General features: G+C 33.6%; 2 protein-coding genes and 1 pseudogene across 4 annotated transcripts; all 3 read right to left on the reverse strand.

Annotated features, from left to right (window-relative positions):
• Nucleotides 1–31,064: 31,064 nt before the first annotated feature.
• LOC149571599 (uncharacterized) lies at nucleotides 31,065–40,481 on the reverse strand. Of its 3 annotated transcripts, none has more exons than XM_089813085.1 (3): nucleotides 39,737–40,481; nucleotides 39,521–39,607; nucleotides 31,065–31,363 (listed from the first exon to the last, which is right to left on the reverse strand). In XM_089813085.1, the coding sequence occupies exons 1-3, from the start codon at nucleotides 39,945–39,947 to the stop codon at nucleotides 31,320–31,322; spliced, it is 342 nt and encodes a 113-aa protein (XP_089669211.1). In that variant the 5' UTR covers nucleotides 39,948–40,481; the 3' UTR covers nucleotides 31,065–31,319. The 3 variants fall into 3 exon arrangements, with proteins under 3 accessions (XP_089669211.1, XP_089669210.1, XP_089669209.1); XM_089813084.1 differs by lacking the exon at nucleotides 31,065–31,363 and adding an exon at nucleotides 33,610–36,167 and having other exon boundaries at nucleotides 39,521–39,559; XM_089813083.1 differs by lacking the exon at nucleotides 31,065–31,363 and adding an exon at nucleotides 33,610–36,167.
• Nucleotides 33,552–34,767, reverse strand: LOC149571600 (rust resistance kinase Lr10 pseudogene; annotated as a pseudogene).
• A 29,457-nt stretch (nucleotides 40,482–69,938) lies between the features above and the next one.
• Nucleotides 69,939–70,384, reverse strand: LOC149571601 (protein argonaute 4A-like). The gene is made up of 2 exons (XM_089815709.1): nucleotides 70,242–70,384; nucleotides 69,939–70,086 (listed from the first exon to the last, which is right to left on the reverse strand). Exons 1-2 carry the CDS (start codon nucleotides 70,382–70,384, stop codon nucleotides 69,939–69,941), a joined length of 291 nt encoding a protein of 96 aa, XP_089671835.1.
• Nucleotides 70,385–72,089: the final 1,705 nt, after the last annotated feature.

Raw genomic sequence — 72,089 nt, forward strand, 5'->3', positions numbered from 1 at the left:
ATAGAGCTCATGCTTATATTCCTTTACCTTCTCTGGAATATTGCCAACCTAAACTTCTAGTTGAGTAATCTTAGCTCGGTTAGTTTCTTGGTCCTGTTGTATCTTTCCCATTATTTTTTTCAAATTCATTAACTCATTGTACATCTAAGAATCACCTTGGAGAGAGGAGTCTACCTTGAGCTTGGTAGTATGAAGGAAAGAAAGCATTGCATCCTTACTAGTTGAGTCATCCTTTTCCTTCCCTGTATCTTCCTCCACACTCTTACCACCCTTACTAGTGAGGTCCTCCTTGTCCTTCCCTTGTCTTCCTTCAAATTTTCCTCCCTAGATTTTTGGGGTTGCTCACTCTATTTTTTATTGTCTTCTCAACCATTTTCTAACCCTATATTTTTGTCATATCTTTCCTTAGCGTCACCCTTTCCAATCTTACCTTTGCTACTAAGGTAACCCTCTAGATTTGAACTAAAGTCTCCCATATCCATATTCTTCTCATTCTCCTTATTCATTTCATCATTTTTATTTGAACTTTTAGACTCAATAACTTCCTTAGCATTTTTTTGAGGTGTATCTTTCTTTAGACTCTTCTTTTTCACACTAACCCCTTCATCTCCCTTACTATTCCTTGAATAGGTTTCACTAACAGAACCCCTCTTTTTCTTAGAGGGTGGGGAAGATACAATAGCCTTACTCTTATATTAATTCTCAATTAAAAGGATTAGCCCTTCATGTAAAATTGGATGGGAATATTTTTTCCTATGGGCTTGAAGGTTTTGAAGAAAAGAGATCCTATCTTTATATTGTAAATGATTCAGAAACTCAAAATGAAATTTGTGAACTCTTTTTTCCTTACCATCTAAAATGAAGTACTCACAAATGCATGAGAGGACATCCCACCAAGTAACTTTTATTTGACTCAGCTTGTAAAAGTCACCATTTTTCTCAATTTTTTTCCCCCTCCTCTTCTATCTTTAGAAATTTCTTGAATGCAACATTAGAGATACTAGTTTCCTTGCTAAACTTTATGCCCTCCTTAGGAAGCCCCATGACTTCGAAAATGAAATCTTCAAACAAATGAACTATAACCCCATGCATGGAAACCCTATCTTTGAACCAATTTTTGAAGAATACCTCCATGGCATGTGGTTTGTGGCCATGAAGGCACTCCAAGTAAGTAGTAACATTACCATTCTCTAGAATTTTCCAAATAGAGACTTTGGCCTTCCATGCTTTACAATTCTTTGGTTCCTATTTTCTCGATTCCCTACCCATTTTTGAAAATCTCATTTCTCTATGAAATGCCAAAGTAGAGTAGACTAGGAGATGTAAATATTTGAGAAAATCCAAGGTGTTCATTAAAACATCCAATGTACTCGTTAAAAAAATTATGTGCCAAGAAGAGGTAATAATCATTTTTAGGTACTTTCTAAGGAATATAACACTATCCTCTTTAACCCCACCTTCACTTATCATTAAATTGCTAATCTTAGAAGATCTTGCCTTCTGTCACATGAGTTCTATCATAATTAATTAGAGCTTTCAAATCCATGCTCCTGCTTAGGTCATCATGTCAACTCATCTTATGTTCATGTTGGATAGCTTGGTTAGCAATCTAGTTAGCCACAACATTTTCTTCATGCAAGGAATGAGAGAAAATGACTTTATCAAATTTATCCATTAAGGTTTTAATTTCCATTACACTAGTTTCAATGGACCATGTAATCAAACTTTTACCATTAAGCATAATTATGATATTCAAGGAGTCTCCTTCCAACCAGAGGTACCAAAAACTAGTTTCCACTACTAGCCTCATTGTATAAAGAGCTAAAATAGCTCAGCTTTATGACTAGCAGAAGTACCAATAGGTATAGCAATAACATCTATAATATTACCAGTGTGATCCCTCAAAACCCCTCCACAACCCAATTTACCAAGATTTCCTTTAGTAGCACCATCAAAATTCCCTTTAATCGATCCCATAGGATGATCCTTCCACTTAGTATTCAATATTTGATCTTATTTCTTCATTTTAGAACCTTTAGTATGCAATGTATTGTCAATTTGGAAATCTTCATTGCACTTTCTCTAGGAATTGAAGTTTTCCTTTATTGCTCTAGCAATGTTATGGCCAAGCACCCACTCAGGAATTTCTTTGTTTCTAAAGATTCTATTGTTTCTTTCTTTCTAGATTCCCCACAAGATATGGGGAAGAGCAATTTTCCATAGGAAACCAACATCTTTATCCTTAGACAGGCAATTCCAGCTCTGAAAAAAGTGTTCAATATTATTTTGGTAGACCCAAGTATTATTCTAGAAATTGAGAATAGAACTCCATACTTTTTTACTATAAGTACAATTTAAGAACAAGTGATCTCTATCTTCATAACCTTCTTTACATAGGCTACACCAATTAACCACATTAATGCTTCTCTTTTGCAAGTTGTCTTGAGTAAGAATTTTATGCTGAAGCAAAATCCAATAAAAGATATTTATTTTTGAAGTAAGACCTTTTATCCAAACTATAGTCCATAAAGGGCGATTATCTTTCTCCTCATATTTGAACACAGATGAAACTTTGAAACAACCACTTACATTAGCACTCCATGTCGTTAAATAGCCAATAGAGAAAGTTATCCTTAAAATTGAAACTTCAATTATTGAGACTTTAAATAGTAAATTAACTCATACAAATGATTCTATGTCCAATTGGGATGGATCTATTTGAAATAAGTGGATTGGGCATATGAGAGATTTCTAGTCTATCATTATGGAAAATTTGTGTGTGGTCCCCCCCAAATACTAGATGGGTTAAACTTAATTTTGATCAAGCCTCAAGAGGTAACCCTAGCCTAATAGGAGTTGGTTATTGCATTAGCAATAGTGATGGAAGGATTCTAGTAGAAATATCAATGAAAATCAAACCAACCACCAACAACATGGCTGAACATAAAGCATTATTTGAGGGCCTAGCCTTTCCTTCCAACTAAAAGTAAAAAATGCAACCATTGAACATGACTTAGCTATCATTATAAATGCCTTACAAAATTGATTAACCCCTAATTAGAAGTTGACTAGCCTTCTTAACCAAGGTTTAGATCTCATCTCTAAACTTAAAAATGTCACTATTAATCATATATATAGAGAAGGTAATTCCATTGTGGACAACCTAGCCAACAAAGGAGTAGATGGCTCTGACACTTTAATCTATCATGCGTATGGAAATCCTTCTAACTATATAATAATGGTTAGCTTTTAGAAATTATAAGAATGGAACCACATCACAATATCAATGTAGGAAACTCAAAATTACAAACTACCTATGTAATGCCCTGCCAAGGGATCCAAAGAATTTCACTAAGTTTACCAAACAATTTTTTTTTTTAACATGAAAGATAAACCATTCACAACACTTGTCAAAGCAATAGAAACAATTCAAATAAAAGTACACATAACATAATAGATTACATTCTTTAAGGATCCCTTAACGTTGAATCACATCTAAATTAACTATTCATCTAACATTACATCGTTATGAAATAACAATGATACATCCAATGTTCATAAATTACATTTTTAGATTGCTCAATCATCCACCATACATATCACAGGGTATGAAAAAGCTTGAAAGAATAAACATCCATGTAAATAAAGTACATCATCATCCAATATTAATCCATGATTCAATAACATAAATGAAACCATAAACCATACATGATACATCATCACAAAAGATATAAACATCCATCACAAAATGTAACCATATATCACAAACATAAATAACTAAGTGCATGGTTCCTTCCAACCGTAAATAGCATCATTAGACCATCATGGATCCTAGCCATCCCTTCATGCGTAACATTCCAAAGCACCGAAGAGATCATCGATATTAACATAGTAGGAATGTCACTCCTAAAACATCCTACTAACATGTAAAGTAAGGCATAAGATACCATCATCTAACATATGCAAATCATCAATATAAGAAACATACCAATAAATACATCCATCATAAGGTATAACATCGATCATAATGCTCCAAGATCATAATGAAGATAAATACCAACCAAAAATGCTCCAGCCAGGATATCTCGAATGGATCTCAAATGATAAGAGTGAAAATACACTACCACCCGACCGCGTGGAACCTAAGTGGTCCACTCCCACCATGTTGAGGAGATAATCTCAAGTCCCAAACAAGCTATCAAAAACACATAGCAAAATTCTCTATAGTCCAGGAATCCTAAAAGTATACTAACTCAAAGGTTTCATTCACACAAAATCGACATCTAATTGCCAGACGCACACAATGACATGTAGGAAACCTACTCTGCAAGTGGGAAAGTGTCATCGCATTTATCACGTACAAGTTACCCTGGCAGTTAGCTAAACTACACAGGTCCATACTGATCTCATGCGGCCACTAGTATCCTCTCATACTAACGAGGCATACTACGGAATGCACAGTCGCAACCATGCGTTCTCACTACTCCCATCATAGCCTGTACAAGCACTCAAGGCATGGGCAAGAACCAAAACAATTATCTTTTTAGGTTCATTTAATCCCCATTTTGTGTGTAAATGTTATCACTTATTAACCAAACTTACAATGAGTTACTCTGGCAGCCACTTAGGGCCTCGACCCCCATTGCAAGCCACTTCCCAACACTACAAGTAGATTACCTACCCTAAGCTCATGGAGTCATTAATCACCACAGTCCTGTACAAGCAACTGTAAAAAAATCCAAAAGATAATCCATAAAAAGAATCATCAAATATCTATGATAAAAGCATCAAATATCCATAATAATAATCATCAAATCTCCAAGATAAGAATCACCAAATCTCCATGAGCATTTGAAAAGCATCCATAGAAAATCATGAGCATGACAGTTCTCTATTGGTAACTAAAGGCATCACTGATAATCAAAAATATCCATTGGCTCTCAATAATCATAATGTATCTCAAACAAATCACAATATCCATTGGTTCTCAACAAGCAACCAAGAATATCTCAAAATCATACTGATCAAAGACTCCAAAATAGTTAAGTCAAAACATGTCACAAGAGGACAACATCAAGATATAAATCAACATTTCAGTTCCATCATGGCGACTATAAAGTAAACGAAGGATAACTGATCGATGACTCAAAAATGATTAGCTCAAGTGTCTCATACACATACATCTCAGCTTCACAAATGAAGATTGATGAACAATAACAATCAGTAAATGCAAACATTTCATAGAGCATACGATCATATAACCATGGTTGGGTTTATAAATATTGAGACCAAATAAGATCAACATGCCAACACATCTCATAACCCCCAAGCCTCTCATAACACATGTTTTGGTTTTGCTAAAATCTCATAGTTGAATAATGTGTAGGGGTTTCCAATTTTCTGTTTCCAAGTATACTTTCAAGTGTCTTAAGTTTCATCATTTGACCTACAAGTCAACCCAATTGTTCCCCGATAGCATTATCCTTCCATTATTAAGAATTACATTCTAAAAATAACTTAAGGATAAATATTCACTAAACTGATCATCATTGACGTTAATTAAATTGTTCTCTTTATTTGACCAAGATCTATATTCTAATTGATTAACTCTTCTTTAATGTTACTTCAACTTTTCAACATAATCAAGGATCATTATTCATTTAGGTTATAAGAAAGCCAGTTACTAGTCTTCAAATAAGAAGATTATAACTTTATTAAAATGATCAATTAACATAGGTACACCATCCATGACCTATTACATTCTAATAGTTTTCAATTAGAAACTTAATTAAGTATTACTAAAGTTTGATTCTTTTAATTTAATTGTTATCATCATTACATAACTTAATTATTAATTAAATCTAATTAACTCTCATTAATTGATTTAATTAATAATTGCATAACCATAGGAATGTTCCAATTAATATTAGTTGACTAATAACTAACTAGAATTTTGTAAGATAAAAGTCAACTATAATTCAATACTCAAATGATCATATTAATAATTCAATAATAATAATTTGTTAATATCTAATAACAAGCTATATTAGGAATCTTATTAATAAATCTATAATGACCACATTCATTATACTTTCGATGAATACTAATATTCCCTTGATAAAATAATTAAAAATCTATTATCAATTAAATATAATTAATTTTACGATAAATTAACTAGTAGCTATGTCAATAAGTATATGATTATCAACTGATAATAGTTTCGTTCATTAAGAGTCAACTATGTATAATTCCATCAATGTTCAAATTATTACATTACTAATAAAAATTATAATAAATCTCCAATATTAATATCTCAACTAAATACCTCCTATGTTGGTTGATAAATAGATTAATTATACTTCTTCTACTATTAACTAATCTTAATTAAATTAGATTAGTTAATAAATCATATAAAATTAATGCATAAAAATAAGATTAGTCTAAGGAAAGATTGCAATAATATCTTTAATTCATTCCATGCTTTCATATATTGTTTTTGTGAAGTTTAAGCATAAAGAACTCTTGGTTATGAGAAATGGAGAAATATCTATCATTGAATAAAACAATCTCATTACGAGGGCCATATCTCCCTAATAAACCATTGGATCAGGCTAAAATTGAAATATGTTGGAGAGGGCCAAGTTGCACCACTTCTGACTAGAGCGATCGAATAAATTCGATCACAATAAAAAGTTATGAATGACTGAGTTCGAGTCTATCCAAGGGGCAGCAACAGGGCAGTTTGTGATGAATTAAGAATTTCTCCTAAAAGGTAATTGTTCTCTAAATTTACTCATTCATCCATCTAATAGGTTTGTCCATACGCATTTGAAAATATAATTTGATAGAAAGATTACATCTAACCATTCAAATTTTCAATTTAGAATTTCTATTTTAATTTCAAATCTTGTCTATCTAATTTCACAATATAAATTCGAACCCAAACCTGATTAAGATCTAATTTCTTTCTCATTTGGAACTAGGGTTTTTCTATTGTTTTATTCTCAACCAAATAAAATATCTAGATTCCAATTTCAAATTGTAGATTCAATCACAGAGAGTATTCAGACACATATAACAAACATGATGAAGACAGGAAGAGAAATAGTGCAAAGAGAGTATGCAAATATCACGAGTGCACCTAGACACTGATGCTAAATTTGCCATGCCTCAGAAGTCCATAGAAAATCCCTTCTTTCTCCAACATTCACAATTCCTCCAAGATCCAAGCCAACTGAATCCTCCAAGTGACTAGAAGTGCTAGAAGAAGCATAGAAGCATGCAGAAAATATATGAGCATGTAGAAGCATATGATCTTCTCAATGAATGTAAGCTTTGAAGCTTCTATTTTAGCTTGAAGCTTGTAGCTTGTCCAAACATACTAGGAGAGCCTCTATTTAAAGGCCTCTAAGATGCATCTAGAGTGTCTCTAGAAACAACTAGAAGATAAACATGACAACCAAGCATGAGTCTTCTCCAACCTTCTAGATGAGTCTTAAGGTTGTAGACACCATGTGCTCAAATAAAAATGCTAACTCCTAAGTGTAGACAACTAGTGCATTCTTAGAGTGCAAACTCCAGTGTTGTCTACATGACAACTCTCAAGAATTTGCAAACTCCTATGTGAGCAAATATTAAAAATAATGCATGTTAATTAATTTAATATTTACTTTACTCTTTCCAATTTAATTAATTAATTTATTAAATCTCATGCACTACCTTTAAGAATTCCACTTTTCAATCTTAATATATTTATATTTTAATCACATGAGATTTAGAATCTTTTAATAATTTTAAATATATTTTCCACTTTTAAATTTTATTTTTCAAAACTTAATTGCCAAAATATTTATTAGCTTTAATAATATTATTATTTAGTCATTTATTGAAAAACGAGCTCCAAATATATTATTATTAAAATAAATATTGTCACATTTCAAATTTAAACTTTAAACTTTTATTTTCAAATTTAATTATTTTATTTAATTAATTTCTCAATTAATTAAATAAAATAAATATTAAAATACCATATTAATTTTTTATTTAATTAAATCATTAATTAAATCTTTTAATTAGGCTTAATTAATAGAAAATACATCAAAGACTCATAAAATAAAATACAAAAAACCCATCATAGCCAAAATACATACAAAATCAAACGAAGGGTTTAAATCATGAATTACGTTATCCAACGTATTCGGAGGGTACTCAGCTTAGATACTTGTCCTAATTTTCCAATTAGAACAAATGGTTTAAAAGTTTGGAATTTGGACTTGAGAATTATCTCCCCTCTCTTATCATTGAGATAATGTGATAAGGTACGCTCATCTTGGCAATTCAGAGAAGTCAATACCCGATACCTGCAACTTGCATAAAAATCATGCATGTACCAACATAATATATATTGAACTAAATAGGCAATGGCAGGAAGTGGTACATCATGTAGATCTCAACTAGCAGGTGACTACGACTCCCTTCCTTAACCACATCAGACATGCCATACAAAAGCAAACACGCACACCATACACATGCAAGTATGGGGTGAGTATCCATAAGAAAACACATATGATAATAAATCATCTTACTAATCATCATTAATAACTAAAAACATTGAAAATAATCATCATGCATACATGGAATGTAAAGTCTAAGTAATCTCATCACATATCAAATGAATCCATAGCACAATATCTGATAGTCTCAAAACAATGCTGCTAACCATCAACATAAAACTAGTCCTAAAAGAGTTCAACAATGTTAGAAAAATGCGAACTAGGGATAGGCACTACAACCTAGCCCGAACCAAATTGCCAATCGAAAGTCAAAAAATTGAAAGACCATCTGCTTGATCCATCAAAACTATTTACTCCATCAATGGCATTATGGAACTAGTTCTCTTTTCCTTGGACATGTATTAGATATTTTTCTTTTCTTTTCTCACCGTTGTGGTTACTGATTCTGTTTTAGCACCTCTAATTTTCTAATCAGTTTATTAGATTCTTTTATAAATAACCATGTTTCTTAATCTTCCTTTCTAAGCCATTATCAATAGATTAAGGTTAATATAGAAGGTAGTATCTTTTTTTCTATGGACTTTGAATGTAATGAAGCAAAGCAGATGCATACTAGTGATACATTATTAGAAGAAGAATTGCATTCCTGTACCAAATCATCTTCAAATATCAAAATTTCTCCTACAAATGCAAATGTAATATGTAACTATACTAAAATATTACAGTGACAAAACTATGTATTATGTTTGAAGTCTATAGAGTTGTAATCTAACTAACTGGGGTATGCCCCTTTTAAATATGTAAAATATTAGACTTTGTCCCAAGCTAGACTGGAGATTTTCTTTTTCCATTCTTTCCTACTAGAGTGGCCGTTTGAATATAGCTAAAAAAAAATGTATATTTTATTATTATTAATAAAATATAATTAAAAGGCTTTGGCCATTTACTGATAAAATTTTATATATATATATATACATACATTTGATATTCTAGATTAACATTTTTAAAATATTTTCTAATGCTTTTCTAATATTCTAGACTATTATTTTTCTAATATTTATCTAATTTAATACTAATTTCTTTTCTAAATTTGTTTCCCAATGCCAAATTAATATTTTTTCAATAGTCTACAATAATTTTTTAAAATGATTTCTAATTTTTTTCTAATAACACTCATATATAACTAACTATAAGAATTTGCCTTGGGGAAAAATTCACCCAAGACCAAGGAACTCAAGAACATGCACAACAGTAGACCAAAAGAGTGTAATCAGAATGAGGATATGATATTCATTCAATATATAAAAGTACAATAGGAGTGTATATATATAAAGGCCTCTAGAATGCTTCTAGAATGCATAGGAATCAACAACATGATAAGTCATAACTAAGAAATAAGTGTCTCACCTAAGAAATAATAAAATAATGCATTACCCTAAGTATCTTAAGTAAAGTTTAATAAGTAAATACTTATTTACACCAACACCCCTCCCCCAAGTGTAACTTAGGGGAATGCACTTAGGCTTATGAAAGCTAGGATGAAATGCAAGATGGGTCCCCGCTACTAGTTCATGTTAGCTACCCATGTAGATAATGAAATGAAATCTCTCATAAAATGGAGAAAGAGGGAAAACTTCATGGGAAAAACCCTCCCCCAAAAAGAGAGATGAAAAAATAAGATGCATAGATAGATGGAGTAATCAAGACCCCCCCCCATTATGACATACATCAAGTATATACAATAGAACAATATGAGAAGGAAAAAATCCCATAGGAGAAAAAAGTCCTCCCTCATAAAAGAGAGGAAGAAAGGAGACAAGATAGTTACCCCCCCCCCCCACCAATGTAGAGTGTCAATCAGTGATAGTTGCTAGTTTCTCTAATGTGGAAGCTGATCCATGGCTATTGAATAATGTTCCTCCCCTTTGGAAGAAACAATATCATAGGTACATAAGAGATGCTTCCCCTATGTGTATAAATAATCCCAATGATCAATGATGCCTCTAAAACCCACTTAATTTCCCCTATGTTGATACTAACGATCAACCCTTCCAATGCTATTAAAAAGAACCATGTCAGATCTAGCAAGGATGGATGTAGAACCTGTCCCAAAGAATCTATTGTCTCCTCAATTGATAAAGAGACCTCCTACAATTACTATACATAAGGATCCCTAATGATATTAGCCTATTAAGATCGATCATGTGGAGAATGGACATGAGGGTCAGAGTGAGCCCTCGCAACAACCAAAGAGGGATCTTATTCATCAAAGAGAATATGTATATCATCAATGATGTCTCCCAAATTTTTAATATATGACTCCACAAATAAACCTGAAATATCAAATATGTAGTCATCCTCTGATGCTGGAGCTAGAAGACAAGGTGTACCCTATTGTGTTGGACCTATCACTATGGCAATATATGCATGTGGAATGTGTTGATGATGTGACCTCTCCCTACATCTACCAATAAGATCCCACATATGTGAGTTTTTTGAACCTCTATCATTGGTGTCACTATTAGTTTCCACTATGTATGAAGTGTGGAGAGGTTTAGAGCATAAGTTGGGTGAACTCTCCTCAAAGTGTACATTCCTCTCTATGAAAATCTCATGTGTCCTAGGATCCATAAGTCTCTATGCCTAAACAATGTCTTCATATCTAATGAAAGTACAAGGCCTAGGTGGTGGTGCTTTCCATCCCCTAGAAGATATGTTTGTCCATGCTAGACAACTGAAGACTTTGAAGTGTTTCACAACTAGTTTTTTACTGCACCATGCCTCGAAAGGAGTCTTGTCATCTAAGACATTATGAGGAGATCTATTAAGTATGTGATTGGCACTACTTATAGCTTTGACTTCAAGTATAGGATCTAGAGACTTGGCTTGTATCATGCAACTTGCCATAGACTTAAGAGTTTGTAACCTCAGTGGTACAACATCTATCTTGTATGGACTAAATGTTGGTGGACTATGAAGATCAATACCCTCTAGTTTGCAAAAGTCTTTAATTCTTTTGTTCACAAATCTTCTTTAATTATCCATCCTTAGAACTTTGATGGCTTTCCTTGATTGAATTTTAACATGACTCTTGAAGGATAGAATCCTATCTAGCACTTCATTCTTGTGATGAAGGAAGTAAGCCCATGTGTAACATGAAAACTCATCAATGAAAGTGAGTATGTAGCGACCCTAGCTGACTAATGTCATTACTAAAAGGACCTACTAGTACCATGTGAACCAACTAACGAACAACTAGTGCTCTTGAAGACTTCCCTTTAGTAAACTTCTCCTAAATATCCACTGAACATGTTGAACATTCACCATGGGAAAAGTTGATTATAGGTAGACCTTTCACCATATAGTTTAAGAAAATTTGCTGAAGATAGTGGGAGGCAAGATGTCCATACCGCTTATGCCATAATTTGGTCTTTGAATTTACAATTTTCCATCTCCACTTGTCCTTTCTCTTCAACTTCTATTTTTGTATTATCTCCTAAAAAGATGTGTGGTAGCTTGAACTACTTCAATGAAGAAAGGTCTCATTTTGAAGAACCCATATGATATGAGGCAGTTGAGTCAAGAATCCATTCTGCTAAAGAACTTGAGTTTTCCATGAGTGCTTGCCCTTTACCCTTTGAATTTGAAGATGCGGACCCTTTCTCCTTATAAGAATTAGGTAGTAGAACATTGTGTTTCTTTATAATGTTTGTTAACTCATCAATATTTTTATGATAACACTCGCATTCATCATGACCCAACTTCTTGCAATAAGCACACTTTTTCTTCTCCTTATTAGTGTCCCCCTTCTTGTTTGAATTTGAAGAAGACTTTCCTTGTTGATTTGATGATGGTGTTTTCTTTTTAGTATCCTCTTGTGTATTATTTCTCCACTTCTTCTTGCGCTTTCCTTTATTTGAAGATTGAACAACTAAAATTTGAGAACCCTCATTATTTTCCACCAATGCTTTAGACTTGGACAATTGAGAATCCCCATTGATTTCAACTTTTGATTTTCTTCATCCAATAGGTGAGCATAACAATCAAAATATATTTTTTGATAGACAACCCTTAATGTAGTCTTTGTGGTGTTATAAGAAGAAACAAATGTGGAGTACTAAGATGGTAGCTTATTATGAATGAGATAGATTAACCTGTCATCTTTAATAGGACTCCCACAATCATCAATTTTCATTCTTAACTCATTCATCTTTATGATAAAGTGTCTTTGGATCTAAGGAGATAAGCTTATCTTTAATTTTTTAAGTATCCTCCTCAGAGACTTTACTATATAGGTTTTTGAGGGTATCCCAAGCTTCCTTAGATGTATGAGACTTCTAGATCTAATAGATGATCTTGTCTTCAACCCTTAAACAAATATCACCTAGGGCTTTCCTATGTGCTATTTCCCAAGCAGTGATGATTTCACTTGTTGATATGTGATCACTTGTTGGTTTGGGAAGGGTACCACCTACGCATTGAGAAACTCCATTATGCATTAAATGACACAACATTTTAATTGACCATGTAGCATAGTTATGTGTTGTTAATTTTAGAGATTTAAAATTCCCCATGATATAGAAAATGAAAGAAAATAGTAGGAAAAGAGGAACACAACACCAAGAAACAGCCCTCCTTTTCACTCAATCAAGAAACCCCCCATAAAAAGATGATTTTGGCACTTTATATGTAGTGTCTTTACAATAGCCACTTGCCAATTTTGACCTTAGTGGACTTTTGATTTTACTTTTTTATGACCTCCTTATGGAATTCAAAACTAGAACATTACAATGTATCTTAGACATACAACAATTCTAAAGTTATATCAAAGCATTACAATGCAAAAAAGGACCTAATTTTGAAAGTAATACTTTTGTCCACAAAACCCTATAATCTAATTGCAAATCTGGAAAGTAGGCAAAAAATAACACACTTTAAGAAACTAGAACCAATTTTCAAGTCCAAATGAGCCATTATGGAGCAATTGAAGTTGCAAAATGTAAGATTGGATAGGTGCAGTCACCAAAAGACACAATTTCTGACAAATCTGTACACCAAAACCAGAAAGGAACCACACTATATTTTTTTTTGGAAATTCTAACCAAAATTTTAAAAAATTACACCTTATTTGGAGCTTGAATGACTAAGATATGGCCTCCCAAAGTTGGACTACAAAATCAAAAATGAATTTGGAGAAGGATTGGATTAGCAAAATATGATGTTAAATTTTACAGTCAAACGACTATCACAACAATTCTATTTTGCCTCCCGATGACGGTTAGATGGCCATCAATTGTAGACTCACAAAATTGATGATGTCAACAAAAAGTTTGCCCCTAAATGAGATCATGCTGATGTCAACACTATACGAACTTCACATATGGTAGTCATACATCATTTGTTAAGTGGGTAGGTATGTGTGTCTCTAATGTGGTGGGGCTAGGTTGTGTTTGTGTACATGGCTATCATTGAGTTGGTAGAAGCATCGCATGGTGTAATGTAACTAGTCTCCACATGGACTAAGGGAACAGTGTTATGTGGCAGACGAAGTGCAGCCAACTAAAACAACATTACCAAAAATGTTTTCTAGTGCCCAATAAGAGGTCACGACCACTAGTGTTGGGACTATTTGCTGTCATGCCAGGAGGAGTTAAATGGCAATGGGAAATACAAAACATAGTGCCAGGTTATTAAATCATGGTGCCAAAAATAGAATAGATTGTCAGACTCTTCATGTAGAGTTTGAACATGAAAGTCAAAGTACAGGGTTCAGAGACTTTATGAATTGTAGAAATTTGAACTTTGCAGGCCTCGAGATAAGAGGGCTTAGTCCCACATTTGTTATGGGATAGAACTCAGCAATAATTAAAAAGAAAAGCCCACTCAATGAAAATAAAAAAAGATGTTGTCAAATCTGGTTGATGTGCCTATCAGTGGTGAAGTTCCTAGGGCCTATTGTGAGATTTCGAAAAGCCACTATCAGTGTGATTTTCCATTGAGTGTGACGCCCTCCACCAGTGGGAACTTAGCTAGAAATAAATGTCGCCGATGATAAAGAATATCCTACAAATATTCTTTGCAGGGACCAGGGTGTAACTGCTCAGTTCTGGCAAAAGAAATTTCTCTGCAAGCCATATAAGGAAATTTTGTTTTCAAAAAATTCTAGAAATTCAAATAAAATTGCAAAGACTAATAAAATTTAGATCTAAAAATAAATTTTTTAGATCAAATAAATGACCATACCCAAGTTGCAAATTGGACCTTCAGGTGTCAGTTGACAAAAACATTTTACCTCAAAATCAAATTTGGCCCAACATAGTCAAATTTATAGCCAATTTTCACCGAATCAACATTCTGGATGCAATGGCAAGGTCCTCTTTGGCTCTAGATGCTCCCAATATCTATGGATTCTCTAGATCTGGGCCAAGGTGCTGAAGTAAGAATGGTCTCAAATGGCTAGTGAAGAGAATCTCCCTCAGCTCTGATACCATGTAAGAATTTTCCTTAGGGAAAAATTCACCCAAGACCAAGGAACTCAAGCACAAGCACAATAGTAGACCAAAAGAGTATGATTAAAATAATGATATGATATTCATTCAATATATGAAGGTACACTACGAGTGCCTCTATATAAAGGCCTTTGGAATGCTTCTAGAATGCATAGGAATCAACAACATGATAATTCATACAATCGGGCACATGTCCACTAGGTGTGGGTTATCCTCCATTAGGCACAAGAGTAAGTGTGATGATGAGAGGATAAGCCTAGAAAGGTGTAGCACACAAAATCATGTTGTAGACACCATGTACTAAAATAGGAGTGCAAATAACTATGTTGTCTACATGACAACTCAGTTAATTATGCAAACTCCACTGTTATAGACACCGTATGCTGAATTAGAGTTGTGTACTCTAGTGTTGTCATCATGACAATTCATAAGAGTACACAAACTTCCAAGTGTCTCACCTAAGAAATAATAAAATAATGTATCAACCTAAGTAAACTTAAGTAAAGTGTAATAAGTAAATACTTATTTGCACCAACACTAATAAATACAAAAAAAATTATAAATGATAAATTGATAGAATTAACTAACATAAATAAAAAATAAAAATATTAAATTAACATGAAAATATTCTTTGAAAACATAAAAATAAATTCAAATAATAACATATAAACATACCCAAGATAGTGCAACAACCAAAATCTGGAGGAGAATGATGCAAACTGATGCAACTCACTTACCAATCTGATATGTTCACTCCAACATCCAAGTCAGATTCACCTTGCTATAAAAATGAATAGGAAAAATGGAACAATGGGGGTTTAATCACAAAATCATCGTAAAATATGTTCATGTGAATGTATTAATTAGGGATGTTTGCACAAACATACCTTATTTAAAGCAAATATGTTTCCATGAACACATAAGTCTTTTATGTTCACACGAACATTCTTAATAGGTTCATGTGAACATACATAAATTGAATATGGAAATTTTCCATCATTTTGTGATTTCCTTCATGCCATGAAAGTGGTACCCAATTGTTAGAATCTGAAAAGATTAATAACCCAGAAAAATTGTGCAAAGAGTAAATATCTAAACTATGAATGCAAATGATACAAAATCAAAATAGCATCATAGAGTTAGTCTCCAAGAGAGTAATGCAAATGCTGGAAGCAAAATAGCATTAAGAGGATGCAAAAAAAAAAGAGATGCAAATACAAGCCAAGTAGCATGCTTATATAGGCTAGGAAGAGGGAGGAGGTGGCAACACCAACCAATGAGGAGCAACCATCTATCGGACTAAAGATAGCAAAGTATCTTCACAAGATAGCTAATGAATTCTCACATGTAGGAAGATGACACCTCACAACCATTCACCTAATAAGACATGCTTTATTAACCTAAGCGAGATTATTAAAAGTGTAGGAAAAACCTAGCAAAATAGGAAAAATAAAAAACTACACTAATACCCCCCCATAAGCGAAGCTTAGGTGGATGTAGAAATGGGTCCCGACAAGTCAAGCCTGATGAGGTACCCATGTACATAAAATTCCCCCAAAAGAGAGAGAAAAGAGACTCCCCAAAGAAAATTAGGACTCCAAGTGAGAGGAAGAGGCCCCCCCAAAAGATGAAGCATCCTGCACCTCCAGCAAAGCTTGCAAATTTTGTCCGGTAGATCCACTTACATCGAACAAGTTTTATTCCCTTAGGAAAAGGGACAAGATCCCAAGTGTGGTTCCTCATCAAGGAACTATACTCTTCTTGCATAGCTGTATCCCACTCAGAAATACCAGAAGCCTCATGAAAGGACTATGGATTTGAGGCAGTAGCAATGAAGATATGTAGAGCATCTTGAAATTGTAAACGAGCCTGCTTGGTGTCTAATGGATCCCCAACCCAATCACCTGCAAACTGCAAGGTCTGCCTAGCCCAAACTGGACCAAAAGATGGAGAATCTAGAGGAGAATCATCAACCTATGAATGATGACTAGGAGAGGAAGGAGGTGAGTCCTCTGAATCACTCTTTTCATCAAAAGTGGAGGTAGAAGACTGCTCAAGTGAATCTGACCCATCAGAAGATCTATCATGTATTCCAAGTGACTCGAATGTCAAAGTAGAAGGCAACCCTGTGACAATGCTCTGCTAGTTAAGCTGATGCAAGTAGTGAAAGTTAAGATGGCCAAACCGCTCATGCCATAATCTGCTCACATCATTAAAGTGAGTGAGCAAAACAGTCAAAGGAGGATCAGAAACAAAGTGAGAAAACATATAGAGTCATGACTGATGATCTGCTCTCCCAACTACAACTGTAGAATCATTGTGCAACTCACGTATCTCCACTGAATTGGGAGTGAACTCAACCCGCTTGCCTAAACTTGTGTGAGTGATCTGGTGTACCGATAGGAGATTAGTTGACAATGAGGGTACATAAGGAACATCATGGAATGTGCCATCCCCCACATCAACAGACCCTCTCCCACACACCTCAACAAGAGTGTTATCACCCATCAAAATAGAAGGCATAGTACATGGCTCCAAGGATGCAAGTTCTTCCTTAGATGAAGCCATGTGGTGTGAAGCACCCGAATCAAGAACCCAAGTGGATGGTGAGGAAGCAACTGCAAAAAGGGCCTTGCCCTTTCCTTTCCCCTTTCTATTTTCTTTTTCTTTGTTAGACCCTTCATTAGAACTTTGTTTGATAGACTCAGGAACATTGATATTATTCTTCTCAAGAATGTATGTTAAGTGATCAAGTTGTTTCTGCAAACATTTATGTTCATCATGACCAGGTCTTTTACAATAGGCACATTTGACCTTTTCTTTCTTAGGCTTATCACCCTTGGAAGATGGTGTATCAATAGTTGCTTTTCAAGAAACCAGCATCTGATCCTTCTTCTCCTTGCTATTCTTTTGTTTCTTGTCCTTACTATTGTTGTTACTACTTTATCCTTGTTGTTCTTTTGTGCCTTGGTTGGCAGCCAAGGCATGTGACTTAGAGGACTTAAGAATGCCGATCTGGATTAGCTTGTCCTATTCTCAAGTGAGATTGACAGAAAAATCATCTAAAGATGGCATGGTGAATTGAGTACCAAGTGCACCCTTAGTAGCATAGAAGGTAGAGACAAACATAGAATATTCTAAACTTAGCTTAGAGAGAATACTAAGAATCAGTTGTTCATCTTTCTTTTCAATTCCACATTGTTTTAACTGCAGCCTTAGTGATTTCAGTTTGGTGAAGAAAGCTTGGATTGTGTTGAAATTTCTGGACTCAAACTAATTAATTCATTTTCCAACATATGACCCCTCATTGAATCTTGTGTGCCAAATAGTGTTTCTAGCTTGGTCCATACTTCATTTGGTGTATCCAAAGACTCAATGTGAAATGGCAAGTCAGGAGAAACAGAAAAACACAATGTTCCAAATGCCTCATCACATTTGTTAAACCACTTAGGCTTATCTTCATCTTTAGCAGGTTTAGTTTCAAGTCCCATAATTATCCTATTTAATCTAGCTTTCCGTAAGTGAATTGTCATGCGTGATTTCCACTCAAAGTAATTTTATGGAGTTAGGATGGGCATATTTGTTTGATCCATGATGAAGAAATGCAACGAAATGCTAAAAAGAAGAGAACCCAGCCACGACAATGCCCCCCCCCCCCCCCCCTTTTTACTCAATCAAAGAACCCCCTCCCAAAGAAATATTATTTGGTACTTTATTTTAGTGCATTTACAACTACCACTAGAAAGAGATACTTAGTGGTCTTGATTTCAATGGATTACAAACGCTCATGAAGAGCATATGCTAATAGTGAAACTTGGGCATAATAATCAAAGAAACAAATAGCACCACTGCGATCTACTCGAAAAATCATACACTTTTAAAAAAAGAATCGCCTCGATACGAGGTCGTATGAGAAAGTTATGATCCTTCGAAGTTTTCAAAATGAGAACTGTGCACAGTCACGACTGAGAATCTACAATTTCTGAAGAATTCATGAATGAAAATAAAATAAAAATTCCACTAGTGGATAGAGCACAAAAAAATAGCCAAGTTCATAACAAGAATTATCAAAATCGGAATCCGTATGAGCAAGAACGAGACATTTGAAAACTGCATTCAAATCTGTGACTGCCAATGGAGAGGGGTATGGCTGTAGCTTTGCATGCTCGATTCTAAAAAATATACAGCTTGCATGCAAAATCTAAAAGATACCCAAATGGTTTTTTGGGGCTACAAACAAAACCCAGAAAGCGTTTTTCATGCTGATGTACAGAAGATATTTCTGTAGTGTAAATCAGACGCCTTTAACAGTAAAAAATTGCTCCAAAAATTGAAAAACGACCCCAGCAACCAAAATATGACATGCAAATGCTGGATCATCTTCTTAAGTCCATCAATGGCATGCTGGAACCTGCAAAACTGATTGAAAACTCCAAATATGCAAGTTAGTTGTCAGATTTGAGATTGAAACCCTAGAGAAAAACTGTTTTTGTCAAAACTTTTCTGATTCTCAATATCATCCAAAGATGCAAGAGAAGAACATACTTCGTTTTTCAAAAAACTACAATAAAGTTTATTTGCCCCCTCCCCCCCCCCCCCTGAATCTCTCAAATAAGGAAACTAAAATCTACTCTTGCACATAGAAAAACTCTGATACCATGTTAGAATCTGAAAAGATTAATAACCCAAAAAACTAGTGCAAAGAGTAAATATCTAAACTATGAATGCAAATGATACAAAATCAAAATAGCATCATAGAGTTAGTCTCCAAGAGAGTAATGCAAATGTTGGAAGCAAAATAGCATTAAGAGGATGCAAAAAAAAAGAGATGCAAATACAAACCAAGTAGCATGCTTATATAGGCTAGGAAGAGGGAGGAGGTGGCAACACCAACCAATGAGGAGCAACCATCTATCGGACTAAAGATAGCAAAGTATCTTCCCAAGATAGCTAATGGATGCTCACATGTAGGAAGATGACACCTCACAACCATTCACCTAATAAGACATGCTTTATTAACCTAAGCGAGATTATTAAAAGTGTAGGAAAAACCTAGCAAAATAGGAAAAATAAAAAACTACACCAACACCAATATTGTGGGTTCACCCACCCCCTTAAGATGAGCAAAAAAGTAGCTATAAGAAATGCAAAAAAATAAGGAAACTACAATTCTGAAAGCATAAATGGGTCTTGGAAACATGGCCTAATAAGGTACCCACCACAATTAAATATCTGAAAGATAGAGAAATAGGGAAGAAAACATGGGAAAAACCCTACTCCAAAAAGAGATAGAAGAATGCTAAAAATAAAAGAAGGAAGGAATGACTAATCACTGAGACTTCCCAAGGACAACTTCCTTCACTCCAAGCATAAAATGCAACCAAATATACTATGGGGATGCAAAATGTTTAGTGAACATGTCTACAACCTACTCAAAAATGCGAATATACTCCAAGCTAAGAAAGCCATCCTGAATCAAATGCTTGATGAAGTGCATATGAAGCTTAATGTGCTTTTTCTATTGATATTCAATTGGGTTGTGGGAAATGTGTATATCACTTTGATTGTTACACCAAAGTAAGATGGAACTATCAAGTGGAAATACAAACTCTATCATCAACTATCAAAGTCATAAAACCTCTTGACTAGCTAGGACAACTACCTTGCATTTTGCCTCTATAGATGATAATGCATAAGCATGTTGTTTCTTGGAAGACCATGTGATACAACTAGAACCAAGGAAAAAATAAAATCTAGAAGTATAATTATAATCATCAATATCATCGGCCTAATATGAGTCTATATAACCAATAATGTGAGGATCTCTTGATGTATAGTATGCTATATCATGTACTACCCCAAATTACACTTGGTTCTTGCCAATGACTCTCATGAGGATCATGTGAGAATCAAGAGACAAGGCCAACCAAAAAGAAAAGATTAGGATGTATGTGTGTTAGGCACAACAAACTATCCACAAGATATCTATTCAATGGGGATGTAAAAGGTTTAGTGAACATGTCTACAAAATGCTTAGTAATGGGAATATTCTCCAAGCTAAGAGATCCATCTTGAATCAAATGCTTCATGAAGTGCATATAAATCACAATGTGCTTGGTCGGCTGATGCTCAATCAGGTTGCAGGAAATGTGTATGGGTAAAAGTACAAAGTTGTGTCACTTTTTAGGTTGACTTATTAGAACAACTAAATTTGAGTATTTCTATCCAAAAATTAATTTTTTCAAACATATGGTCTAGATAAATTCATTATAGCTAAGTTTTATATGGTTTGACACTTTTCCAATTGGAAATGTCTATTATATCTATGTTTTATACTAGTTTGTATCCAATTACTAAAGAAATAAAATTATTTGAAAAACTGATGTTTCAATAACTCTTACTTTTTTTTATGATATTTTGTTAGTTACATATAAACACCATATTATAGATCTCAAAGTCACGGATATTCTCATATAGAGTTTATAGTGTTTTAATTAAATATAGTATATTGTAATTGAAAAATTCTACAAGCTCGTATTTTAACACTCGAAAAGATGTCAATTTTGGGAAAGAAAAAAATATTAAATCATATTTAAAAAAATTAAAAATTATATAACATTCTAAAGGAGAAAGTCTTCTTCAAGAATGTATAATTTTTATTTTGGTAAGGAAAGGTATATTTTCAAAAATGTGGCGAGAGAAGAAAACTATTGATTTTAGGTGAGTTAAAATTTCAATCATTATAAAAGAGAAAATGTAGGTCTAAAGTCAATTTTTATATTTGATTTTTCCAGCTATATATGTTATATATAACATAGTTTGAGCTCAAATGAAAATAAGTTTATATACATATAGTTTTGTGGTGGGAACTAAACCCCTAATTTTTAGCATTTTTTAGTAACTAAAAAATCGTCTATAAAAATTAGGAAAATATATCAATTTTTATTCTAAATAATTATTAAAAATTATAATCCTAAACTTCATCCATTTCTACACATTTAATTAGTTTACTTCATTTTCAAATTCTAAATAATAATACTAGTTTTATGTCATTGAAGGTGAATAGTTATACTTTTGTTGGCATTTTCCTTTACAAAAGGGTGACACAAGTTTGTGCTTTTACCTATATAGCACTTTGATTGTCTCACCAAAGAAAGGTGTAACTATTAGGGCGAAATCAAAACTTTATTATCAATTGTTGAAGCTATAAGACCTCTTCATTATCTAGCACAACTACCTTGTATTCTACCTCTATAGATGATAATGTGTGAGAATGTTTCTTCTTGCAAGACCATGCAATAGGACCGAAGCCAAGGAAAAAAAATGCTACAAGTATACTTTTGATCATCAATATCACTAGCACAATCTGAGTCTATATAACCAACAACGTGGGGATCCCTTGATGTATAATGAATGTCATAACATGTAGTACCCCGAACGTGTCTCAAAATACACTTAGAAGCTTGCAAATGACTATCATGAGGATCATGCAAGAATCAAGAGACAAGGGCAACCAGAAAAGATAGATCAGGACATGTGTATGTTAGGTACAACAAACTACCCATGCAAGCTATCCATACAAAGTGGAATCTACTATAAGAGTAGAGTAAGTGTTAGATAAAACAACACTTGACTATAAAGGTGTGGGAGCAAGCTTGCAATCAAGAATGTTGAATCTTTAAAGCATATCAAGAGCATACTTTTGCTAGACTATAGCTATCCCATCCAAATATTGAACAACACATAAGCCCAAAAAATAGTGCAGAAGTCCAAGGCATATCATCTCAAACTACTCTCTCAAAGCTCATTGAACACTTTGAATTATATAGGGGAAGTTACTTGTAATAATAAGATAATCAACATATAGCATAAGTATCAATAGATCAGCCCCATGACCTTGAATATATTTTGTAGGATTAGAATGATAGCATGTAAAGTGTGATGCAAGAAAGAAGGAATCCATCTTCTCATACCAAGCCCATGGGGCTTGTTTGAGATGATATAAGGATCTCTGAATTCTGCACACCATAGAAGAGTCATGCATAAAAATATGAGGATGATCCATATAGATCTCCTCATGAAGGTCTCCATGCAAAAAGGAACTCTTTACATCCATTTGAAATACTATCCATCCCTAAGAAGCTATAAGAGAGAGTACAAAGTGAAAATAATTCATCTTGGTGATAGGAGAAAAGGTCTCAGAGTAATCAATACCCTCCACCTATGAAAACCCCTTTACAATAAGATGTACCTTGTATCTATCATAGAACCATCTACTACATACTTGGCATAATACACCAACTAGCAAAAATCCAACTTTTTTCCTATTGGAAGAGGAAAAATATCCCAAGTGTGGTTCTTCATTAAAGAAGAGTACACCTCATCCATAGCCTTGTCCAAATTTGAGTATCCTATCACTTGTGAAGTACTTTGTGGATCATCTAAATTGACATGACTCAAAAGTCTAGTACTAGATGTTTGAGCATGAGTTCTACAAGAATATGAACGATCTCTTGCCATAGGTCTAGCTGCATCAATAGTATCATGAGACCACTTGGGTACTTGTGAAACATTAGGGGGAGGAGAGGAAGGTGTATCATCATCAAAATCTTCCTCAAAGGATAAAGAATCTTATAGAGAAGACCTCACCAAAATAAAGAATCTCACCAAAATAAGACCTCTCTAGAGTTAGGATCAAACAACTTTTACACCTTCACACAATAGCCAACAACTATGAGTGGTCATCTCTTCCTATCCAAGGCTTTCCACTTTGCATCTAGAATAAATTCCCAAGCCTTACTACTAAAAATACATAATGTAGAAACATCGAGTCTATGCCTTGTTAGAAGTGAAATGTTGTAATGCCTTGCGAGGCATCCAATTCATAATATAGTTGGCATAATTGATAGCCTTAACCCAAAATGAAGGACTCATATTTTGATATTGTATCATACAATTGGCACCCTCCTATATTGTTGTGGTTTTTTCTCTCAACAACTCCATTCTACTAAGGGGTATGTGGAACTATGAACTAACATTGCAAACCATAATCAATTCAAAAAGATTTGAAATACTGATTTACATATTCTCAACCATTGTTAGTGCATATATGCATGATAAAATAGCTAAAATGTTTCTCCAAAAATGTATTATAGATTGAAATGAATCAGAAACATCAAACTTTTACTTCAAAATGTATACCCATGTACATCTAGAGAAGTCATCTTTGAAGGTAACTACATATTAGGCACTAGAAATAGATTAAGTGGAGATTGACATAAGGTCATTATGTATCAACTCTAATGGTGCCTTAGCACATGTGGATCTACCTACTAGAAAAGGATCTCTATGATGTTTTCCAAGTGCACAACCTTAATAATCATCATCAATACAAGAGATCTGATGTAACCTAGTCATTAGCTCCTATGTACTCATCTATTGGAAATATATGTCCAAAATCCTCATGCCAAATTTTTCTCACTGTTCCTAGATGATAAATGATAAAAACACTTGTAAAATCATAGCTCCTGAATCCAAGCCATCAAATTGATACAAGCAAATCTATAAATCAACACTCCTAGTAGCAACAACCAAATCATGATCAAGGAGATATCAAATAACCACATCATGTCATGAAAAGTCAACCATCTTACCAAAGCCATAATGAAAAATCTGATTGATAGATAAGAGGTTATTAGAAATGGCCACAACCAATAGAACATCATGTAGGGAATCACCTTCCAAAGAGATAGTGCCAAAACATAAAATTGAAAGCTATGTGGAGTCACCAACTCTAATTTGTGCAGAAACACTCTGACAAATTGAGGTAACCAAATCAAGTGAGTTTTTCATATGGTGGAAAGCATCTGAATCAATGATCAAGTAGTAGAAGAAGACACAGATCATCTAGAAAGAGCATTTCATTTCATTTCCCTCAAGGAGGAGGTGGTGGCTTCAAAAAATAAATAATGTGCTACTACATGGCCTCTTCTAAAGCCTCAAGATATTTCCAACACCTATAAATTGAATATTCTTCCCAACCATAAAAACTACAAGGATCACCTACAAACTTCTTAGTCTTCAATGAAGACTTATCAGACTTAAAAAGTTTACCCTTTGGAGTGGATTTTTGAGAATTTGATCTAGGAGATGGCTTGGAGAAACTCTCACTACCAATTGAATTTGTTTTGGGCTTCAATTTCTTCTTTGGCTTCCTTGTAGATGTTTGAGCAACCAATACATGGTTCTTTGATCCTATTAGAGTATCCAACTATGTAAGCTTGGCCTATTCTCTAGTCAACCAATCACAAAATAGCTCAAATGTAGGCACGGTTAATCTAGGACCCAAAGAATCTATAGTGGAATGGAAGGTAGAAGGGAAAATTTGAAAGTTTCCTGAAAGCTTTAACAAAATCAAATAAATGCACCCGTTATCAATATTTACTTTCCCATAACCATGTAACAAAGATCTTTGTTACTTAAATTTCATTAGAAAGTCCTCAACGGAGGGAAAACCATTGGTTACAAGTGATGTGATCTTTTCCTCAATCCAAAGAGCCCAAAACTCATTTATTTTACCAAATAATCCTTCTAGATTAATCCACATACCCATCAAGATGAAACTACAAACTATCATATACTTGCAAAGCAATCAGTCCTATGGCCTCATCCATCTTGTTCCTATGCTACATGACCTCAAAGGAACTCTATAAAACTAGGTTCACATCATCTAAACAAGACCATAATCCTTTTGAATAGAGAATCTATTTCATTAGGGTTTCCCATGTGTGATAGTTATGTGGGGTCAAAATTGCTAGACAAGAAGAGGTTTCAAGCATTTTTTAGAAGGCATTTGTTTTGATATAGTTCTAGTTTACTGATATAAATGATAGAAATAAGCATATAAAAGACACCCCCACAATGCAATAAATAGAACCCTAACAGCTAGTATGAAATCTTATACAATGAGAAGAGAAAAAATGGCTTCAAATAAGAATCATGTATACCTTTGAAAAATTCTTATGAAAATAGTAGAGAATGTGGAAAGAGCTTGAAGAGACCTATCTAGTGCTTCTTTTGGATTTAAAAAAAGAGAAAAATGAGTAACTTATCACCCCCAAAATGGAAAAAAAATCATCTAGCTTTGACTACAAAAATAGGTACCATACAAGAAGAATTCACCAGTAAAACCTACACCACTATGGCCATCTTAAAATAAACTTTGTAATGATATCTCATTTGCCAAAAAATGCCTTAGTATACTCAAGAAATAACAAAAATAACTTAGGTAGGCTCATAAGGAAAAATAAAAAATAAAAAAAACCGCTTAGGAGCTAAAACACTATACCCTTAGGCCAACATAGGACTACCTTCTTGGAAAAAGGGGTCCAGTGGCTTGTGAGTTGTGTCGTGGTGGCAAGATGTGGTGGAGGTGGTCATAGAGCATTGGTCACGTGATGCAAGGGCCAAGTCGAGGTTGCGAGGCTACATAGTGGTGGTGCATTGTAGAGCAATGATGGCACACGACAAAGCAATGAAGTGCTAGCCACACACAGGTGGAGAAGCGATGATCCTTTTTTTATAATTGGCTGCACTAATAAAAAAATCAAAAAATGATTTTTAAAAATATTTTTTTGAATTTGTCAATTTGCCAAGGGTCATACAATCCTAATTGGAATTGTTTTTTAAACCTTAGAGTTACCCAAACTCTAAAATAAACATGTTTTTATATGGAAATAGGGGGTTTGATGTCCTCTGAATACAACCATGAGGTTTGTTTGGACTCAAAGTGCTCCAAATTTTAGAAGACCCCTATTTCCCCAAAACAATACCCAAAAATTGTTAGATTTATTCTATCAAATCCTTGTTCCTCTTTTCTCCAAATAAGAACAAGCTAGAGAAGATTCAGCTTTGATACCATGAAGGATTTGATGAGAACACATCCACAGATCTAGTAGAACACCTACATGCAAGAACCTATCACAAAGAAGAAAAAGACAATAGAAGGCAAGGAGTTGGCTTTGAAAATGTATAAAATATATATTATCAAACTGAAAGAATGAATGAAATATACAATTGATCAATCCTTATAGAAGGAGATTGTAAAACCTAAAAGGAAAATGCTAAGATCTAAATGATATTTAATAATGAATATTTAATTATTAAATGGGAATGTGTGTGCATAAATGAGAATCTTAAGAAGGGAGTAAAGGTAAATTAATAAAATAAATCCTTTACTCTAACAAAAATAAATAGAAATAATATGATATAATATATTATCAATCAAATAAGATTTAAAAATAAATAATAATTAAATAATACTAACATTACAATGAATTAATGAATAAATAAAATGAGTTTCAAATGACAATATTGTAGAAAGTATGTTGCCTTTTAAAATGGGATTTAATAATAAATGCTAACAAATATTAAATACTTAAATAAATAATATGATATGGCATAATATTTCCTATATAGAGGTTATACAAATTGGATTGTAGAAGGGAGATAGTTGTGCCCTACAAGGTTATGTTCTTAAACACACAAAGGTTAGAGAACTAAAGGTCAAAATAAATTTTGAAAAATTATTTGCTTCACAAAAGTGAGAGGCTCACTTTCTTATTAACCCTAATTGTCTAATACAAGAGTATTGTATGTTCTTGGCAATCTTGCATTTCTCAACAAGATTTCCTTTCAAGTTTTTTGTAGTTTGTTCCACTTAGACAATTTTTTGCATTTTAGGTAGCAATTTATCTGGTGATCTCATTATCATATGTGATTCTTATGGTGTATTCTAAACATCCCAATGAGCATTTTTTAGCTTCAATTTTTTCTTCTTCTCAAAGTAGTTTTCTTAAGATTGGTCTAATCATGTTTTGTTCTTCCTATCCTAATGATCAGGTTGACTTGATTCAACTTGCAATGACATTTCACAATGAGTGAAGATAATTGGATCATTTATCCATATTTTTATACATGTTACCTTGAACATCTTGTGTGTTTGGATGTTATTTTGTATCTATTTGGGTGTGTTCTTATCGATTTGGGCATAATACATATCCTTCTTATTGAGATATTTGATTGGATAAGATAACTTATGGTTGGAGAGGGTAGAACTTATTCTTATTTAGTATCATACAAAGAAGATAGAGGATAACTTGAGGGCCCATATCTAACCTTCCAAATAATCAAGCCTATATGCCTTGAATGTAAGACTACAAAATTATAGACCAATTGGATATAAATTCTTTGTTCCTTGTCAATGTGATTATCAGTTTAACTTCCTCAATCTATTGTTTGGTATAAGTTTTTGTTAATTTTTGATGTTTTTTCTCTTGATTTAAGGTTAGGAATCTCCTTTGGAAATTTCTCTTAACTTTACTACATCAATATTGTACACAATATTTATGTTATGGAGTTATATCTCACCCTAAGAATGACCCAAAAAGTAAATTTTGATCTACATTTAATGTATTTATGGATAGATGGTCTAATTAAAAGCTATAAATTCATCTAGAAAAATTATTAATAGATGAAATAAAAATAAGAATTAAATTATGGTGTAGATTCGTAGAATGTATGCATTACAATTTAAACATGACTATAACTTAAATGCAATATCGAATCTTAGAACTTTTAATCCTTCATATTTAATTTGATTTCCACTTTTATTGTTAATTAATAATTAATATTCACTTGCTTAAAGAAAAATTATGTAATATTTATATTTTAAATGAAACATGACATAGATAGTATTTACCAATATCTCATACAGTGCTCTATGTACATGAAATACAAACCATGAGACCAATATTCATGACTTCTAACCAAAAGTATAATGCAATTCTCTATGTGCATATGTACATGAAACAAAAACCATGTGGCCTATATAAATTACTTCAACTTTTAAAATCAATGTGAAACAAGATTAGTAATATATTTCTTGTAAGATTACTTCTCCTACACAAGTGCTATAAAATATAACCTTTCAAAATTTACATGGCTTTAATCATTATTTTCATAAAGAACAATAATCAAATAATTAATCTTATGTTTGGCACATAGTTCAAATATTTCAAGGTACATATGATTCAATGAGAATCGACTTTTCAAAAATGGTTTGCATATATTGATATGCTCACGATGCTAAAATTTATGAAAACTAAATACAAAAAATATCTAGTACTACATAATTGAATAATTGATTTTATCTTTGTCTAGAGAATTTAGATAAAATGAATCTACAACATGAAAAGTAAATATATAGCAAAAAAAAGTGTTCAAAACTTCAATAAACATTTTAACCTATATTTTTAATATGATTTAGTAGTATTTAACTTATAGGTTTCTCCTACATGATAGTAACAATGAATGCCTAAAAGTAGAAGTTTGAAGTTATTTACATGACCTAATTTCTCATTGGGTCTCCTAAATGTTCAAATGTTTACCTTGGATTGTCATTGAATACTTATAGTATGAAAATGCAAATCTTTGTATAAGAAAAATTGATTTGATTTTAGGTGATACACGTTCATGTAGTCTTTTTGGAGGATAGCATGCAATGAATTGGAACACTAAATGATAAAAATGTTTGGGAATAGGAAAGACAACCTTTAGGTGCTCTCTATATTACATGAATTGTAAATTAGGTGAAATTATGTCTTTAAATAACCACAATGATCAAAAGTCGACTTAATAAATTATGATCCTAATAAGAGTGAGACAAAAAAGAAATATGATGTCATTTGTAATTGAGTGACTTGCAAATATAAAGGTAGTTGTTTCAAACTTCAAACCTATTTTATTTTTCTCTAAACTATTTGTACTTACTAAAACAACTTTTAAAAATATAAGTATAAATTCATATTTTAAAATAATATTAATTATTTTAATTTTATAAAAATAATACATAAATAAATAATATATATTAAAATTCTAGAATGATAAATTATAATTTAAGATAGTTATTATGTTGATAGAAATCTAAATAACATCAACCTTTCTAAAAGTCAATGAGAAGTTATAAAAGGAAAATAAAATAGAAGAATGAACATTAATGTTTCTTTTTTACTTTTCCTTAATTTTGTTTTAATTTTAATGTATCCAATAGCTCAATCTCTCTATCAAAAATAACAAGAGCTATAGGGCAGCATAGTTCCTATCAGAGCGTCGTTGATTTAATAGGAATAGTAAAGAAAGACCTAATTAAGATGTTGTTTCTATCTAATGAATTGGTCCATCTTTTAAATGAATAGTTAGGGCTTATTGGGATTGTGTAACCAGTGAAAGGAAAAAATATAGTGCTATATTGTCGGATGCGAAGAAGAGGGAGGATGTATTTATAATTTAGTTAATTAAACGAATGATATGAAATGCAAATATGATAATGTAGTTAGTAAAATAATGATATGAATGTAAATATGGTTTGCATTTATTTGTATATTTTATTTTATATATATTATTTATCTAAATTATATACATTGTGAGGAATAAATGTTTAGTTTTAATATGAATAGTTATTAGTAAGAATTGGAAATTCAAGAATTTTTTAATCTAAATTGAATAGTTATTATCTAATTTCAATAGAAAATTATTGCTAACATTTAAAAATCATATTAAAATATTTAATATTTTTCAAGGAAAGTTTACCATTTAACTAATACATCTCAAATGTCAAAATGAGAAAGAAGAAGACATTTTTTTTAATGGATTAAAATGAAATTTCTCATAAAATCAAATATGAATAATAAATATTGCTAATATTATATGAACAATAAATAATACTAATATTATTAATAGAAAAGATAATAATTTTTTTAGAAATTTTAGTGTTGAAAAATAAACAATTGACTAGAAATATGCTCTCATTTATATAAGTTTTTTAGACGCGAAATTTTTAAAATAAATAAATAATGGTACAAATAAAATATTTTTGGTATTGATGAAATGCTAACAAGATTGCAATTTTGCCCATAATATTATAAAGATCATAAAAAGGAATATTAATACAAGCCACACATTACATTGCTAAAATAGGGAGCATAAATAATTAAATACAAGAAAGTGGAAAATGTGAATATTTTTAAATTAGGTCCGAAATAAAACTAATTGAGAAGATTTAACATTTGAAGGAAGGATGAACATACATACGGCAGTGATGAATACATTAATACTACTAACCAGAATATGAAGTGGTGAAAATTTAACAAAAGAAAGCTAGGTGCACCTTCATGTGCCTCTATGTGAGGAGAGTTTTTTCTTCTTCACCATTCATTCATTCAAAACACAAGGGTATATACTAATATAGGTCTCCTACATGTTGAGGCAAACTCCGCCTCCCACCTGCACATTATGCATACTCATTACTTGCACATTATACACTCTCAACACTAAGTATAACCAAAATATTTAATAAAGGAAAGTCAATAAATTTAACATTGAACAACTAAGGCTTAAAAATTTATGACATGCACTTGGTAGATTTTTTGTTCAACAACTAACTACGCAGGACAAATGTTGACATTTATATTTATGAGTTCGACCAAAAGCCAATTGACTTGTACAAATAGTAATGGTTTAACATGTGTTACTCACAATTTCCCTATTGACCCTAGGCTTGATTTGGTATAGATATCTAGTAGAAAAAAGAAGGCTATTGGATATTTTAAATTTCTAGTGCCTAATAATTCCTCCAATAGCTGTATAATCTTTTCCACCAAGATTTCTATCACATTGGCATACAAGATTTAGAATTTCTCCACAACTAATATTTCATGTGAAACGTTGTAATGCTTTTAGACATGTATCAGAAAATAAGCTCAAAGCCAAAATAACATAGACATTACAGATTGGTGACATAAATGTGCAGATGGATTAAAAATGTTCTACTAAAAAGAGTTGTTTAGAGTTTGTCTCAACAAACATCATGAACAAGCTAATCTAGAATAGAAATAAGAATGAACAAGAATGAAAATAATACATAAGTTAGACAATGATCCTAGTATAAATTAGGTTTATTTATAAAATTGTGGCATAAGAAGTAGAATACCCATCAAATCAATCAAACAAACACAAATTGCTATAAACTACCATGAAAAAATTGACAAAACAATTTGGGTTTCATCACCTTAGAAGGAAGAGAGAGATTAGTTTTTCTTTGAGTGACAAAAATGTACCAAAACTATCCAATACCTTAAGAGGTGCAAGTCTAATGTCCTCAATTGCATATGCCTTATCATCCTACATTTCATAGGATTTGAAACAAAATTGTGAAGCTTTTACTCATTAATTTGTATTCCAGTAATTAAACAAAAGACCAGTGACAAATTTTTTTTTGCATGACTGGTGTTAAACCTTTTATGTAGAGAAGAGAACATGGCAAGAATATACAATGTGCCATTATCTTGTGTATTTCTTTCATGATTTTGAATTTTTGCATTGTTTTCCTTTACTACTCAATGAACTTATAGTGTATTTATCTACATCTTTGGGGAATGATCACCAAGAGGGAGTTTGTGAGTGATGTGGAATGAATCAACATGAGAAGGAAGAGAAGGTGGCTTCTTGGATGGTCTCACAAGGCAACAAAGATGGGGTTAAATATTCTATGGTGGTAGGGATGAATAATTCACCTCATCTTCTTCAAAGCTCTGTGTATTCACAAGATTTAGGTTTTTCAAATGCTAGAAATTATAACAGGAGATGTAATCTATAGTTTCTTTGAGAAAGATAGAGGCCACCATGGATTTCACACCTAGAACAACCATTTGCACCTTCCTTCCATGCTTGTTAAAGAAGCAAGGATTTGGTAAGAAAGAAGGTCTCATTCTTTCAGAAAAAGAAAAAAAAAAAAAGAAGTCTATTTTTAGTTTTGATCCTCTCAGGCCATGAGAATACATTAGTCCATTTCTCTTAGTAGTGTCCACATCTCAACTAGCATGCAAAATGTCAAAGAACAACCAAGGAATGTGGACTATTGAAATGTTTCTATCTTGAGTTGGGAAATATTATTTATGTAATTGTTGTGATCCGCGATATATGTTAGAGCTCATTAACAAAGACTTGAGGATTTTTCTTGCCTACAAATTTTGATCAATGTGTTTTAATCATTTCCTTGTACCAAGCACTATTAGAGATCTCACATTAAGTTCCTTCTCTAGCTTAAATTTGTGTATTTTGTTCGATAATCTTTGTTCACTATTTCTTGCCCAATCAAACAATACATAAATACTTTTAATATATGTTATACTTAAAAAACTTGAACTTTTTTTCACCAAAACATAGCATTAAATAGAAAATTTAAAAAATATGAACTATGATTGGTTGGTGCCATTAATGTTTAATCACTAGTTATTACATAGCCTACGTAATAGTTATTGCCATATGCATGGAAGGAACTAATAATAAAAGATGATAAAAGGAAACTTGTGAAAACACATATATCTACACAACATAAAAAAATGGATCAATAGAGTAGGTACAATAAAATGGAAATTGTCTCAATATCAAGAAAAATTGTGGAAGCCACATAGTTAAAAAGTGGTCCTTGCTATAAGAAAATGTTGAAGCCCACATATGTGATTACAAAGTTTCTTAAATTTTTTCTTCTAAAATATTCAAACAATGAAATTGGAGGAAATCCCCATACACGTTGATTTTCCTGCAGAGCAATATCTCTCTTAGTTCCCAATTCCTACTAGAAACAATGTTGAGAACAAGAATTATGGGTTTGAATGAGATTCCCTTTCATTTCTTACAAAAGACTCCTCGCTTGAAGGTGTAGTTGTAACTGATGAATTGAAAGGCAAGGGAGGATTGCTGACATCATCACAATTTCCTTCTAGCATTTGAACCACTTTGCTCATACTCAGTCTATCTTGTGAGTTGTATTGAATACACCACAATCCCACTTTGGTCAATCTTACAATTTTCTCCTTCACTTAATCACATTCTATTTCTCCTATACCGATTATGCTTAACCCCCTCTCTAACTCCCCCTTCTCCATCAACTTGAATGCCCATTCTGGAAAATATGATTGACTGAACTAGCTCACCTGCATATCAAAATTCTTCCTTCCTCTAACGAGCTCCAATAATACCATTCCAAAACTATAAACATCTGATTTGTCTGTCACAGGTCCCAAATTTCTATTCCACGCCTCTAGAGCAATATATCTTGGTGTTCCTCTTGTAGTTGTCATTGATATGTGATCATCTCCATTGCCACACAATTTAGCCAAACCAAAATCAGGTACCTTTGGTGTGAAGTCTTTGTCTAGTAGTATGTTGTGGGGTTTAATGTCAAAATGAATGATACGGTTGTCACAATCTTGGTGTAAATAGGCCATGCCTTGAGCTACACCCAACACAATCGAATACACCTGTGCCCAATTTAGGATTTGTTCCTTGTATTTTCTTGCAAATATAAACTTGTCTAAAGATCCATTAGGCATCTACTCATATACCAATGCATTTCTATTTTCTTTGAAGCAATATCCCATCAGGCAAACCAAATGAACATGATGGATCCTACCAATGGTCCCTACTTCATTCATGAATTGATCCTCACTATGTCTTGATTGATCAAGCATTTTGATCACCACTAGATAGCCACTTGGTAGATTTCTTTTGTAGACCATGCTGAAACCCCCTTCTCCCACTTTTTCTATAAAGTTATTGGTGATCTTCATGAGCTGAGAGTATGAATATCTAGATGCGATTTGATGAACATAATCTTGAAAGAACATCTCTATGCTGGAAAGGTTAGGGTTCAGCCTCCTCCTTTGATTAACGAATAGAAGGAATAATCCCGTTAGTAACAATGTACTGGTTCCAATGGCAGCACTTGATTAAAAAGCATACATTGATGAAATATAAATATTCAACAAAATAGATACATAGACGAGTAAATACAAAGAAAGAAGTGATATTCATTTGCGATGATAGAAATTTCAGTCCTTGAGTTCAAGAATGCCTCAATCAAAAAGAATTTAAATGATATAAAGTGCACGACAATGCAAGACATAAATTGATAGTGATGAAAGCTATATTAATATAACAAATTTCAATACCACTATTGTGATTGCTATTATTTTTTATCATCATATTAGACCTTTTTTTTTTTTTTGAAAAACCTTACAATGTCAATTTATTGATATATTTTCTTCTCAACAATTAAAATAATGAACAATTCATGAGATGTCTACTTTTAAACGATAGATTGATATAATGTAATAGATGATTTTTTTCTTGAACTTGGGGAAAAGAAATACTTGCGGTGTCTATTCCATATCATATTTGTCCTTGATGTATAAATTATGGAGATTAACGAGAAAGGGATACTTTCCTAGACCGATGGCATTCTTGTAGTGTTAAACAAACCAGCATGGTCAGAATTACCTACGATGGCAGAGACTATTTTTGTATTATGCTTAGGAAATATAGAAAAAAAATTAAAAAACAAAATCGTTCTCTGGAAACAAAAATGTCGACGCTTTTGCTCCATCAGCCGATTAAATAGACAAGGGAGTTACAACTCTTACCAGGCCGGCTCCATGATTTCCATCTCAATTGAGTCGAAAATGCAAAGCTCTTTCTTTGACTCGCATTACTCACAACCCGCGCTCAGACTCCATTTTATTTTGAATCCATCATATATACTTGCAAATATCGGTCGACTACTTGTGTCGAATTTTTGAACAGGTAGCTGCACTGATGATTTACAATACGTGTCCAAAGTAGAGGTTGAATAGTACCAACCACTTTTGCATTCTAAAGCATACACTTGATCAGTGGCACTGGCCGAGAATTAGTCTCTGATATCTTCTTTGCACTGTCCCCATAGAGTTACATTCATATATTCATCAGAAATGCGAAACTGAGGGCTAGACCACAATTCCATTGCGTGGTTACTGTCGACGGGTTGCAAGCATCTCCCCAGATTTTCCTATCAACTATTCTAATGGGAAATGCAGGCTGCTGTTTTCGGTGGCCAAAAAAATGATTCACTATATAGTACTGGTAGCCACTGATGTTAATTAGAGGCATATTCACTATAGGATCGCACTCCAGCTGAAGAGCAGGGTCACCGCAGCCGCTCTTCTTTTCTCTTTGCTCTTTATTTTGCACTTTTGTTTCAACTTCTCATCTGTTTGCTTGCATCACACGTGAAATGCATATTAAACATTATGAAATATCATTTGGTTTTGAAAGACAGACCCTATCATTTGGTTTTAAAAATAAACTCTTTCATATTATTAAATATTATTTTAAAATGAAGAATACTTTGTGGTCTTTTTAATTCTTTTATATAAAACATTTATTAGCTATTTAATTTATTAAATGCCTTTTATGATTATATTATTATTAAATATCTTTTCAAATTATTATTATTTTATATTATTTGAATTTTATTAAAATAAAAAGAATTTCTAAATCTAGAAATTTTAAAATATAACAAGCTTAGATATGTTTTAGAGCACTAATATTATTTTAAAAAATTAGTTTAAATTTTTTTCTTGATTATAAGTTAAGTTAATTATGTGTAATAAATCAAATATAATTCTTTTACGATTTTATACAATATAATTTATTTATATTTGATTGGTAATGGATCAAAGTCTAGGTTAATTGTTATTATGATTTGTTGTAATTAATTACTATTATATATTAAGTTTGAGTATATTTGAACCCAAGACTTTCTAGATGAGAGACTCACAAATTACAAATTATAGTTGTATTGTAGGTTCTTGCCTATACAATATTATTTTTATATTATTTCTTATTTTATATTATATATTATAGTAGAGCTTATTATTTATAAATATAATATTTACTATTCTATCTTTATTTCTCTCTCTTCTTTTTTCTTTCCTTATCCATAATTTTCTCTTAATATAATTTTGTCTCACCTCAAACTATCTTTGCTATGCTCTGTTTATCCCTCTACCCCCCATGGTATCCCTATATTATATCTATTTATTTTCCCTCATTGCCTCTCTTTATAAACTACTTTGTAGATTAGTTGTCATTTTGGCCTTCTTTATCATTCTTGCTAAGACCCTATCTCTATCCCCCCTCCCCCCTTTTGTATAAGTAGAAAGTTGTTATTATTATTATTATAAAAAATAGTATGTAAAAAATTATTGTCATTAGTGAAAAAAAATGGTCCATTCTTAAGGCTATGTGATTAGAAGGTTTATGGCTTAATATTTAGCTTAGGGTCAGGGTTAAGGTTAGACTAAGAGTTGTGAATAGGATTTAGTGTTAAAAATTTTGTTAGGGTAAAGGGATACATCATGGTTAGTATTATGGTTAGAGTTAGAATTTAAATTAAGGTTAGGATTAAGATCAGATGAAGGAATATGGTTAGTTTTATGGATAAATATAGGGATTTTATTGGGGTTACAGTTAGGACAATGGTTAAGGTTTACGTCATGATAAGGGTCCTACAATTGTATTTATAGCTTGATCTTGTTTATGGTTAGGATTCTAGTTAGGATTCCACTTTAATGTTTCTGATAATATTTATGGTAATGAAATGTGAATTTTTCTTCTTAATTGATAGGTTTTCTAAATTTATGTATGTTATAGGGAGAAAAATGTGAATCAAGGATATAAAACCTTAAGTTCATTACAAATCTTTCTTACAAAACTCAAAGACAGAGTCAAGCAAATTGATCCATTCAATTCAACTCTTGGGTAACTAGATCTAGGAAGATTAATGTCAACTGAGTAATAGAGGAGCACTAATGTAAACAAAGATCTAATAGCTATAGGGTTGGAGGATAATCTATTGATAATCTACTTAAGGTTGCAAATGATGGTTACACTAATTAAGTTCAGAAGAACAAAACTAAATGAAGTATGTATGCCAAGCTTAAGATTTTGCATAGTAGGTGCCGAGCAAAAAATTAGTTGGAGCTAAGAAAAGTCTAATTTAGTGTAAGTCAAGTGATACAATGTAAGCTGAGTAAAGTTTAGTTGATGCTGAGTGTTTTGATAGTGGATGTTGAGTAACACAATATGTACCAAGCATATGAAATAGGTTAATGTCAAGTGTCTGCATTATGAGAAAGATCAAGAATTTGATGAATCTGAGCTGACAAGTTTGATTTCTTTAATTGTGTGAACTATTTAAAAAAGGATTAAAGGAAAAGTTTCTACCAGGGAATGAAATAAAATGATGGGTAGATTCATTGAATCCTACCTAATCCAACCTAACTGTAAAATGGATGATAAAGAATGAATGATAAAGGATCTTAATTGTCTATTTATAGAGATGGTTGGTCAAGAGAAAAGATTGTCGTATGTGCGAGAACCTAAGGAAGAAAAGGAGTCTAGGGTATTGCTTCATTTAGCAGCCTAAGAGAAGAGACTACATTAGCAAGAAAAGAAGGAAGGCTTAAGGGTATGGATGCTTGAAGGGTGTACAAGATATTAGAGCTGAAGTGTGTGAAAGCCAAGAAAAATGGTGGGCTGAAAAAAAAGATCTGTAATCTACAAGTATGTTGTAAGTTGTTATTAGATCAAGTTTTATTGTTACTTTCTAATCATTATACTAGTCTAGGATAAATCCTTTGGATTAAAGTTGACCTAATAGTCATTTGTAAATCTTTTAATGGGTTGAAATTCCAAGTGAATGATTTAAAGTCTTCTAATAAGGCTCACTCCTAATAGGGTGATTGAAATCCTCTAGCCAGGTCACATTTAAGAGTGTGCATTTTAACCTTTAACAGGGTTGGCCTTTCACAGGGCATCACTTCAGAAGATTGAGAATGAGTAGCATGTTACTTACTGGTAGTATTTCCCAAATGGGGTTTCCATGTTAAATCATTGTGTCAAATGTGTTATTGAGTCTGTTATGTTTCATGTTTACATTTGTGCAAAGTTGATTTGATAGTAACCTATAAGTTTAAGTGATTGTATGATCTAATGGATGCATGCATGATCAAAATATTTTATTGAATATGAGTTCACTAAGCTGTGAAAAGTTTTAATTGTACATCTGAACCTTGGATAACTAATTTACGCACCCCCAATTATTCTAAAGAATTCCAACTGTTATGACTAAAAGAGAGAGGATAAGAATTTTGAATGTCCATTACTGCTCCATCTCTACTAGGGGAAAAGATTTCTGAAATTTACTCCAATCCCGCCGGAATGAGGGCTTTTTCTTCTCTTGACATACGCAATATATATCACCGCTACCGCTATAACTAGTGCGACTGTAGCCATAGAGCTACCTCTATTAGAGCATTCTGATTAAATTTTACAGTTTTATTATAGTTACCTAATTAATAGTAAGTTAGACATTTTATCTGATCGAAAAATAATAATGTGTTTTTAATTATTCAGAATTTAATAATGACCCTTAATGCTTATAAATTAACAATAATCCTATAAAAAATGATTGAAATAATTGACAGATGAACAAAATTAAGGCGTTTCCAAGTCTAACACGTATTTAGCTTCGACTACTGAACAGAAAAGGACGCTTACCTAGAGCAATAGCAGTCTTATTAGTAGTGTTCGATCCGCCTGCATGGTTTAGAGCAATAGCAGTGTTATTAGCAGTGTTCGACCCGCCTGCATGGTTTAATATATAAATAAAGACAGGGTAATTGTTTGTAGCCTGCTTAGGAAATGTAGACGAATTTTTTTAAAACAATTTGATGCTTTTCACTCAACAAATAGAAAGAGAATTACAACTCTTACCGGGGTTCAACGATTCGCAACTGAATTGCATTAGATTGTGGGCGTCGGACATACAAATTGCTTTCCTCGACTCGCAATGCTCACAGGCTTCGCTGAAGTTCCATATTGCTGTGAATCCGTCATTTATCCTTTGAAACAACGGTGGATTATCTCTTTCGGACTTTTTGACAGGTAGCTGCACTAATGTCTTACAATATGTAGCCAAACTCATGTTTGAATAATATCAACTATTATTGCATTCTAAAGCATAATATGCTTCAGCACGCAAGCACTGTTACATATCTTCTCGGCACTCTCCACATAGACTTGCATTGATGTACTCGTCAGAAATGCGAAAGTGAGGCGTAGACCATAATTCCATTGTATGATTACTGGTCGATGGATCGCAAGCGCCTCCCCACATATTTCTATCAACTATTCTCATAGAGTTGATAGGGTCCTCGTTCCGTTGGCCAAACGGTTCGAGTAGATACTATTGGTAGCCGCTGAAATTGAGTAGAGGCATATTCACTTTACGATCACACTCTAGCTGAAGCGCATAAGGTTCACCGCAGCCGCTGTTCTTTGCATCCAAGGTTTGATCCCCACATTTAGAGAGTTCAGTACAAGCTTGAGATAAAGAAGTCAGGCATGGCCTGACTGTTGTGAAGACAATTAGAAAGAAGGAGAGCAGATTGAAATTCTGAGAATGGCATAGATGAAGAGAATGGCATAGAATGACAGTTTAATAGAGCAGAAAGAAGGCGAGAAAATGACGAGTTGTGTGAAAAGGCGTAACAAAAGATTTTGAAGTCAATACGTCAATACGTCCCAGACCGAAAGTAAAAGTCAGAGTCAATACTGCAGCTTGACCTACGAAGCAGTTGAATCTTGATAAATAGCAAATAGCAAGCTTCAACAATTGAATTGAGGTTTATTTTACGCGCTTTCTTTGCCGCATGAATTGGGATTCCACGAAAGTTACGTTTAGATTGACTTAGACTCGATGATGGCAGCCGGCAGGTCATTTTAAATTATTTTGGGATCTTTCTATGAAAATCATTCGATTAAAGGGCAAATGCATTGAAGGAACTGTGGGTACCAGGCAGGTCATTTTAAATTATGTTTGGGTAACCAGGATGAAATCAAGGTACAATATCGTGTATAAAAGGAAAACTTAATGATTTTTTTTCTTTTTTTAATAGTCTTTTACTTATTCAACTAATAAGAGTACGTGCAAACGATTAGTTGATAGGAGCAATTTGTCTTGTATTACAAAGGAAATTGATGAAAAAAATATTATATTATATTTTTCATTAGTAGTATAAAAGTTGAGCCCAATAACATGAAGGAAACAATGTAAGTGGTTTATTTTGATTTGGTTTGATTAAATGTGAATAACATTCTAAATAATAACAGTACTTCTTTTTAAAAAACTAAATAGATAAAGATTTATATTTAGAAATCTAATGATACATGCTAAAAGATTAAATAAACACATATATGGTATTGTAATTACTATCAACTCTCCTAAGCAAGGCCATATTTGGTCATATTTGTATTACTGTCATAATTTAAGTGGATTTCATCTCACTTATTTCAAAGCACAATAAAAACTAATTGATTGTAATGCCTACCCCTACTTGACTTTTCTAATTTGTTTTTATAGGATTCTTTAAGATCTATTCTATGATTATGTTTTATGATTAATGGTGATGGGTTACTGGAATTGATTTAATTATATTTCATATTCAATTAATATATGTGTTGAGTTACTTTAGTACTAAGTTATATCAATTATTTCATGATTGTTTCAATGATGATATATGTAGTTCAGTTAGTGATTTCAGTTATTGCATGATGGATTATTTATATGTGGTTTGTATGGATACTTACCCCATACTTGCATGTGTATGATGTGTCTGTTTGTTTTCTTTATGTTTGACATTTCTGATGCGGTTGAGGAAGGGAGTCATAGTCACTTGCTAGTCAGGATCTACACAATGCACCACTTTCCACCATTGCTTGTGTAATTTAGAATATATGTGTTTGTACATGCATGAATTTTATGCAAATTGAGCGTACCCTATTGTAGTATTTCAATGATATAAGTGGAGAGATAATTCTTGAGTCCGAACCCTAATCCCTAAGCTAGTTGTCCTAGAAAGTAGGACAAGTATTTGAGTTAGTTTACCCATATGAATTCGTCATGTGATGTAAATTCGTGATTTTGACCGTGGAATTTGATATTGTCCTTTATTTTCAATTGAGTTATCATTTTTAGTTTTGTGGGTCTGTTATGATTCTCTGTTATAATTAAATCAAATTAAAAGATAATTTAATAATTTAATTTAATAGAAATATTTTAAAGAAATTTGATATTTAATTATATTTAATTATTTGAGAAATTAATTAAATTTAAGAGATTTAATTAAAGTTATATTTTTGACATATTTATATTTATTTAATTTAATGATAATTATTTAGAAATTTTATTTTAATAATAAACTCTAAATAATGTTATTAATTAAGTTAATAGATATATTATTAAAAAATTATGAATTAATTAAATAAAAGAATGAAACTTAAAGATAAAGTTATAGTTCTAATTTAGGCGTAATTATATTTATTTAATTTAATAATTATTATTTAGGAGTTTTGTTCTAAATAATAAACTATAAATAATACTATTAGTTGAATTAATAAATATTATATAAAAAGTGTCTCGTGATTTAATAAGAGAGAGTAAGAAATTATCTTTCTCTAAACTGTTTTCACTTTTTGGTCAACAAAAGGAAAAACCAACATAAATTTTTATTATAATAAAACATGGAATTACAAGATAACTAAAAGAAGTGTTCGAGACTAAACCATGAAACCAAAAATTTGAACATGAGTCATCATATTATAAGCTAAATCTAATGCCCGAGACTAATAAATAAAATCTTATATGGATACCGCTACCAAACTCAAGAAACTATCCCATAGACTATTAGAACCATAGAGCTTAATAACCATCACAAAAAATTCATCTAACCAATATATGGGCATACCATATGAGTCAACAACTACCTACTAGTAAGATAACATAGGAAAATCCATACATGAAAAATAAATGAACCATCCAATGAAAAACAAATTGAATACAAATGACTAACTTGCATGCTTGCAGTAAAGTTGATAGAGGGCCAAAAATTCTTCTTCTATCTAACCCATATATAGGCATACCATATTAGTCAACAACTATCTACAAGTATGTTAACATGGATGAATCCATACATAAAAGATAAATTGAACTATCCAACAAAAATAAATTGAACACTAACTTGCATGCTTGCAACAAAGTTTATAGAGGGCCAAAAAGTATTCTTCCATCATACTCAAGTAGTCATCATCCTTGAAGTCCATAATTGGAAGATCTTGACCCAACATAGTTGGGTTGTCCTATCTAGTGACACATGGAATCACATTGGTAGAATGGGAGTCTGGAGCCACATCATCTACCAACTCACATTGCCAAAGAAGGTCATTGCGCAAATCCAACTCCAAATTGGATCTTGTAGGAGGAACAAGATGTTCATCCCAATGATTAAGAAAAATATGCTGAAAATAGAAGAAACCCTATCCTGAATTCAATTGATTAATGAAGGTTTCAAAACCCAACAATTCCTTTCCAAAAAACCATAGATATGCTCCAAATCCTAAGTATGAAAAGAAAGTTTAATATTATCAAAATATGATATGAACAATATTGTTTGAAGAAGAAAGTCCTTTTAAACGATATTGCCCATAACATCATCCTTCCAAAGGTTATCCTTCAAAAGCTTTGAACATAGCATATCATATGATACTATCCCTAGAAGAAAACATTTCAAAAAATCAGTATGAATCAACTATGAATTTTTTGTAAGCTCAAGAACATTCAAGAAAAAGATGGATAACATTTGCCAAGGAAATAGAGCCTTACATGAAATTGTAGAGAGAACCTCCTCATCGATGATGTTGCGAACAACTTTTTTGAAGAGTAAACAAGAAACACTAAAATGCTTGCCTAGTTCTTCATTTTTCACATTCTCAATGAATAACTCACACTCTTGTAAAATCAAGAAGGAGATTCACAAGTTGAAGGCAAAATCTTCCATTTGGTGAAAAATACATAAGTAAAAACTTTTAGAAACTTGGATGAGATCCCTACCAGTCAAATATCCAAAACTCATCAAAGTTTTTGGTGAATTCAATTTAAGATACCAATATATTCCAACTAACAAATGCAAAAGAAATAATTTCTCAAAATTTGTGGGAAGCCCAACTCCAAACATGTACAAATAAGGCATGAATTTGACTGTACCATCAAAGATGCCACATGGAAGTTTCTAAAAGAAAAGATCACCTTTCACATGAGATCAAACCTATGGCCTTGGGAAATAGAAAACCTCAAATTAGAGGAAAGAGATTTCAAAAATGATTTAGAAAATACAAGCAGATTGTCAAATCATCCAAAACTAGAGGATTTGTGATAGAATTTGCCAAATGTTTAATCAACCTATCCTGAGAAAATGGTTTAGCTTGATGCAAAGTAAGGATGGATCCTTTATGACCCTCAATGCATTAGCAATTGTAATAGGTTTCAAAATCTAGCACATTAGATTTTCTTTAATTGTATTGTTCCCCATCTTTTAGACCCTTAATTGAGTTCTTAGTTTTTCATTCTCCAAAGGCTAAGTGGAGAAATAAGGAGAAATAAATTAAATTAATGTCAAGAAATAAATAAATCTAAAGGTGACTTTATATTTGATTTAATTTTCTAGAAGCACAACTATTTATTGTATTGGAAAGGAGGGAGCTTCTAGAGAGTGCATTTTCTAGAAATACAACTAATTATTTTATTGGAAAAAGGGAAGCTTCTAGAGATTGAAATTAAATAATATTTTATTTCCTTCTAAAAGGATGAAGGAAAATAATAAATAGAGGTGAGAGCTTTATTGTTAAGTATCTGATTATTGTCAATTGTATTTGATATAAGCTTGGGAGAAGAAACTAAGGGTTTCTTATGTAGCTAGCCATTGGAGAGTGTCGATTCTTTAGTGTTGCAACCATTTGATTTGGTGAAATATCCACTGAATTTGGCATTTAGGAGAGCTTCATTCTAGAGTTCTATTAGTGCTTAAATTGGAGAATACATTTATTGTTGGCTACTATAGTATCATGAATAGTGACATGAACAATGGCATGAATAGTGTCATGAACATTGAGGTTTGAATTGACAAGGGATATAACCGTGGTATCAGAGCTTGCTTGTGGTTGATGAAATGTCAAACAACTAAATTTGAGAAGTATTTGGTGTTTCACAAAGTTATAACTGGTTTGGGTTATTACAGTAGTATCAGAGTGGTTTCATGCTATCCTATGGGGTAGGAAATTTATATTATTGTTAGATTTGCTATTGCATTTGGAGTGACTAGGACTCTAGCATTTTCTAGCCATGGACAAAGATATGAGGATTGACAATTCTAGAAGTTGGTGGAGTAATGAGAAAGTTAGCATGAAGATGATGCTGTGCAAGAGAGTATCAAGAAACTTAAGCTTCATCAACATAGATTGACAGAGAGCTTGTTAGATCTAGAGAAAATTGAATGGGAAACAATGTATATTGTTTCTACCTTTAGAAGTCCACTAATGAGGTTGCAAGGAAGCAAGCTTGAGTTTCCCCTGATAAGAATCCCTGATAAAAATGTACCTATATTTAGTATGGAACTTGCTACTCATATCTCTAGTGTTGATGATGGACTTAGCAGCACTAAGCTTTAGTAAGTTAAGGCTCCTAGAGCTATTGTTATAGTTAGCGTAGAGACATTTGATTCGATTTTTACCACTGATACTTTCAGCTCTCTCAAGGATAGGATTATTATTGGAGATTTGTATGGTGTTACTATAGTCCAGGAGGCAGTTGCTTCCTCGGGTGGGACAAAGGCACATATAGAGTCACTCGGCCATGATGTTGGTGATTTGGGTATTATTATGGAGTTAGTATATGGTGGTTCATCCTCTAGCATTTTTGATGTATAGCTTGACATTGAGTCATGTGTATAGAGTTAGGAGTTAGCAGTTGAGGCTTTATTGGAAGATGTGGATGCAGATAGTATGGACACATCTAATGATACATTTGATGATGCTATGAATTACATGAGGTATGATATCCCTTGCCAAGTGTCATTTGATGTCTCTGAGGAGGTTTTGGATGGGTCCCAGGATCAATGTTTATAGGATGTATATATTGAGGTGCAAGTTGAGACATGTGCAAGGAGATTGATACAACAAGGGCTTCCATTTTTTCAGATGATGAGTTGGTTGATGTACATAGTAGTTGTATGTTAGATGAAAAATTATGCGAGGAAGATAGCACATGTATGAGAAATCTTGTGGTGGAGAGCTCTGATTTAGTTTCCTATCACAATGTCATTAGTGAGACATAGAGCTTGCATAGGAGTCAAGGGTTATAAAGGTATCATGTGACTTATCAGCTAAAGGTGCGTGATAGTGATATTTCTTCATCTCTTGATCATTATGATGCTATTCGTCATATGCTAGCTACATCTAGTTGGGGTGCTCCTATGTTTGATGAGCATGGTGATAGTACTCTTTCCATTATAGAGGTTCATGTACTTTGAGAAGCTATTAGTATCTTGAAGCATAGTTAATCTCAGTTAGTTGCTAACAAGGAATACCATCTAGAGTGGGATAAAACCTACTATGAGATGTGGTTAGGGAAAGATGAGGAGGTGGATGAGCTCACCTGGGAGCTTGAGGTGACTATGGACTCTCTTCAGTATACTTAATTGGCTCTTCAAGAGTCACAATTATAGTTGGATGAGGTTACTGTGGAGTTAGAATGGGTACAATTGACACCAACCCTAGTCCCTATTCAGTTACATATTATGGTTGATTGTGAGTTTGCTTCTATGGGTGAGGATGAGGGATGTGATAATTTAGCAAACACATTCATTCTAGATATTAGTGTAATATGTATAGAGGTGAGAGCATCAGTGGAGATGGGCTCTCATGGTGATTTTATTTCCTTCTACTAGAAGTGAATCTATTTCTTCTTTTCATATGGTTGGTGGCATCTGATAGTTGGTATTTCCACATTTTTAGAGAGATCAATTGTGGATTACGGGGGAGCAGATTGATGCTTCTGCATATAATTTATGCTATACTAAGTCATTCATGGAGTATTTTCTTAAGAGCTTGGATTTTCAAGAGGTTTCATATAGTATATCTGGGGCTACTCTCATTCAAGGCTCTCGTACTACATGAAAATTGGTGAGATCTTGGCTACAATGCTTCCCAATAAGGATTTTGAGGTTGGGTTTGTTGAGAGGGTTGCCCAGGATCCCACCCAACCAATAGTTCAGAGTTAGATATTAGAGCCATCTTCTGGTTCCCAATTTGATGATGATGAGCCATTAATAGAGATTTAGACCTTTTATCGACATTACACTGTAAGGAGTGCTCATCACTTTTCTTTTGACCCATAGCTAGAGTACTAGGTTTTTAGCATTATGGATGGTAACATAAGGTTTTGTATTCATTATACCTGTAGAGGGCATTCTTCTCTACCAAGGGTTGAAGATTTTGATACATGGGGTATTGTGAAACAATTGGATGTGCCATTGAATGAGATGAATCAAAATCACAAATAGATGACCCAACTAATTTTGAATCCGAGATTTGAGCAAAGCATGATATCACTTTTTCAAAGAGTGAAATGTGGTGACACAGTTGTGGCTTCACATTTGTGGGACATTTCTTATGAGATATTGCATGAGTTGGGAACAATTGAAGTGGAAGGTGATGAGAATTCATGTTTGGTTAAGTCAGGTGATGCATTTATTGGCATGAGTTCCCTAGATCATGTATTTTATGGTGATGCAACAATAGTGGGAGTAGGAGCATGGGAGGACATTCTCATATCAACAACCACTTCTATGTCAGTTAAACTATCCAACGAGGATTTTAGTAGTATGCATGCAGTTGTTGATGTGTGATCTGATGATGGTGCACATGTTGATGCTTATGATTTTTCATCAACTATAGATTCAGTTCAATTTTATGTTGTAGTAATTAGTGTTGCTCCTATGTGTATATATTTTGATGTGGCTACACTTAATGTTGATATAGTTGGCATGAGTGCATATGGTTCACCTATAGCTACATCTTTTCCAACATATGTTGGTGATGATCAAGATTCCAGTCCAATATATATTGTGTGGGTAGATATGGGAAAGAAGAGGTTTCATAGATCTTTGACATAGTTTCCTTCTGGTGACATTTTGACTTCTACATCATTAGCAAAAGTTTTGGGTGCTAGTTTGTAGGACATGTGGTTGGTCTCAATGATGGTAGTTTGTGGTTGGTTTATTATCCATAGGGATGTCACATACTACTTCATTTGGGATCTAGGTGGAGGTTGGAGTTTATTGTGTTGCTAGATTGCTTAAGGACAAGAAATTTTAGGGAGGGCAAAGTGTAATGTTCCCCATCTTTTAGACCCTCAATGGAGTTCTTAGCTTTTCATTCTCCAAAGGCTAAGTGGAGAAATAAGGAGAAATGAATTAAATTAAAGTCGGAAAATAAATAAATCAAAAGGTGACTTTATATTTAATTTAATTTTCTAAAAGCACAACTAATTATTATATTGGAAAGGTCAAAGCTTCTAGAGAGTGCAATTAAATAATATTTTATTTCCTTCTAGAAGGGTGAAGGAAAATAATAAATAGAGGCAAGAGCTTTATTGTTAAGCATCCAATTATTGTCAATTGCATTTGATATAAACTTGGGAGAAGAAACTAAGGGTTTTTTATTTTAGTTAGCCACTGAAGAGTGTCAATTCTTTAGTGTTGCAACCATTTGAGGTGGTGAAATATCCACTAAATTTGGCATTCAAGAGAGCTTCATTCTGGAGTTCTATTTGCCCTTAAATTAGAGAATATATTTATTATTGGCTACTACGATGTCTTGAATAGTGATGTGAATAGTGTCATGAATAGTGTTGTGAACATTGAGGTTTGAATTGACAAGGGATATTACAATGGTATTGGAGCTTTCTTGCAAATGTAAAACAACAAAATTGAGAAGGATTTGGTGTTTCATGAAGTTATAACTAGTTGGGGTTATTACATTAATACAAGCTCTGACAAGCTTTAATTGACCATAATTTTACATCAAATTGCATAAATATGAGGTCTAAGAAATGATAACAGAAGTGGATTTAATAGCATCATGTGATCATTTTAGATAAAAAGACTAAGGAATACCTTATGGAGTGCCATGTCATTTAGATGCCACTGAGACTAAGCTTCTTTTTAAAAACTAACTCCAACTAGGCACAAATATGAAATTTTCCACTAATATATCTACCCATATAATCTTTAATATCCTCATACCCAAACAAGGTTTTGAATTGTGACTAGTTGGAATCCTCTTTATCCAAAATATTTTTAAAAATAGGAAAGAGGTCTCGACTTCAGTGTATTAGATGTGATAATTAATGACCCCTTATCAATTTCTAAATTATCCATGTAATCTATGAGTGAATTTTCCTCTTGATATGTATATGAGATCATAAAAGAAGAGAATTTATTTATTATAACCCAGCATTGCTAAAGAATGTAAAAAAGTTTCTAGTTCTAGCATGATCTATGTTGCATTGCCTGAATTATGAATTGGGAATCCCCTTCGATATTAATATGTGATATTCTAGTCAATAATGCACACTAAAGACCATGAAGAATGGAAAAGGCCTATGCTTGACTATTAATTTATGTATAAGTTGAATTTCTTTTGCTAGAATTAAGTTCCATTTAGAATCATAAAGGTAATATCCAATCCAAGAAGAATCTTGATTGCCCCTTGAAGCACCATCAAAGTTCAACTTTATCAAGGGAGGAAAAGGAAATTGCCCTCTAATCTCCTTCCTATTCACCTTCAACTTTGAAATAGATGAATTAATTATTAGAATCCAAATATTAGGCCAAACTTTTATTATTTTATTATCACATGAAGAAAGATGAAATTTACTAGAGATGCTTTATTTATCAAAATATCATTTAACAGTTCAACTATTGATGATTCAATTTTAGTCTAGACATACATTAAGGTTGAGGGGGTATTAGAAAATATCCATTTATTCATTTCCCACCAAATAGAAAAAATAAAAATAGCAAGGATAATTAACCATAATTTTACAAAAAGAGAGTTTGAGTACAAAATTGGCCATGCTTGTAGAAGGTCACAAAGCTTAGCTGGTAATGGAGAAAAATAATACAGTTTAGCCAGCATGAATGTCCAACAATCCTTAGCAATATTGTATTGAAGGAAGAGATGATCTCAATCTTCAAAATATTCCCCAAAAAATACACAATTGAAAGGATTAAATATTTTGAGCTTTCTTAATCTATCAACTATGAGGACATGATGTTTAAGAGCTATCTAAGTAAATATACCAGCCTATGGTGGAATGTCATTCTCAAATAGAGCTTATAAGTGTGATGTGAGCCAATTTGAAGCTCATGTTCTTAAAGAGTCTAGTAGTCATCCTTAATAGAGCATTATCCTAAAGAAGATGAAAACCACAAAAACTTATCTAGTTGCAAAGAAATGAACACAATTCTATTATCCAAAACATGTTTCAACTAAAGTTTAATCTCATTGTCAGAAGTGAGAATCTCTAGTTCCTTTCAATAAAACCTTCTAGAGTTGTTCTCCACATATTCAACATAATCAACCAAATTTGTACCCCAAATTTGAGAGACCCTCTCATGCATGTCAATAAACACAACCTCTCTAATTAAGCATGAATATGAGCATTCCACAAATCCAACCAAAACAACACATCTTCACCATTGTGAACTTCCCATAAAATATAATATGTAATGAGATGATGGGAAGACATCATGAAGTCCCACATCTTAGACCATTTTGGAGGAATTAGCAATAGTAAAAAAATTGGTTGGGTTCATAGAATAAAGATATTTAGCACACATCAATCTACACCATGGCAGATTTGGCTTGTTGTAGAGCTACTACACTAATTTTGCACCAAATGCTAGATTTGTCTTAACGATGTCTTGTAAACTTGAACCCCCATAATACTTCGAAGGAGCCATCCCATAAAGAGGTAATAAGGAAACCCTCTTCTTTCCATCCATATTATTATTCCATAGGAAATTCAAATTATTTTCTCAATCTTCTTTTGAATTGACTTAGGGGCTTCTAAAACAACAAAGAAGTAATTTGGAATTGATGCAAGAACATATTTTACCAATGTTAGTCTTCCAGCAGCTGATAGCCACCTGATAGCCCAATTTTCAATTATTTCCTTGAGCCTATCAATTATTCCAAACTAATATTACTTCTTGTTTGTACCTTAAAAGAGTGGAATACCTAAATAAGAGTTGGGTAGCTTGGCTTCCTTGAACATTTTCTCCTTCACCCTTAGATGTGTTAAAAATGAATGTAGATAATTTATGTTGATTTATTTTTTGGTTAGAAGCTTTTTCATATGGTGAATGTTCCCACTTGATAGATTTTCATTATGGAAGCATTGAAAATTAACAATGTATCATCTTCAAATAGAGAGTGTGTAGAAACTAGGTTTGTCCTTGGGATTGAGATACCCAGCCACAATCCAACTTGATGAGAAGAAGTTTAATCATTCAACTTAATGCTTCTTCCATGATGATGAATAAGAAACAACAGAGTGGATCCCCATGTTTGACTCCTTGAGAGGCCTTAAAATCACCATATGTGAATCCATTAATAATTGTTGAGAAAGAAGAAACCTTAAGTAATGAAAAGATCCACTTACATCATTTCCTTGAGAAACTAAATTTTAACACAAACTTAATCAAGAATCACCAATTGACTCTGTCACATGCCTTGATCATATCCAATTTGATAATACAAGCCAGAATAATTTTTGTTTGAAAGAATGCAATACCTCATGAGCACCAATTGCACCATCTGAAGTTACTCTTTTAGGAAAAATTTCCCCTTTTTAGGAAGAGATAATGTAAGGAATCATACCTGCTACCCTTAAGAAGAATTCCTTGGAGAATATCTTATAGATAACATTGCATAATGATATTGGGTGGAAGTTAACAAAAGATTTCAGATTTTGTACCTTCGGAACCAAAATGATATTTGTATTATTAAAATGTGTAACATAACACCACTTTTCCTAGACTCCTCTAAAGATAATAAAAGGTGAGAACCAATGAATTCCCATGATCATTGAAAAAATAAAGCTATGAAGACATCTAGGCTAGGGACCTTATAAATTGGCAAGAAAAAATATGAAACATCTGATTTGCTCAAGCAAAAATTATCTTAGAAAATCAAATTTATCCTCCCTTAGAATGATAGTTGGGATATAAGCCAATAATTCTTGGGCTCCTCCTCAATAAAATAACCATCCATCACTCATTGAGGGCCCAAAAGTTTTTGAAAGAATTCAATTTTTTCTTGAGCAATTTAATCCTTACTAAATGGTTGAATACCAAATGATAACTATTGTATTGAAAAAATGGACTACTTTTCTCTTTCAACCTTTGCATGATTATGAAAAAATCTTGTGTTCTTTTCTCTAGATTATTTCTCAATACATTTGCTAACAAAAAAATTCTTCTGTGGAGCATAACATAAATAAATAATATTTATCTATTAAAAATCTTTAGAATGATAGATAAACATTTAAGATAATTATTACAATGTTAGAAATCTAGAAGACATCAACATTTTAAAAACTCAATTTAAAGAATTTATAAAAGAAAAACTAAACACAGGAATGAACAAAAAAGTTTCTATTTTCTTACATTTATTTATTTTATTTAAATTTTATCCTCTTTAACAATTCAATGACAATATAGATATAAGAAAAATGTGTGTGTGTGTGTGTGTGCATGCGTCTCTCTCTCTATGTGTGTGTGTGTGTGTGTGTGTGTGTGTGTGTGTGTGTGTGTGTGTGTGTGTGTGTGTGTGTGTGTGTGTGTGTGTCTCATAGTTAGAAAGTGATCCTTACTATAAGAAAGAAAGTCAATGTTAAAGCACATATATATGATTAAAATGTTCCTTCTATTTTTTTCCTCTAAAATATTTAGATAATGAAATTGGAGGAAATTCTTAATTCTTGCTTGAAATAATGTCTATGAGAACCAAAATCATGGATTTGAATGAGATTCCCTTTGATTAGTTGTAGAAGACTCCTCACTTGAAGGTGCAATCATAATTGATAATGAATTGAAAGGAATGGGAGGATTTGTGACATCATTCCCATTTACTTCCAACATTTGGACCACTTTGCTCATGCTTGGTTGATCTCTTGAATTGTACTAAATGCACCACATTCCTACATTTGCAGTCTTCTTGTTGTCTCCTTCTCTTCAAATTCTATTTCTTTTATACCAATTTCACTCAAAACCCTCTCTCTAACTCCCCCTTCTCCATTAACTTGAATGCCCACTCTATCAATTACATGTTACTGGAGCGGCTCACATGTATATCAAAATTCTTCCTTCAACAAGTTCTAGTAATAACATCCCAAAATTGTAAACATCTGATTTTTCTATCACAGGCCCCAAATTTCTATTCCACACCTCTGGAGCAATATATCCTAGGGTTCCTCTTGTAGTTGTCATTGATATGTGATGATCTCTCTTCCCATAGAGTTTAGCCATACCAAAGTCAACTATTTTTGGTGTGAGTTCTTCATCTAGTAATATGTTGTAGGGTTTTATGTCAAAATGAATGATATAGTTGCCACAGTCTTGGTGTAAATAGGCTACACCTCGAGCTGCACCCAAAGAAATTGAATATAACTATGTCTAATTTAGGATTTTCTCCTTGTCTCCTATAAATGTAAACTTGTTTAGGGACCCATTTTCCATGTACGCACACACCAATGTGTTTTTGTGTTCTTTGGAGCAATATCCCATTAGACAAACCAAATGAACATGATGGATCCTACCGATAGTTGCTACTTCATTCATGAATTGATTTTCACCATGTCTTGACAGATCAAGCATTTTAATTGCCACAAGATAGCCACTTGGTAGCTTTCCTTTACAAACCACCCCAAAACCTCCTTCTCCCACTTTTTGAGCAAAGTTATTGGTGATCTACATAAGCTGAGAGTTTGAATATCTGCATGCCATTTGATGAGCATAATCTTGCAAGATCTTTTCTATGTTGGGAACATCAAGTTTCTTAGAAAAAAGGATAATCTCCTCCTTCAATTAAAGAACAAAAGCAATAATCTTGTTAGTAACAATGCACTGGTTCTGATGGCCACACTTGATTAAAAATCTTACATTAATGAAACACAAAGATTAAAAGATATAAGAATTTAAATGATATAAAACTGCATGACAATGGAAGGCATAAAGTGACATTGATGAAAGCTAAATTAATATAGTAATTTTTTAATCTATTATTTGGAACCATTTATTAAAATTGTACACTAATGAATTTTTTTTTAAAAATTAAGTTTTGAAAAAATAAATTAGAGTGAAATTGAAGAACAGGTTTTTTTTCTCTGTTAGGGTTTTCTATGTATGGATTTTCATCTAAAATTTCTTTCTATAAGGACCACTTGTCAGACCACATTTACTGTGGTAGATTTTTAGGCTAGGATATAATGGCTCTGGCTAGTGGTGAACCAATTCTTTCTAGTGTTCACGCTGCTACTTCGATCTATCGTGGCGCCACCATAGAACACATGCCTACCCAAGTTTATCCCAAAGGTTTTTCATTAGGTAATCTTGACATTATCCTTCCTTTGCAAGAATTTGATGCTAGAATCCTCATGGAGTCTGCCTTGATGCTATGCAAAACCCTACCAAAGGTTTTTTTTAAATTTTGCTTCACTAACCCATCGCAAGCTTACACGGTCTTTAACAATAGACCTTGGTTTATGAATTCTTCTTTACTTGTCTTTCAAAAATGGTCACGAGACTTCATAGTCTCAGATGATAAAAAGCTAAGGGTTCCTATGTGGGTTGAGTTCCTAGGTTTACCCCTACCATGCTGGCCTTTCATTGAATCCATTGCCAAAGCCCTTGGAAAAGTTGTCACCAAGGAGCTTGAGAAAGTTTTTAATGCTCGCCTGCAATGACATGTTTGCATTGAGGTGGATCTTTCCAAGGATCTTAAGGATTCAATGGAAATTCATATTGCGACTCAAAGCTTCTCCCAGAAGGTTCTTTACTCGAACCTCCCCAACACCTGTATAGGTGCCAATCCACAGAACACAAGAATAAGGACTACCCTCTAGCTACACCTAGGGTCAAGCCCATGCCTAAAGAAGTGCTTGCCAAATAGGTCGAAGGGAAAAAAAGAATGGGTTACTATTGGGCATAAGGGCAAGGCTCCCTCAAATCCCTTGCCCCCCAAGCCGTCCTATGATGCAGTCACCGCAGTTCCTCCTTTCCTCATAGGAGCATCAATTCCAACCAGCTTAGGGATGCAAGCAACAGACAAAGGAACTACTCCCAGAGTTTTGTAGGTTTCAAACCCTGCTAGCACACAGGGGATAAATGTAGCCGCCAGGGCTTTTGACTTGGTTGGGGTGCGTACTCCTCTTGCCACTTCTTCCATAGCACCACTAGTGACATGGCATTCTTGTAGTCTTCCTAGACATGCGGAGATACTAGAGGTGAAACATCAGGCTCTAAGTCCAGAGGGTTTTCTGTCTAACTTCAAACATGTTTTTACCTTCTTGTAGAATAGCTACTCCTCTCTTGAGGACAAAGATGATATGGAAGAGTTGTCATGAACTTCCTATCATGGAATTTTTGAGGTCTCACAGACCTCCCTAGAAAGTACTATGTTCGAGATGTCCATCGTAGACTTGGTAATTTAGATTTTCTCTATCTACAAGAAGTTAAAATTTCTAGTTTCATGCTTTCTTTGGCATGATGTGTTATTTGGCAGGATGGCATGATGTTTTCTTCCTAGGACGAAGCTAACTGAGGTGGTGTAGTTACTCTCTTGTCACCTGGCCTTCATTTTGCTATTATTTCGCATGGTTCTAACCCCACGCATAGAATTATTTGGCTTTTTCTTTCCATTAATAATCATTCTTTTGGATTCATTAATGTTTATGCTTCTAATGATGCCATGAAAAGATCCCAAACATGGGCCTAGCTAGCTGACAACTTGCCTCCAACTACTTGGGTCATGTGTGAAGACTTTAATATGGTTAAAGTGGCCTTTGACAAAGATGACATTCTACCTTTTCATTGGAAAGCTGGGGAAAGACAACCCTTATATTACATGTGCAATAAATTGGGCATTTTTGATCCTAATACCAACCGCCACTAGGATATTGGGGTTTGGTACACTTGGTCCAACTTTCGAGCTAGCTCTAAATGCATATTAAAACTCCTCAATCGTGCTATGATCATTGTGCAATTTTTTTTCTCTTTTTCTAAGGATCTAGATCTACCTTTCATTCTCCTGCTAGATGTCACATTATCTAACCACCATCCCATTTATTTTGTCATTTCTTGGCAAATAGTTGTCCCAAAGGTGGCCAAGTCTTAGTTCTTTCTCAACACATATGTGTTGATGCATGCTTCCACCATCTCACATATCCTACATGTCTAGAACTTGGAGCCACATCCTCATTCTTAAAGGGGATGGATTCAATGGTGGAATGATGCCATTACCAGAACTACTTGGTTCATATGCATTTATGGGTGACAATTGGCTATGTTTAGAAAATGGTCATATGAAGCCAACATGCTTGCCCTCAAAAAAGCCTCTGAGACCCTCAACCTCAATCCGTTTGATGTGGACTTACAAATTCAGCTTGCCAAGCTTCTCCATGACAAACAAATTGTTGATCATTTTTCTACTTGGCAAGCCCAAATTAAAGCCCGTCTCTATTGGTTGGAGGTTGGTGACAAAGCCTCGAAGGAATTTTATTAGGCTCTTCACGCCTTTCATACCAATGTTAGGATTTAAAATATCAAACAAGGAAATGTTGTTCTGTCTAGTCTCCCTGCCATCCTACAAGAATTTGTTCATCACTATGAGAATGTGTTTGCTTCGCAGGGAGATTTGGTTTCTTAGGAGGAAGCTCTTAGAAAGCGTACTTTTGTTACTTCAAACTGCCTAGCAAGTTGAGCAACATGCTTTCTGTGAGCAAATTCTTTCCCTCGGAGACCTTAAAGAGGTAGTCTATTCTAGGGTGGATGACAAGTCCCCTGGGTGTGATGGGTTTCCTTGTGAATTATGCAAACACCTTTTGGAGCATATAGGTCCCAATCTACACAAAGTTTATCTTGAAGCCTATCATTCTAAAAGCTTAGGAGCCATTATAAACAAAGGAAATATCAAATTCATACCTAAAGCCAATGATCTAGAGGACATATGTAATTAGAGACCCATTACCTTTTTTAATGTGTCTTATAAGATTATTGCAAAGGCACTCTTTCTCAAAATTAGGCACATGTTGCCCTTAACTGTGTGGCTAGAGCAAACTTGCTTCAATCAAGTCCAAATATATTCTTGATAACATTGTTTCTATCTCGGAGGGAATGGAATGGGCTCACAAGTCCAATCAGAAGGCTATCTTTTTAAAGATAGATTTTGCTAAAGCCTATAATCACATTGAATCGCCCTTCATCTTGGCTATGCTCCAAGCTCTCGGTTTTGGCCCCAATTTCCTTTAGTCCTTGGAGATGCTAATGCTTGCATTACCATCAACAATTCATAATATGAGGCTTTTGGACTTTTTTGTTCCATCAGGCAAGGTTGCCCGCTAGCTCCTACACTTTATGTCCTTGCCAGGAAACGTTTTGACTATTTACTTCACATTCTGTGTCCTTAGGACTAGTTCATGGCATTTCCTTGCCTCAATCATCCTCCCAATTAGTCAATGGACACTTTGCTGATGATTCCTTTCTTACTCTTTTAGAGGACAAAGAAAACATCAATAATGGTTTAAGTTGCTTGGACACCTTTTGCGAAGCCTCTGGTTTTGCCATTCAATGACATAAAATGCTCTGCTTCCGTTAGTCATTTTTGCCAGCTCCACCTTGGCTCTGCTAGTTTGAGTGGAAATTGGTTACTCACAAGGAAATCTTTCCCTTTCTTGACATTCCTTTTGCATTCCAAGCATCACTTGTGGAACTTTGGAATGTTGTACTAGTCAAGATTAGCAAAATGCTTAACTACTAGATCACAAAGCTGCTCTCCCTTGCGAGAAAATTCTAGATTTGCTCAAGGATTCTAATGGTGACTCATGTGTATTACTCCTCCTACTAGGCTCCATCCAAAGCTTCTTACATGAAGCTAGAAAGATTGCTTAGGGATTTTCTCTAGGCCTTTGGTTCTGATCACCATGGCTTTCACAGAGTGGCCTGGGATTTTTTTTGTCTCACAAAAGGGTCTAGTGGTCTTGGTTTACTTTCCACTTAAGAAAAAAGGCCTTGCTCTTTGTGCAAAATAGATTATTAGGGCTATTTTAGGAGATGAAGCTTGGAAGATTCTTTTTCAACACTACATTTCTTCCAGCTTTCCTAGCAAAAGGCCTATATGGAAGTGGATTGGTTTCCAAAGCCTTCTCATCATGCATGAGCCAGTGGTCATTCAGGGCTCATTCGTCATCAAGAGCACCTAGAAATCCTGGGAGGATATTAAGCCCTGGCTTTGATGGGCTGGAGATGAATTCCACAATGGCCTCTCCTTGAATCAATAGAACATTTGGTGGTCTCCCCTATTTTCCATTCAAGGTACTCCCCTCGCCAAGACTCAAGGAGCCAATGCTCTACATTTTTTTAAACATGGCATCAGAACTCCTAAGGACCTCTTTTCAAGGGTCACCATGAATTTCAAGACCTAGGAAGATATGCAAGTATAGTATTGCCTTATCCATTCAGATCGATAGACTTTTGACCTTTTGCTTTCTTCCATCCCTATTCACTTACTTCATAAAGTGGGGATTTAGTCTATTTTCCCTTGGTGGCTTGATTGGAAGTGGTATCCTACCACTCCTTTTTCTCATTACAAGCCAAGATTGGGCTACAGATGGCTTTTGCCTCATCTTCTAATGGTGGATACACTGAACTAGAGATGACATTTGCAATCTTCTCTTTCTCAATGGAGAAAATGTTTTGATACCATTTGGAATGCTATAACTGAACCCAAGATTGCACATTTTGCTTGGTGCCTAGCCTTCCAAAGTCTTCCGCTAGGGCCTCAGCTCAAACACATTAGGGTTCCTAATCCTGGATGCCCCTTTTGTGGGCTGCTAGAGTCTTTCTTGCATATTTTCTAGTTTTGCAAGCGTGCTCAAAATTATTAGCACTAGATTCATGAATTTTTTAAGCCATTCAGATCTGAGTCTTTTTCTTTCCACATGATTTTAGTGGGTGACTCTCCCAGATTTGTTCGAAAGTTTGCCTAGATTTGGCATACCTTCAAGCTAGAAATTTTGTTTTCTCTGTGGAAAGATAGGAATGTTGTTCTTTTCACACAATTTTTTGGATGTTAACATTGCTATGTACACTAAGGCATCCATTTGTAATAATGTAATTATACAGATTCAAGTGCAAGCTAACAAAGTTGTCCTAGAGGTAGCTCACCTATAAGAACTATTGAATCTCTGGGAAAATGCTCCCTGCACTATTGCCAAAGTTCCACCTGATGCCTCAGTTGAGACCTCAATGCCTCGTGTCTATTGTCTTTGGCAGCACTCCTTCGGCCACCACTTGCACACCTCGTGCTCTTAGGCTTTTCGCCATTGCTCTCCTAGTGGTGGTGATGGTGGATGGAGGCACCGCTCATCTTCCCCAACCCGTGGTGGTTCTAGTTGGTCCTCGACTCCTCCTCCTGGTATTCATTGTCTGCATTCTAGGAAGTAGCCTTACCTGGACCCAGCGATCTCTCCTCTGCAGCCAGAGATTAAAGACGAGGAGGCTGCCACTATTACTGCTACTACTAATGATGGCATCACTATTCCCAGCCCGCCCCAAATCCCAAAGATGATTGGGGTTTTCAAGACAAAGTTGATCCACCACTTTCGGCTAGCACTACTTTGGTAGCTTGAGGTTGCCTTATATGTTTTTTCTTGATGAATAGTTTCTATTTTCAGCTATGGCCATGCTTTTAGTTCGGCTTCGGCCGTAGGAACTCATTCACGGGGTGATCTTGTATCCCCTGACCCTTTTTTTGTAAATTGTAATCTAAGTATATTTTATTAATAGAAAAGGACTATTCATCAAAAAATAAATTAAAAAAATTAAGTATTGAAAAGTTTTAGTCTAGGAGTCAAGCCTTAGTGTGTCATGTTTAAGCAACTGTTATAACATTTTATCATTATATTAGACATTTTTTTGTGAAACCTTAGAATGTTAATTTAATGTTATATTTTCTTAGTAATGACTAAAATAATGGACAGTGCATGAGATATCCACTTTTAAACGATAGATTGATTGAAATAATACAATAGATAATTGTTTTCTTCAATTTGGAAAGAAAATACTTTTAAGCATTGTAGTAGTAAAATATTTATCTTTGATGGATTAAGAAGAAAGTGATATATAGCATTCTTACAAGTGTTAACATGAGATGTCTACTTTTAAATGATGGATTAATTGAAATGATGTAATAAATTTGAAGGAAAAAATAGTCTAACTATTCCACTAGATAGATAAATTAGGGAGATTATCGATAAGGAATACTTATCTAGACCAATAACATTCTTAGCGGTGTTAAACAAACCTGTATGGTCTGAATTACCTACAATGGCCGAGACTGTTTTTAGTATTATGCTTAGGAGATATAGGAAAAAATGAAACAAAATAATCCTTTTCTAAAAATTAAAATTTGACGCTTTTGCACCTTCAGCCGATTAAATAGACGAGGGAGTTACGACTCTTACTAGGGCTCCATGATTTGCAACTCAATTCTGTTGAATTGCCAATGTCGTAAAAGTAAAGCTCTTTCTTTGACTTGAATTGCAAATATCGGTCGACTACTTGTGTCAAATTTTTGATAGCAAAGAAAGAAATGGAAGAAGCCAAGGAAGAATCGAAGCGTGAGGAAAAGAATAACAAAACTACCGTAGTCAATACGCCAAATTGACTTATGGACAAGCTTGAGATGAAGGAGCGAGGAACGACTTGAATATTATTAAGTAAAGAGAAAGGAAATGCCAGCGGTGTACATCGTGTGGACTGAAATGCTGAGAATATGATAAATGAAGTGGCAAGCAGTTATCTCAAGCGGGGAGCAATAATGATAGTTGATTAGTAAATAAATGAAGCGAGAGAAGGCAAGCAAAATGAGGAAGCGCGAGTTGAAACTTTAATAAAAAAATACCATAGTCATACACTAATTTGACTTTACTTACCATACAGTTGAATGCGGTGGGCACATCGGAATTCATTACTTACCACTGTCACTCGGCAAATTCCCCGCGCTTTCTTTGATGTTCGGAAAAAAACTGTGTCCCCTTGGAGAGATGAGAGCTTTAGTTTAGTGTTCAGATTTCGATAAGGAATCGCATAGCATCTGCGAAAATACGAATAGTGGGTTCTAGTGGTTCCCCTTAGTTTGGATTGTTGTTGAAGGATTTTCCTCCTTCATTTTGTACCCTACTTAAAAGTACTCCCCACCTAGAAACAAAAGAGAAGAAAAAGACAAAAGAGAAGAAAAAGTGGTTATGCTGTTCACTATTACTTTTCAGATAAGTTAAGTATTAAATATAAAGTTTGGTTGTTAGGTTAAAAATGTGAAATAATTAAAGTTGACTTACTTTTTCTAAGTTTAATTTTTTTAGCACATGATGCTTTAGGATAGTCATTACTGAAGGACATGTTAGCCCCTTTTTTATGTCCTATTGTTTCAAAGTGGTTTGTTCTGCAATTTTTTGAATTTTCAACGGTCATATCCTTTATCTAGGATAGGAAATTTAAAATAAACCCTAAATGCAAATGTGAATGTTTTGAAAAAGCACTAGTATTATTTAAAATCTTTTGGTAAGGTTATTTCCTTGTCAGAGTTTTATTTTTTGAAGAATAGGGTAAATTATTTTAAGTCTTGGTTTTACTCTACCCATGGTTGAGCCCTGGTTAGTTCACATGCTAGTTTAATATGTTTATGCAACAATGTGAGTGTTTGACACCTATCCAGTGGGACCAAAGAAATGTAGTAATCCTTAGTTTTAATCTCATCCCTCAGATCATGTCAAGATCAATGCTTGTCGCTTTGTCATTGAAGGAAGTTGTGCATACTTTAACAATTGTGACATAGCAACATTTTGACATGTGGATAGTGTTAGCTTGTAGAAGACTCTCAGAATATCTTGTCATCATAAGCCAGTTGTCATGCCCTGATTAGTTTTGAACTCAAGCTAAGCATTTTACTTGGTTACTTCCTGATTGTTGATCAAAGGCTATCGCATTCTTGCAAAATAGAGTTGCCACGTGTCCTTGTGGGTCCCCAAAAAGGATGGAGAATTTTACAAAATCTTCAACTGTTGATTAGAAACAAGATCACCGATCATCACATTTTAGTGATTTCTAACTACATGATATTTAAAAAGTGTGACAAAGTGAGGAACTGACACATGGACTTGGTGGGACCAAGTGTATTTGGAGCTTTAGAAAAAATGATGTCAACATTAAACAGTAGGTGGCACGTCTTGATTCACTCTTAGTATTACACATGCAACATTAAGGTTTTCTTCCCATCCATCAGATCAAAAAGTGATCTATGCTTGTTGCCATCTCACAAAATCAAGATGTTCAAGTTTTACAAAATGTGAGAATGCAAAAAATCACCACATGTCCCTGTAGGCCAAAATTTTACAACATCACCATGCAAGAATCATTACTATCCAATATCTGATAGATCAACTAACGTTGCATACTCACAAAAGAAACATGTGGGATGATTAACCAAAGCGAGAAATCAACAAAGTGACATGTGTCATTAGTTGGCACATTTTCTAAAAGATATATTAAGAAGCTACAATTATGTTTGGTCATCTGATATGAAGTTGATCAAGGGTTGTCACTATGTTGCAATTTTGAGGTGCATGATGTTTAACAAAAGTGACAAAGTGAGGAAATGACACGTGTCCTACCAAGTAAACAGATGACACAATATCAAGTTTGAATCACAACTTCATATTTCTTTTAGATCAATGACTAGTTATCAAATTCTATTGTGTTACATGCATAATTTGATTGTTGGAACAACACCCTCATACAAATGAATTCATCATAAAATGTGCAATTTATTCAACAATTTGGTACAACACAAGATAGATTGAAATAGAGTAAACAAAGCTTGAATTTTTGAGTTTTCATATTGTGAATTGTTGTGATTGAGGTAGTTTGTTTTGGCTATGATCAAAATTTTGCAAGTAAGTGTCCAGACATTTCTATGAAAAGGTTTTCTATTTGATTTTCTAAAGTTGTAAAGATACCTCTGTGATGGGCTTTTTCTAGAAAAATGGATTACCAACATATGAATGCTCGTGATGATTTACTTGAACAACTACCCACTTCTACAAGTGAAACCACAGAGGGAAAGGAATTGGTCCCAAAAAGCCCTAGGCTATAAAATGATGAGGGTTTATATGATAAAGGCAATTGGTTGAGGTATGTAGAAACATCAATGGGTGGCTTGGAGTTATTTAGAAAATGGTTTCAGAAAGAAATCAGGATACACCACTCAACAATATCTAGGAATTTAAAATTGGAAAGCTTTTTGTACCAGGTGTACTTTTCATGGATGCTAATTTGTTGACAATGTTGATAAAGAGATATGATCCTATGTTACGAATCGTGAAGAACTATGCTAGGAAAAAATTGTTCTGGGTGATAACGAAAGTGATCATAGAAGTCTTTATGTTAAATCCCAACATTGCTCTACATGAGAAGATTGACTTCAATGACTTGCAGACTAGATATTATGCACAAAGAGTATACCTTTGAGGTGGACCACTGCAGGAGCATTTTGTTATGGTAGGGCTTCTAACATTCTAGCAACGCTATATACCTTAGAGCCCCTATTGAGGAAATATTTTAACTCTAGGGCATAGGCTCTATATATTTTTCTTTGCAAGATTTTTGGCATGGATGAACAAGAGTATGTCCCAACACTGTTAGTGTTTATGATGGCACAAATTATATAATATGGAATGAGCTCAATATTTTCTTTTACTTCCCATTTAGCTGAAGAAATACATAGTGGGTTAATTGGCATAAGCAAGAGTAAAGTAGATAAACCTTTTGGTTGGTATTCTTACCTTATGTACATGTGTTTCTTTAAAGGCATTTCTATCTTTGTAAAAGACATAAAATTAGGACATGAGAAAGGGATGGATAGAAGCTATCAGTCCAATTTTGGAGTGCATATATGACTTGGGAAGTAACAAATGCCAGTTATGTTCATTTTTATTGATATTTTGCATCTAAGATGAAGATGTTGTTAAGCCAAGACAACCCTCATATTCCTAAACCCTTACTATAGTTGATAAGGCCTAAGGATCATGCTAAGGGATTGAAGGTTAGCCATAATTGGGGAGATATCATCCCATATTTAGTCTCTACTATTTTAAGACTATATGGTTTCCAAGGGAGACCCCATGTCCTACCCTACCAAGTAAAAGAGGACGGATACACTTGGGTATGTCCCTAGATAGATACCGAACAACCAAATCTCACCTTCTAGATTTATAGATCCAGAGAGATTTTTTGAAATGTTTAAAGAAAGAGCTGGGGCTAAATCCTATGATCATATAGTTTACTTTCTTGAGGATATAATTAGAAATAATTTCTTTATCCAAGAGCAGGAAGTAAAGAAAGCAAAATGAAGAGTTTTTAGTATAGTTCTAGAATTTTTTAATGCTTTAGATAGTAAATATGATCCTTTTGGTGACATCAATTTTTGGGGAGATATGGTAAACAAATTAATGTCACATTTTGTTGGATTATGCAAAACTTGAATGAGAAGAAAGAGGCATTAATAAAGACATATACTAACTAGGCCAAGGAGGTGGAAGGAAGAATGGTGAATAAAGTTGACATTAGTCCAAGGCAATACACCCTCCAAAGGAAGGCTAGATATGTAGTTGCTAAGAATGTGGGGGCACATCCTATGCCAGTTTATCAAAGGCATCATTCAGAAAGCCCACCTTTAGAGCTAACAACTAAGAAGAAAAGGTTGGCAGAGGGATCTTCATCAATGATGGACAAATACTCTCCTTCTCAAATCCCCATATATTTTGATAATGAAGAATACTTGAGGGAGCAATTAAAACAAATGGGAGGCCAATATGATATTTTAATAACAACATCAAATATAGAGGAGGGAATGCCTCAAGAACCCATAATACCACTCTTTGACCTCATTGTTGAGAATTTAAAAGAGAGGGAGATGGATCCTATTGTAGAGAACGTTGCTAGGAAATTCCTCACTAATGATGATTTTGTTAGGTCTAGCACCTTCATTCAATTCTTGCAGAGAAATGACATCTCCAATTTTGAGGCAAAATGCAAGAAAATAAAACTAGACAAACCTAATAGACAAGACTTTGAAATTGAAGAAGACATTAAAGATGAGATGATGCAAAATTTTAATTAGATGACCCCTAGGGGGAAAGAAATTTTTCCAAGGATAAAAGTGTTCTTATACTACCCGAATGGGACATTGCTCATGCAATGGTGTTTGATGCCATTAGGAAAGAAAAGGGCACCAAATTCAATACACAAAAGGAGGTCGAGCAAGCTCAGAAAGTGGTGAAATACAATTATGCTCATAAGGCCCTTGTTATGTGGTCAATTGAGAGAATAGATAAGTCTAGACTTCAGGAAGTTTCTGATGCATAATATATAAGAAGTTAGGTAGTATACGGAGTAGGAGATGTGGATAGCGAGAAAATTACTCTCATGAGTTAAGAGGTGGCTGAATTTTGTGTGGTGGTGGCCACATTAGTAAATTTAGCCCTAAATTTTGACGAGAAAAGGTCACAATTTTGACCACAGTTGGTTGAATAGATGACTAAAACTGTCATCAATCTTTTTTCATCAATTTTTCATCACAGTCGTTATTCGTCAAAATTTTGACTTAAAAAAGGTCGACTTACTGATGAGAGGTTCGTCGATTCTCTTAGTCTAGCCTAAACTCTTATTTACTCATTTGCATCCATTGCTGGTCAAAATTTTGACCAACACCTCTTGACTTTTTCGACGGTGAACCCAAACCTTCGATGGCAAAGACGACCAACCATTGTCAAAATTTGTGACATTTTCTACTAGGCATTGGTCAAAATTTTGACCAATGTTTGGTTGAATTTTCTTTTAGGCTAGAACTTATGTTCATTGCCCAGATTGTGCATATCCAACAACCATGGCTTTTGATGACCACATTATGTTCAGGCATCCTATCAAATAGTTCACATGACTTATCTATGCTTCCATTTTGCAAGCATGTCTCCCAAGGAAAATGTTACTACTTCATCTACACCGTCTGACAAAATCCTTTATGCTTCGATGGATGCCTATAGCTTATCCCAAAGCTCTCATTCAACTGAATGAGAGCTTTGGGATAAGCTATAGGCATCCATCGAAGCATAAAGGATTTTTTCAGACGGTGTAGATGAAGTAGTAACATTTTCCTTGGGAGACATGCTTGCAAAATGGAAGCATACATAAGTCATGCGAACTATTTGATAGGATGCCTGAATGTAATCTGGTCATCAAAAGCCATGGTTGCTGGATATGCACAAATTGGGCAATGAACATAAGCTATAGCACATATTATACATTCCATAAAAGAAAACTTTTGTTTGGTTAGAACTCTTATTTTGGCCCTCTATTACAAGATAGAGACTATTATTTTACTTTATGATCATAATACGTTTGTCTGTCTTCTGTCATATAAAACTAATTGCCTTATTCTATCTTTTTTTCTATAATAGATACATTGACAATGATCTAAAATACTCGCTAAAAAATCTAGAAATGAAAATGAAAAGAAGAAAGCTTAAATCAGTTATTGTGTTGTATTTGAGCGCTCCTTTAATTCTTCAGATGGACTTCACCTATGTAGACAGGAACATAACTAGGAATTGAAAATAAAAGGAATAAAAGCAATTGCCAAAAAAAAAAGCACAATCAAAATTAAAAATGCAACACACATCATAAATAAGTCAAGGTTAGTTATACTATACAAATAAAGATGTTGACTCACCCATTTTAATTATAATTCCATCTATTAGAATAGTTTCTTAATATCCCTACTAGACTCATCCTCAACCAATCTTAGAATCCTAGAAATCTTATTAAGAACATTGTTGAAACTTGGACAACATTGTTCTCAAGTTGAAACTGATGTGTTATACTGAGGCCCAACACCTCAAAATGCTAGAACACCTTTAATTCTCATGCAAATATGTAACTCATATTGGGCCTACAAGAGATGAATTATGCATCAATCCCCTATGGACTAGTATAATTCATTGTTACCATGCATAATTTCACCTTGATTCAAATCTCCACAAGGCAATACATTATATGTGAATCAAATAGTTTGTTGTAAAACCTCAAAAAAACTAAAATGTGATTAGCACTAAGGTATGGCCTTCCTAATTAAACATCAATCCCATATAGACTAGTGTAATTCATAATTACCATGCATTATTTGATGTTGATTGATATCTCCTTGAGACAATGCATTAAATTGGAGTGAAACATAGTGTGCTGGAAAACCTTTAACAAGACTTAAAAGTTAAATGTTATCAATAATGAGGTATGCCATTTGTAATGAGTAGAGCACTTTCAGAATTGTACTAGGTGATTGATATCTCCTTGAGACAATGCATTAAATTGGAGTGACACATTGTCTGCTGGAAAAATCTTTAACAAGATTAAAATGTGATCACAAGAAACACATTATTATTTGTTAAACATAATTAAATCAAATGCTTAAGATAAATTTTCGTTAACCATCAGGAATTTAAAAAAGCACAATCCTTTTTATCCCAAATATTGTCGTAAAAAATGTGTATACGACAACTGCAAAAGGCTTTATTTATGAATGAAGTAGCTAGCAATGTGAGACATGAGAATTATACAAATTCAATTCAATTGCATATCCTAGATTAAAGAGCAAAAGGAATTGTTACATTAAGTACCATGGTAGATTTAAAAAGAAAAACAACATCAAACATACCTTTCTTCTTGTGGCATTCCAGAATGAATGCAAATTGATGGAAAGTTGCACTCCACAAGAAGCTTGTTCAGCTCTATAGCTTTGTTAACACTCTTGACAAATATCACAACTTGATTGAAGTCCAGTGCATCAAGTAGATCATTTAGCTTCCGGTTCTTCTCTAGCTCGCTCAGTTTGATGTAGTGCTGGAAGAATCTTAAGACATAAATACTAAACACAACAAAAGAGAGAATAATTTACTATTTTATCAGACATTATTAAACTCAAATAAATTCAATACCTGAACCAAACCATGAAGTATGAATTTTGTCTCATAGTCAACGTATAGCCCCATAGGCTGTAAATGGAAACAAATTTGTGTAACATTAGGTGGTGTGATCGCCATTAAGAGCCAACAGTGCTACAACAATCCACCTCATATCTGTAGCATGAAGAAAAAAACTAAACATAGCCAGTGCAATTATCATCAAAACTTCTAGAGGTCAAGACATGATTTGTGCCCTTGAAGAATGGTTTATCAAAGAATGGTTTATCTAGTTGTAAGGGCATTCAAAGTAAGAAGCTTCTGCATCCCATCTCTTAGACATTTTAACAGCCCTTAATGTGCTCTCATCCTATAGAAGACTTGAGAAACTACTGTTAGAATTGAAATTTGAATTTAAAAAGCCAATCTACAAGTAAGATATATATTTGCTAATTCAAATTCTCTTCATAACCCAACTTCATTAACTTTTATAAGGAGCAAGTGTCTCCTACGAATTCCTACAAATTGGAGCTAATTATATGGATGGTGTAAAACAAAATATAAAAAAATACATTGAGAAATAAGAACATGAGTTGAGTAGGAAAAATTCTAATTTATTCATTCATAAATCTCTGTGAATGGATACATCAGCAGCATGAAATTCTAGATTCCAAGTGGTGAGCAGTTGCATGATGGTAAGACCTAGTCCACATATGCATGAAAAAATGTTAACGCATTATGTGGAGGTGCATATATTACTTATCCCAACAATGGTGAACAGTACAGTTTTGAATTTATATTCACAATGACAAAAACTCACAAATACAAATATCATCATGATCATCTTTAGTAGGCATGTGTGAAGCTGTTAAAATTCTTAAGATACATTTAAAATACTTGGACCTTGTATTGAAACTAGTTAATATAAAACCAATAATTTAATTTGAAAACGTTAATATCAAAACCTGAGTCAAACAAAACCTGAGTCAAAAAACAGGGGATGGAAGAAATTCTTTAACTGCAAAGTGCAGCAATTTTCAATGGGATATGTATTCTTTAAATTCTCTAGTCTATCGTGTTACCCTTATCATCATAGTTTACATGAGCATTTTCAAAGATTTGAATATATCTGGATTTCACAATTCTTTTAGAGCTTCAAAAACCCATTCTAGCATTAAATAGCTTCACGCGTAGCTAAATTCAAAGATTAGATTTGTAGTTTTAATTATCTCTTCCAACTAGGTTGGGAAAGGAAGCTAGTGATTGTTGACACTGATAGATTGGGTTCAGTAAATGGATTTTCATTTTGCATTGATGAGCAAGCATATCGAATCAGCTCCCTAATTTTTGTTTGTATGGTGAACATTTTATGTTATATGTTGGCAGATTCATTCTTTGACTGTACTCCCGAACCAAGAGAATAAAATTATGGCATACAAAATGAACTTACAACAAACTTCGACCCCTTATGCCGCACCATATGAAGTAATCATGGAATGAGATATATGACCAACACAAAACATATCAAATGAATGTTCCATATGGACGAACATAAGAGAAATGAGAACATAAGCATTCAACCATTTGCCAAACAATTATGTAATTACATACTTCATGCAAATCAAACAAATCATGTAATTACATACTTCATGCAAATCAAACAAATCATGTAATTACATACTTCCTAGCAGCATGCTACCTGAGAATTATATCCAAAACTCTCAAAGCATCCTAACATTTGTCAGATAAATCCCCACGTAAAACAGCTTCAAGGGATTTCATTGAGATTTTAGCAGCAAAATTAATCTCCACCTTGAATTTCTCTACTCGGTCATCTCTTCTCATTTTCTTTCTTCCGTTGTCACCAGCCCCAGATCCACTGATCGAAAAAGGAGAACACTCAAAGATTAGACAGAAGAAAGCATGCATGATTAGCATGACAGCTCATTATAAATAACGATGCTGCTTCGAAGGAAAGAAATACTCCACGATTTGCAAAACACATATAGTCTCAGCATTGCATGAAATGCTTACCTGGTAGCCTCCCCAAGAAAAACAGTAAATTCAGTGTTTTGTTGAGGAAGAGCTCCAATAGTAAACATACTCTTCTCTCCATCATAAGCAAATTCTTTGCCACTCAGCTCCGTCTGGCCATAGACAGTCTTCTCTCCATGCATACGAATGACTGATCATAATGAAGAACATGAACAAGGAGATACATTGAGAAAAACAACAGGACATCAACATTTAGAAAAATCTAAAGAAAATCTAAAATTCCAAAGGAAGAGTCCAAGGCCCTTTAAAATTTAACACTTCATTTGAAAATAGGGATAACAAAGTTCAAGAATACAAAGACTAATGTGTGAAGTTAAATAAAAGCCACTCAAGAGTTTTTTAAAGAAAGCAACTATCTTGGGACTAAAGAAAATATCTCATTCACATCTAAGGCTTGGGAATTTATCATTATCACATCTTTACAAACAAAACAAAAATATAACAGTACACTTCATGAATCTATCAATGTCAAATCCTTGCAGACAAAGTACCAATATGACAGTACTAAATATTACACTATACACTTCACTCCTTTTCTATCCTTTAATGTTGTTTACTTTTAACAACAATGATATAGCTCTTTAATTGGCAAAGGCTTATGAAACAAAATTCTTTCAAATTATATTCAAACAAATGCTTTCAGAAAATTAGAAAGCCCCAAGTAAAAATTGAAATATATGATCAGTAAGAGATGTCAGATAGAAGTCAAACCCTTGAAATGTTTGCAGCTCTTAGTAACAACTCCAGTCTTGGAGACACTTAAGCATGTTCATTAGTCTTTTTTAATTTGGTTTTGTTGTCATCCCCAGGTGCAAACAACTTCACACTTACCCAATCATGCTTGTAATGGATCTTATGATTCACTTTGCCTCTCTAGAAAGAGACCGTGATGTAGCTAAGCCCAACAAATTAGATATTTGGCATCATTTCCTAACTCTTAAAGTTTTGATTCAACAAAAGAGATGGTATCAGGATTACCACATAGTAGATTTAGATGTCGTTGACATTCCAACACTTATTCAACACTTGTGGAACCAATGGAGAATGTTACAACACAGCCTGTGGTAGGTTCAAAAGATGGAGTTGCTCATTGGTGCACTATCTTCAACCCACAGAGATTGCTCTGTTCATAAAAAATGATACCACTAGGGTGGAAATATTGAGGGATGGAAACAGTACTATTGATTGCCAAAAGCCACTTGTAATATTCAAAATGAACATAGATTAATTATGTAAGAGACATGTGCTACCAATAAAATTTTAAAACCATTAAAATCTAATCCTCCATAGGCAAAACTAGACATAGAAAGTCAATCAAGATCCTTTACCTCTGACTAGTTTTCAGGGATCCATGCAAGTAGATGACAATTTTAACAAAGATTTTGGTATCCATTTTAAATCAAGGATTTGATAACTACCCATTCTTGTGGCACTTTTTGTGGTCCGGAGCACAAACTATCAAGGTTTGAGCTATGCTACACAATAGTAACCTTTAAGAATTATACTACAATGCTAACATAGGATGCTTTAATCTAGGGTCAAATGCACCCCCACCCCCCATGTCAAAAGAAATGAAGCAATTTGTTAGCATGAATCAAAATGGTGAAATTCAAGGAGTTTGGTGGAAATCAAATATCATTTAGTAGAGAGAGATGGACCATTTCAATGAAAGGGAAGAAGATGAAAGACATTAAAGAGGTCACTGCAAAGATTAGAGAAAATATGCTTACTAAAAAGGGGTAAGATGATAATCCTTTGAAGTGTTAACTATGTTACAACTTGATGAAAAGTAAGTGGAATGATCTATTGGAAAGAAGGAAACATGTA

The sequence above is a fragment of the Cupressus sempervirens genome, chromosome 2 (genome assembly GCF_028749045.1).
Source record: "Cupressus sempervirens isolate cs-2001-9-10 chromosome 2, ASM2874904v1, whole genome shotgun sequence".
NCBI lineage: Eukaryota > Viridiplantae > Streptophyta > Pinopsida > Cupressales > Cupressaceae > Cupressus > Cupressus sempervirens.

Coding starts and splice junctions, on each gene's coding strand:
- LOC149571601 (XM_089815709.1), bottom strand. CDS start 70,384: ATGCATGGAGAGAAGACTGTCTATGGCCAGACGGAGCTGAGTGGCAAA. Junction 70,087..70,241: donor TTTCTTGGGGAGGCTACCAG/GTAAGCATTTCA, acceptor TTTTTCGATCAG/TGGATCTGGGGCTGGTGACA.
- LOC149571599 (XM_089813083.1), bottom strand. CDS start 39,947: ATGAGTTTGGCTACATATTGTAAGACATTAGTGCAGCTACCTGTCAAA. Junction 39,608..39,736: donor TTGCGAATCGTTGAACCCCG/GTAAGAGTTGTA, acceptor TAAACCATGCAG/GCGGGTCGAACACTGCTAAT. Junction 36,168..39,520: donor TAAGACTGCTATTGCTCTAG/GTAAGCGTCCTT, acceptor GCAAGCAAACAG/ATGAGAAGTTGAAACAAAAG.